Source organism: Ranitomeya imitator, chromosome 1 (assembly GCF_032444005.1).
Source record: "Ranitomeya imitator isolate aRanImi1 chromosome 1, aRanImi1.pri, whole genome shotgun sequence".
Classification (NCBI taxonomy): domain Eukaryota; kingdom Metazoa; phylum Chordata; class Amphibia; order Anura; family Dendrobatidae; genus Ranitomeya; species Ranitomeya imitator.
In genome coordinates this window covers 354,642,143-354,714,231 of record NC_091282.1, presented here as the reverse complement: position 1 = coordinate 354,714,231, position 72,089 = coordinate 354,642,143, and the positions used below count along the sequence as shown (strand labels likewise).

General features: G+C 44.8%; 1 protein-coding gene across 1 annotated transcript; it reads left to right on the top strand.

The window, feature by feature from the left end:
- The first annotated feature begins 38,639 nt into the window (after nt 1-38,639).
- LOC138665038 (olfactory receptor 6N1-like) lies at nt 38,640-39,779 on the top strand. Its single transcript, XM_069752222.1, has one exon. It carries the CDS (start codon nt 38,640-38,642, stop codon nt 39,777-39,779), a length of 1,140 nt encoding a protein of 379 aa, XP_069608323.1.
- The last annotated feature ends 32,310 nt before the right edge of the window (nt 39,780-72,089 follow it).

Below are 72,089 nucleotides of genomic sequence, written 5' to 3'. Positions count from 1 at the left end.
ATCATTAACTAGGATCCCCAAGTCCTTCTACCTGTCAGATTTACCCAGTGGTTTCCCATTCAGTGTGTAATGGTGATATTGATTCCTTCTTCCCATGTGTATAACCTTACATTTATCATTGTTAAACCTCATCTGCCACCTTTCAGCCCAAGTTTCCAACTTATCCAGATCCATCTGTAGCAGAATACTATCTTCTCTTGTATTAACTGCTTTACATAGTTTTGTATCATCTGCAAATATCGATATTTTACTGTGTAAACCTTCTACCAGATCATTAATGAATATGTTGAAGAGAACAGGTCCAAATACTGACCCCTGCGGTACCCCACTGGTCACAGCGACCCAGTTAGAGACTATACCATTTATAACCACCCTCTGCTTTCTATCACTAAGCCAGTTACTAACCCATTTACACACATTTTCCCCCAGACCAAGCATTCTCATTTTGTGTACCAACCTCTTGTGCGGCACGGTATCAAACGCTTTGGAAAAATCGAGATATACCACGTCCAATGACTCACCGTGGTCCAGCCTATAGCTTACCTCTTCATAAAAACTGATTAGATTGGTTTGACAGGAGCGATTTCTCATAAACCCATGCTGATATGGAGTTAAACAGTTATTCTCATTGAGATAATCCAGAATAACATCCCTCAGAAACCCTTCAAATATTTTACCAACAATAGAGGTTAGACTTACTGGCCTATAATTTCCAGGTTCACTTTTAGAGCCCTTTTTGAATATTGGCACCACATTTGCTATGCGCCAGTCCTGCGGAACAGACCCCGTCACTATAGAGTCCCTAAAAATAAGAAATAATGGTTTATCTATTACATTACTTAGTTCTCTTAGTACTCGTGGGTGTATGCCATCCGGACCCGGAGATTTATCTATTTTGATCTTATTTAGCCGGTTTCGCACCTCTTCTTGGGTTAGATTGGTGACCCTTAATATAAGGTTTTCAGTGTTTCTTGGGATTTCACTTAGCATTTCATTTTCCACTGTGAATACCGTGGAGAAGAAGGTGTTTAATATGTTAGCTTTTTCCTCGTCATCTACAACCATTCTTTCCTCACTATTTTTTAAGGGGCCTACATTTTCAGTTTTTATTCTTTTACTATTGATATAGTTGAAGAACAGTTTGGGATTAGTTTTACTCTCCTTAGCAATGTGCTTCTCTGTTTCCTTTTTGGCAGCTTTAATTAGTTTTTTAGATAAAGTATTTTTCTCCCTATAGTTTTTTAGAGCTTCAATGGTGCCATCCTGCTTTAGTAGTGCAAATGCTTTCTTTTTACTGTTAATTGCCTGTCTTACTTCTTTGTTTAGCCACATTGGGTTTTTCCTATTTCTAGTCCTTTTATTCCCACAAGGTATAAACCGCTTACACTGCCTATTTAGGATGTTCTTAAACATTTCCCATTTATTATCTGTATTCTTATTTCTGAGGATATTGTCCCAGTCTACCAGATTAAGGGCATCTCTAAGCTGGTCAAACTTTGCCTTCCTAAAGTTCAGTGTTTTTGTGACTCCCTGACAAGTCCCCCTAGTGAAAGACAGGTGAAACTGCACAATATTGTGGTCGCTATTTCCTAGATGCCCAACCACCTGCAGATTTGTTATTCTGTCAGGTCTATTAGATAGTATTAGGTCTAAAAGTGCTGCTCCTCTGGTTGGATTCTGCACCAATTGTGAAAGATAATTTTTCTTGGTTATTAGCAGAAACCTGTTGCCTTTATGGGTTTCACAGGTTTCTGTTTCCCAGTTAATATCCGGGTAGTTAAAGTCCCCCATAACCAGGACCTCATTATGGGTTGCAGCTTCATCTATCTGCTTTAGAAGTAGACTTTCCATGGTTTCTGTTATATTTGGGGGTTTGTAACAGACCCCAATGAGAATTTTGTTACCATTTTTCCCTCCATGAATTTCGACCCATATGGACTCGACATCCTCATTTCCTTCGCTAATATCCTCCCTTAAAGTGGACTTTAGACAAGACTTTACATAGAGACAAACCCCTCCTCCTCTCCGATTTTTACGATCCTTTCTAAACAGACTGTAACCCTGTAAGTTAACTGCCCAGTCATAGCTTTCATCTAACCATGTCTCGGTTATTCCCACTATGTCAAAGTTACCTGTAGATATTTCTGCTTCTAGTTCTTCCATCTTGTTTGTCAGGCTTCTGGCGTTTGCGAGCATGCAGTTTAGAGGATTTTGTTTTGTTCCAATCTCCTCGCTGTGGATTGTTTTAGAAATGTTCTTACCTCCCATCTGAGTATGTTTTCCTGGGTCTTCTTTGTTCAAGTCTAATGTTTTTCTTCCCGTCCCCTCTTCTTCTAGTTTAACGCCCTCCTGATGAGTGTAGCGAGTCTTCTGGCGAATGTGTGTTTCCCAGGTTTGTTGAGGTGTAGTCTGTCTCTGGCGAGGAGTCCATCGTACAAGTAATTCACACCGTGGTCCAGGAATCCGAATCCTTGTTGTCTGCACCATCGTCTTAGCCAGTTGTTTGCATCAAGGATCCTGTTCCATCTCCTGGTGCCATGCCCGTCTACTGGAAGGATAGAAGAAAAAACTACCTGTGCATCCAGTTCCTTTACTTTCTTCCCCCATTCTTCAAAGTCCTTGCAGATTGTCGGTAGGTCCTTCCTTGCCGTGTCATTGGTGCCAACATGTATCAGAAGAAATGGGTGGACGTCCTTGGAGCTGAAGAGCTTTGGTATCCTATCGGTCACATCCTTGATCATCGCACCTGGAAGGCAGCATACTTCTCTTGCAGTTATGTCCGGTCTGCAGATGGCTGCTTCTGTGCCTCTCAGTAGTGAATCTCCCACCACCACCACTCTTCGTTGCTTCTTGGCTGTACTTTTTGCTGTCACTTGTTGCTGTGTGCCCTTTTCTTTTTTGCTAGCTGGTATTGCTTCATCCTTAGGTGTGCCATCTTCATGCTCTACAAAGATTTGATATCGGTTCTTCAGTTGTGTGGTTGGTGATTTCTCCATGGTCTTCTTGCTTCTTTTGGTCACATGCTTCCACTCATCTGCTTTTGGAGGTTCTCTGACACTTTTTTCACCTTCTGTGACCAGTAGAAATGCTTCTGTTCTGTCTAGAAAGTCTTCATTCTCTTTGATGAGTTTCAAAGTTGCTATTCTTTCTTCCAGATCCCGCACCTTTTCTTCTAAAAGGGCCACTAGTCTACACTTCTGACAGGTGAAATTTGATTCTTCTTCTGGTCGATCTGTGAACATGTAGCACATGCTGCAGCTCACCATGTAGGTTGTCACATCTGCCATGTTGCTCCTAGATCCTGCTGACTTGCTGTGTGTTTTCCTTCTTGTGTAATCTACTCAGCCAAGCTCTCTTGCAATAATATCCTACAGGCAAAAATTCTGTTTGAATCCCTGGTTTGGTGATGCTTTCCAAGCAGCTGGTCCCGGCTGTACCCAACGATCTTCTAGCTTAGGGAGACTTCGCTTTTTCCAGAAGGCACCTGGAATATGCAAATTAGCCTCCTCAAGCTTGAATCCCTGGTTTGGTGATGCTTTCCAAGCAGCTGGTCCCGGCTGTACCCAACGATCTTCTAGCTTAGGGAGACTTCGCTTTTCCCAGAAGGCACCTGGAATATGCAAATTAGCCTCCTCATGCTTGAATCCCTGGTTTGGTGATGCTTTCCAAGCAGCTGGTCCCGGCTGTACCCAACGATCTTCTAGCTTAGGGAGACTTCGCTTTTCCCAGAAGGCACCTGGAATATGCAAATTAGCCTCCTCAAGCTTGAATCCCTGGTTTGGTGATGCTTTCCAAGCAGCTGGTCCCGGCTGTACCCAACGATCTTCTAGCTTAGGGAGACTTCGCTTTTCCCAGAAGGCACCTGGAATATGCAAATTAGCCTCCTCAAGCTTGAATCCCTGGTTTGGTGATGCTTTCCAAGCAGCTGGTCCCGGCTGTACCCAACAATCTTCTAGCTTGGGGAGACTTCGCTTTTCCCAGAAGGCACCTGGGATATGCAAATTAGCCTCCTCAAGCTTGAATCCCTGGTTTGGTGATGCTTTTCAAGCAGCTGGTCCCGGCTGTACCCAACGATCTTCTAGCTTAGGGAGACTTCGCTTTTCCCAGAAGGCACCTGGAATATGCAAATTAGCCTCCTCAAGCTTGAATCCCTGGTTTGGTGATGCTTTCCAAGCAGCTGGTCCCGGCTGTGCCCAACGATCATCTAGCTTAGGGAGAATTCGCTTTTCCCAGAAGGCACCTGGAATATGCAAATTAGCTTCCTCAAGCTTGAATCCCTGGTTTCAAGTCGCGTTTCAATGACGCGAAAAGCGCCATTTCTCAGCCAATGAAGGTGGACGCAGAGTGTGGGCAGCGTGATGACATAGGTCCTGGTCCCCACCATCTTAGAGAAGGGCATTGCAGTGATTGGCTTGCTGTCTGCGGCGTCACAGGGGCTATAAAGGGGCGTTCCCGCCGACCGCCATCTTACTGCTGCTGATCTGAGCTTAGGGAGAGGTTGCTGCCGCTTCGTCAGAAGCAGGGATAGCGTTAGGCAGGGTCCATTAACCACCAAACCGCTTGTGCTGTAGCGATTTCCACTGTCCAACACCACCTTCGGTGTGCAGGGACAGTGGAAGCTACATTTTTTTTTTTCCTCAGCGCTGTAGCTCATTGGGCTGCCCTAGAAGGCTCCCTGATAGCTGCATTGCTGTGTGTACGCCGCTGTGCAAACCAACTGCTTTTTTCAAAGCACAAATCCTGTTGTTCCTTCCTTTCTGCACAGCTATCTTGTTTGTTTGTCCACACTTTTTATTTCATTTGTGCAGCAGTCCACTCCTTATTGCTGCCTGCCATACCTGGCTGAGATTACTGCAGGGAGATAGTAATTGTAGGACAGTCCCTGTGTTTTTTTTTTTTTTTAATTCTCCCTAAAAAAAAAGCTGTGGGAGATTAAGATTGGCATTTCTGCTCGAGTGCCATCCTTGTGTGTGCCATCTCACATAGTGGGCCATAGAAAGCCTAATTTTTTTTTCTGTTTTTTTTTTGTAGAGTTTCTAAATTCTCCCTGAAAAAAAAAAAACAGTGGGAGATTAATATTGGCCTTTGGGCTTGTGTGCCAGTCCTGAGCGTGCCATCTCTCTCTCAAATAGTGGGCCATAGAAAGCCTATTTATTTATTTTTTATTGGTTTTATAAATTCTCCCTGACAAAAAAAAAACAGTGGGAGATTAATATTGCCCTTTTGGCTTGTGTGCCAGTCCTGAGCGTGCCATCTCTCTGTCAAATAGTGGGCCATAGAAAGCCTATTTATTTATTTTTTATTGGCTTTAACCCCTTTACCCCCAAAGGTGGTTTGCACGTTAATGACCGGGCCAATTTTTACAATTCTGACCACTGTCCCTTTATGAGGTTATAACTCTGGAACGCTTCAACGGATCCCAGTGATTCTGTCTGACATTGTTTTCTCGTGACATATTGTACTTCATGACAATGGTAAAAATTCTTTGATAGTACCTGCGTTTATTAGTGAAAAAAACAGAAATTTGGCGAAAATTATGAAAATTTCGCAATTTTCCAACTTTGAATGTTTATGCAATTAAATCACAGAGATATGTCACAAAAAATACTTAATAAGTAACATTTCCGACATGTCTAATTTAAATCAGCACAATTTTGGAACCAAAATTTTTTTTTTGTTAGGGAGTTATAAGGGTTAAAATTTGACCAGCAATTTCTCATTTCTACAACACCATTTTTTTTTAGGGACCACATCTCATTTGAAGTCATTTTGAGGGGTCTATATGATAGAAAATACCCAAGTGTGACACCATTCTAAAAACTACACCCCTCAAGGTGCTCAAAACCATATTCAAGAAGTTTATTAACCCTTCTGGTGCTTCACAGGAATTTTTTGAATGTTTAAATAAAAATGAACATTTAACTTTTTTTCACAAAAAAATTTAATTCAGCTCCAATTTGTTTTATTTTACCAAGGGTAACAGGAGAAAATGGACGCAAAACATTGTTGTACAATTTGTCCTGAGTACGCCAATACCCCACATGCGGGGGTAAACCACTGTTTGGGTGCATGGCAGAGCTCGGAAGCGAAGGAGCGCCATTTGACTTTTCAATGCAAAATTGACTGGAATTGAGATGGGACGCCATGTTTCGTTTGGAGAGCCCCTGATGTGCCCAAACATTGAAACCCCCCACAAGTGACACCATTTTGGAAAGTAGACCCCCTAAGGAACTTATCTAGAGGTGTGGCGAGCACTTTGACCCACCAAGTGCTTCACAGAAGTTTATAATGCAGAACCGTAAAAGCAAAAAATCATATTTCGTATAAATTCTCCCTGAAAAAAATAAAAACAGTGGGAGATTAATATTGCCCTTTGGGCTTGTGTGCCAGTCCTGAGCATGCCATCTCTCTGTCAAATAGTGGGCCATAGAAAGCCTATTTATTTTTTTTTCATTAGTTGTATAAATTCTCCCTGAAAAAAATAAAAACAGTGGGAGATTAATATTGCCCTTTGGGCTTGTGTGCCAGTCCTGAGCGTGCCATCTCTCTGTGAAATAGTGGGCCATAGAAAGCCTATTTATTATTTTTTCATTGGTTTTATAAATTTTCCCTGACAAAAAAAAAACAGTGGGAGATTAATATTGCCCTTTGGGCTTGTGTGCCAGTCCTGAGCGTGCCATCTCTCTGTCAAATAGTGGGCCATAGAAAGCCTATTTATTTTTTTTTCATTGGTTGTATAAATTCTCCCTGACAAAAAAAAAACAGTGGGAGATTAATATTGCCCTTTGGGCTTGTGTGCCAGTCCTGAGCGTGTCATCTCTCTCTCTCAGATAGTGTGCCATAGAAAGCCTATTTTTTTTTTTTGTTTCTAAATTCTCTCTGAAAAAATCACTTTTTTTTAATTTGTTTTCTAAATTCTTCCTTAAAAAATCATTTTTTTGTGTGTGTTTCTAAATTCTCCCTGAAAAAATAAAAAAAAACTGTGGGAGATTAATATTGGCCTTTCTGCTTGTGTGCCAGTCCTGACTCCTGGGTGGCACGTGCCATCTCTCTCTCTCAGATAGTGGGCCATAGAAAGCCTATTTGTTTGTTTTTTATTTGGTTTCTAAATTCTCTCTGAAAAAATCACTTTTTTTTTATTTGTTTTCTAAATTCTTCCTTAAAAAATCATTTTTTTGTGTGTTTCTAAATTCTCCCTGAAAAAATAAAAAAAAACTGTGGGAGATTAATATTGGCCTTTCTGCTTGTGTGCCAGTCCTGACTCCTGGGTGTGCCATCTCTCTCTCTCAGATAGTGGGCCATAGAAAGCCTATTTGTTTTTGTTTTTTGGTTTGGTTTCTAAATTCTCTCTGAAAAAATCACTTTTTTTTAATTTGTTTTCTAAATTCTTCCTTAAAAAATCATTTTTTTGGGGGGGTTTCTAAATTCTCCCTGAAAAAAATAAAAAAAAACTGTGGGAGATTAATATTGGCCTTTCTGCTTGTGTGCCAGTCCTGACTCCTGGGTGTGCCATCTCTCTCTCTCAGATAGTGGGCCATAGAAAGCCTTTTTGTTTTGTTTTTTTATTTGGTTTCTAAATTCTCTCTGAAAAAATCAACTTTTTTTATTTGTTTTCTAAATTCTTCCTGAAAAAATCATTTTTTTGGGGGGTTTCTAAATTCTCCCTGAAAAAATAAAAACAAACAGTGGGAGATTAATATTGACATTTGTGCTTGAGTGACAGTCCTGCGTGTGTGGCATCTCTCTCATTTGGTGCCACCAAAAACAGAGTGTGTAACATTGTGCCTGCTTTTCCTTGCGGTGTCACCCACCTGTAAAGGAATATCTAAATCATACTGAAGTTATAGCTCACCGTGTAAGTTGTTTGACAGCAACAAATACCGTTACTTTGGTTACGTTTTTAAAACAATGAGGAAGTCTGGTGGAAGAGGTCGTGGCCGGGGGCGTTCATTGTCAGCTGGTAATGAGGGTAGTGGTAGTGGTGGAGCATCAGGTGGTCGTGGGAAAAAAAATATTGCACCTAAGTCTGGAGCTGTGGAGCCAGGTTCGTCGTCTGGCTACACAAGGCCTCGAACGCTCCCTTTTCTGGGAGTAGGAAAACCGCTTTTAAAGCCGGAGCAGCAAGAGCAAGTTTTGGCTTACCTTGCTGACTCAGCCTCTAGCTCTTTTGCCTCCTCTTTTGAAACTGGTAAATGTAAAAGCAGCGCGTCGTTAGTGGATGTTCACGGTCAGGGACAAGTCGCTTCCTTGTCCTCTTCAGCAAAAACAACAACAGAGAAGGATGCAGCAGGCGACACAACGGGTTACTCCATGGAGCTCTTTACACATACCTTCCCTGGCTTAGAAAGTGAAGCAGTTAACAGGCCATGCCCATTACAAGTTGAATCTGACATGGAGTGCACTGATGCACAGCTACAGCCAGACTACTATGCTGGTCCTTTGACTCAGACCACAACATTGCCCTCGCAGGGTACTGATCCAGAATCAGACCCTGATGAGACTATGTTGCCCTGTCACGAACGCTCTACCACCGACTTACATGGTGACACAGACGGAGTTGCGCATGAGCTAGAAGAGGAGGTTATAGATGACCCAGTTGTTGACCCTGATTGGCAGCCATTGGGGGAACAGGGTGCAGGCGGCAGTAGTTCTGAAGCGGAGGAGGAGGGGCCGCAGCAGGCATCAACATCGCAACAGGTTCCATCTGCCGGGCCCGTATCTGGCCCAAAACGCATGGCAAAGTCAAAACCTGTTGGAGGACAGCGTGGCCATCCGGTTAAAGCTCAGTCTGCAATGCCTGAAAAGGTATCTGATGCTAGAAAGAGTGCAGTCTGGCATTTTTTTAAACAACATCCAATTGATCAGCGCAAAGTCATCTGTCAAAAATGTTCAACTACCTTAAGCAGAGGTCAGAATCTGAAAAGTCTCAATACAAGTTGCATGCATAGACATTTAACCACCATGCATTTGCAAGCCCTGATGGACTACGCTGTACCACGCTACGAGCTACCCAGTCGACACTTCTTTTCGAGAAAAGCCATCCCAGCCCTCCACCAGCATGTTAAAGAGCGCATCGTCCATGCACTCAGGCAATCTGTGAGCACAAAGGTGCACCTGACAACAGATGCATGGACCAGTAGGCATGGCCAGAGACGTTACGTGTCCATCACGGCACACTGGGTGAATGTTGTGGATGCAGGGTCCACAGGGGACAGCAATTTTGGGACAGTTCTGCCTAGCCCACGGTCTAGGAAACAGTTGGCTGTAGACGTTCGCACCCCCTCCTCCTCCTCGTCCTCCTGCAGAAGCGAGAGCTCGTCCACAGACCGCAGTCGCACAACCACTCCATCCGCAGCTGCCACTGTTGCACACCAGGTCTCCCATTATGGGGCAGCTACTGGCAAGCGTCAGCAGGCTGTATTGGCTATGAAGTGTTTGGGCGACAACAGACACACCGCGGAAGTTCTGTCCGAGTTCTTGCAGAAAGAAACGCAGTCGTGGCTGGGCACTGTAGATCTTGAGGCAGGCAAGGTAGTGAGTGATAACGGAAGGAATTTCATGGCTGCCATCTCCCTTTCCCAACTGAAACACATTCCTTGCCTGGCTCACACCTTAAACCTGGTGGTGCAGTGCTTCCTGAAAAGTTATCTGGGGTTATCCGACCTGCTCCTCAAAGTGCGTGGACTTTGCTCACATATCCGCCATTCGCCCATACACTCCAGCCGTATGCAGACCTATCAGCGGTCTTTGAACCTTCCCCAGCATCGCCTAATCATAGACGTTGCAACAAGGTGGAACTCAACACTGCACATGCTTCAGAGACTGTGCGAACAGAGGCGGGCTGTTATGTTTTTGTGGGAGGATACACATACACGGGCATGCAGTAGGATGGCAGACATGGAGTTGTCAGGTGTGCAGTGGTCAAAGATACAAGACATGTGTCAAGTCCTTCAGTGTTTTGAGGAATGCACACGGCTGGTTAGTGCAGACAACGCCATAATAAGCATAAGCATCCCCCTAATGCGTCTGCTGATGCAAAGTTTGACAAACAAAAAGGATCAGGCGTCTGCAGCAGAGGAAGAGGAAAGCCTTGATGACAGTCAGCCATTGTCTGGCCAGGGCAGTGTACAGGACGAGGTAGCAGGCGAAGAGGAGGAGGAGGATGATGGGGATGATTATATTTTTAATGAGGAAGCTTTTCCGGGGCCACTGGAAATTGGTGGTGTGGCAAGGCCGGGTTCGGGTTTTTTGAGGGACACAAGTGACGTAGATTTGCCTGAAACTGCCCCTCAGCCAAGCACAACCGCAGATTTGACAACTGGAACTTTGGCCCACATGGCGGATTATGCCTTACGTATCCTCAAAAGGGACATACGCATTACTAAAATGATGAACGATGACGATTACTGGTTGGCCTGCCTCCTTGATCCTCGCTATAAAGGCAAATTGCAAAATATAATGCCACATGAGAACTTGGAACTAATATTAGCAACCAAACAATCAACTCTTGTTGACTGTTTGCTTAAGGCATTCCCAGCACACAGCGCCTGTGATCGTTCTCACACGAGCTGCAGGGGCCAGCAGACCAGAGGTGTTAGAGGGCAGAAATCAGAAGTGGCGTTGGACAGAGGGGTTTTCTGACCAGGTTGTGGAGTGATTTTGCTATGACCGCAGACAGGACAGGTACTGCAGCATCAATTCAAAGTGACAGGAGACAACATTTGTCCAGTATGGTTACTAACTATTTTTCATCCCTTATCGACGTTCTCCCTCAACCATCATTCCCATTTGATTACTGGGCATCCAAATTAGACACCTGGCCAGAATTGGCAGAATATGCATTGCAGGAGCTTGCTTGCCCGGCAGCTAGTGTCCTATCCGAAAGAGTATTCAGTGCTGCAGGTTCAATATTAACCGAAAAAAGGACTCGTCTGGCTACCCAAAATGTAGATGAGCTAACCTTCATTAAAATGAACCACAACTGGATTTCGAAATCTTTTGCCCCACCTTGCCCGGCCGACACCTAGCTTTCCTATGAAAAGGTCTTGGCTGTGGGCTATTCTGAATTACTTTTCCAATCTCGTAATTTGCAGCACCTGATTGTCCAGCATACGACGTGTTTACACCTCCCTAAATGGCCAAACTCCCCACACGGGGCCGTGGTATCGCCACTTGGCGCCAGCACCCGTGAGAGTGCTGTTTGTCTGAAGAGGTGGGTGTGCCTGCTTTTGGTCGACGGCACTGCCACTGGGTCCCTCATAGTACAATAAAGTGTCTCTGGCGGTGGTGGTGCGCACCCAACGTCAGACACACTGTTGTAACATGAGGGGCCCTGGGCCTGTACCGCCGGCCACAAGAGAGCTCCCCCACCCCCAGCTCAAACATTGCTAAACCACTTTCACAATTATCTCTCACAGTTCCACCAATGTTTAGTCTATGCGCTGACATCCGTAAATTCCTGCCACTGACAATACCATTGTGTTGACATGTATGATGGTACTTAACATAGTCAGGGGCAGTGTCCTATATTTACCCAAGTAAATACTTTGTGCCAAATTACTAGGTCTGAAACTACGCAGAGGAGCCCACCTGTTATGAATAGGTAATTCAGAACCACAATGGACCTTGAAGTTCAGAGCACACAAGTGACCTGACAAAAACCACAAAACATAGGACGAGCTCTGAGACGTGGGAACTCTGCTGACCGCAATCCCTAAACCTATCAAACCACACTAGAGGTAGCCGTGGATTGCGCCTAACGCTCCCTATGCAACTCGGCACAGCCTGAGAAACTAGCTAGTCCTGAAGATAGAAAAATAAGCCTACCTTGCCTCAGAGAAATTCCCCAAAGGAAAAGGCAGCCCCCCACATATAATGACTGGGAGTTAAGATGAAAATACAAACACAGAGATGAAATAGATTTAGCAAAGTGAGGCCCGACTTACTGAATAGACCGAGGATAGGAAAAATAGCTTTGCGGTCAACACAAAAACCTACAAACAACCACGCAGAGGGGCAAAAGACCCTCCGCACCGACTAACGGTACGGAGGTGCTCCCTCTGCGTCTCAGAGCTTTCAGCAAGCAAGGAAAACCAAAAAAGCAAGCTGGACAGAAAATATAGCAACAAAAGAAACACAAGCAGAACTTTGCTAATGCTGAGCAGACAGGCCACAGGAACGATCCAGGAGGAAGCAAGAACAATACTAGAACATTGACTGGAGGCCAGGATCAAAGCACTAGGTGGAGTTAAATAGAGCAGCACCTAACGACTTAACCTCATCACCTGAGTAAGGAAACTCAGAAGCCGCAGTACCACTCGTGACCACAGGAGGGAGCTTGATCACAGAATTCACAACAGTACCCCCTCCTTGAGGAGGGGTCACCGAACCCTCACCAGAGCCCCCAGGCCGACCAGGTTGAGCCATATGAAAGGCACGAACAAGATCGGCAGCATGGACATCAGAGGCAAAGACCCAGGAATTATCTTCCTGACCATAACCCTTCCACTTAACCAGATACTGGAGTTTCCGTCTCGAAACACGAGAATCCAAAATCTTCTCCACTATATACTCCAACTCCCCCTCCACCAAAACCGGGGCAGGAGGATCAACAGATGGAACCACAGGCGCCACGTATCTCCGCAACAATGACCTATGGAATACGTTATGGATGGAAAAAGAATCTGGAAGGGTCAAACGAAAAGACACAGGATTAAGAACCTCAGAAATCCTATACGGACCAATGAAACGAGGCTTAAACTTAGGAGAGGAAACCTTCATAGGAATATAACGAGATGACAACCAAACCAAATCCCCAACACGAAGTCGGGGACCCACACAGCGTCTGCGATTAGCGAAACGTTGAGCCTTCTCCTGGGACAAGGTCAAATTGTCCACTACATGAGTCCAAATCCGCTGCAACCTGTCCACCACAGTATCCACACCAGGACAGTCCGAAGACTCAACCTGCCCTGAAGAGAAACGAGGATGGAACCCAGAATTGCAGAAAAACGGTGAAACCAAGGTAGCCGAGCTGGCCCGATTATTAAGAGCGAACTCAGCCAACGGCAAAAAGGACACCCAATCATCCTGATCAGCAGAAACAAAACATCTCAGATATGTTTCCAAGGTCTGATTGGTTCGTTCAGTCTGGCCATTTGTCTGAGGATGGAAAGCCGAGGTAAAAGACAAATCAATGCCCATCCTAGCACAAAAGGCTCGCCAAAACCTCGAAACAAACTGGGAACCTCTGTCAGAAATGATGTTCTCTGGAATGCCATGTAAACGAACCACATGCTGGAAGAACAATGGCACCAAATCAGAGGAGGAAGGTAATTTAGACAAGGGTACCAAATGGATCATCTTAGAGAAGCGATCACAAACTACCCAAATGACCGACATTTTTTGAGAGACGGGGAGATCCGAAATAAAATCCATAGAGATATGTGTCCAAGGCCTCTTCGGGATCGGCAAGGGCAAATGCAACCCACTGGCACGAGAACAGCAGGGCTTAGCCCGAGCACAAATCCCACAGGACTGCACAAAAGAACGCACATCCCGCGACAGAGACGGCCACCAAAAGGATCTAGCCACCAAATCTCTGGTACTAAAGATCCCAGGATGACCAGCCAACACCGAACAATGAACCTCAGAGATAACTTTATTCGTCCACCTATCAGGGACAAACAGTTTCTCTGCTGGGCAACGATCAGGTTTATTAGCCTGAAATTTTTGCAGCACCCGCCGCAAATCAGGGGAGATGGCAGACACAATTACTCCCTCTTTGAGAATACCCGCCGGCTCAGGCAAACCCGGAGAGTCGGCCACAAAACTACTAGACAGGGCATCCGCCTTCACATTTTTAGAGCCCAGAAGGTACGAAACCACAAAGTCAAAATGGGAAAAAAACAGCGACCAACGAGCCTGTCTAGGATTCAACCGTTTGGCAGACTCGAGATAAGTCAAGTTCTTGTGATCAGTCAAGACCACCACGCGATGCTTAGTTCCTTCAAGCCAATGACGCCACTCCTCGAATGCCCACTTCATGGCCAGCAACTCTCGATTGCCAACATCATAATTTCGCTCAGCAGGCGAAAACTTCCTGGAAAAGAAGGCGCATGGCTTCATCACCGAGCAATCGGCACCTCTTTGCGACAAAACAGCCCCCGCTCCAATTTCAGAAGCATCAACCTCAACCTGGAACGGAAGCGAAACATCTGGTTGACACAACACAGGGGCAGAAGAAAAATGACGCTTTAACTCTTGAAAAGCTTCCACAGCAGCAGAAGACCAATTGACCACATCAGCACCCTTCTTGGTCAAATCGGTCAATGGTTTAGCAATACTAGAAAAATTACAGATGAAGTGACGATAAAAATTAGCAAAGCCAAGGAACTTTTGCAGACTCATCAGAGATGTCGGCTGAGTCCAATCATAAATGGCCTGGACCTTAACAGGGTCCATCTCGATGGTAGAAGGGGAAAAAATGAACCCCAAAAATGAAACCTTCTGAACACCAAAGAGACACTTTGATCCCTTCACAAACAAAGAATTAGCACGCAGGACCTGGAACACCATTCTGACCTGCTTCACATGAGACTCCCAATCATCCGAGAAGACCAAAATATCATCCAAGTATACAATCAGGAATTTATCCAGGTACTCTCGGAAGATGTCATGCATAAAGGACTGAAATACTGATGGAGCATTGGCAAGTCCGAATGGCATAACTAGGTACTCAAAATGGCCCTCGGGCGTATTAAATGCAGTTTTCCATTCATCGCCCCGTTTAATACGCACAAGATTATATGCACCACGAAGATCAATCTTGGTGAACCAACTAGCCCCCTTAATCCGAGCAAACAAATCAGATAGCAGCGGCAAGGGGTACTGAAATTTGACTGTGATTTTATTTAGAAGGCGGTAATCAATACAAGGTCTCAGCAAACCATCCTTCTTGGCCACAAAAAAGAACCCTGCTCCCAATGGCGATGACGACGGCCGAATATGACCCTTCTCCAAGGATTCTTTTACGTAACTCCGCATAGCGGCGTGCTCAGGTACAGATAAATTAAACAGTCGACCCTTAGGAAACTTACTACCAGGAATCAACTCGATAGCACAATCACAATCCCTATGCGGAGGTAGGGCATTGGACTTGGGCTCATCAAATACATCCCGGTAATCAGACAAGAACTCTGGGACCTCAGAAGGGGTGGATGATGAGATAGACAGAAATGGAACATCACCATGTACCCCCTGACAACCCCAGCTGGACACAGACATTGATTTCCAATCTAATACTGGGTTATGGACTTGTAGCCATGGCAACCCCAACACGACCACATCATGCAGATTTTGCAACACCAGAAAGCGAATATCCTCCTGGTGCGCAGGAGCCATGCACATGGTCAGCTGGGTCCAATACTGAGGCTTATTCTTGGCCAAAGGCGTAGCATCAATTCCTCTCAATGGAATAAGACACTGCAAGGGCTCCAAGACAAACCCACAGCGCCTAGCAAACTCCAAGTCCATCAAATTCAGGGCAGCGCCTGAATCCACAAATGCCATGACAGAATAGGAAGACAAAGAGCAGATCAAAGTAACGGACAAAAGAAATTTCGACTGTACCGTACCAATGGTGGCAGACTTAGCGAACCGCTTAGTGCGCTTAGGACAATCGGAGATAGCATGAGTGGAATCACCACAGTAGAAACACAGCCCATTCTGACGTCTGTGTTCATGCCTTTCAGCTCTGGTCAAAGTCCTATTGCACTGCATAGGCTCAGGTTTTTGCTCAGATAATACCGCCAAATGGTGCACAGATTTACGCTCACGCAAGCGTCGACCGATCTGAATGGCCAAAGACATAGACTCATTCAGACCAGCAGGCATAGGAAATCCCACCATGACATCCTTAAGGGCTTCAGAGAGACCCTTTCTGAAGATTGCTGAAAAAGCACATTCATTCCATTGAGTGAGCACAGACCACTTTCTAAACTTCTGACAATAAATCTCTATCTCATCCTGACCCTGACACAGAGCCAGCAAATTTTTCTCTGCCTGATCCACTGAACTAGGTTCATCGTACAGTAATCCGAGCGCCAGAAAAAACGCATCAATATTACATAATGCAGGATCTCCTGGCGCAAGGTAAAATGCCCAATCTTGAGGGTCGCCACGCAATAAAGAAATAATGATCTTAACTTGTTGAACTGGGTCACCAGAGGAGCGAGGTTTCAACGCCAGAAACAGTTTGCAATTATTTTTGAAACTCAGAAATTTAGCTCTATCTCCAGAAAACAAATCAGGAATAGGAATTCTTGGTTCTAACATAGAATTCTGAGCCACAAAGTCTTGAATATTTTGTACTCTTGCAGTGAGAAGATCCACACTTGAAGACAGACCTTTAATGTCCATCACCACACCTGTGTCCTGAACCACCCAAATGTCTAGGGGAAAAAAAAGGCAAAACACAGTGCAAAGAAAAAAAAATGGTCTCAGAACTTCTTTTTTCCCTCTATTGAGAAGCATAGTACTTTGTGCCTCCAGTACTGTTATGAATAGGTAATTCAGAACCACAATGGACCTTGAAGTTCAGCGCACACAAGTGACCTGACAAAAACCACAAAACATAGGACGAGCTCTGAGACGTGGGAACTCTGCTGACCGCAATCCCTAAACCTATCAAACCACACTAGAGGTAGCCGTGGATTGCGCCTAACGCTCCCTATGCAACTCGGCACAGCCTGAGAAACTAGCTAGTCCTGAAGATAGAAAAATAAGCCTACCTTGCCTCAGAGAAATTCCCCAAAGGAAAAGGCAGCCCCCCACATATAATGACTGTGAGTTAAGATGAAAATATAAACACAGAGATGAAATAGATTTAGCAAAGTGAGGCCCGACTTACTGAATAGACCGAGGATAGGAAAGATAGCTTTGCGGTCAACACAAAAACCTACAAACAACCACGCAGAGGGGCAAAAGACCCTCCGCACCGACTAACGGTACGGAGGTGCTCCCTCTGCGTCTCAGAGCTTCCAGCAAGCAAGGAAAACCAAAAAAGCAAGCTGGACAGAAAATATAGCAACAAAAGAAACACAAGCAGAACTTAGCTAATGCTGAGCAGACAGGCCACAGGAACGATCCAGGAGGAAGCAAGAACAATACTAGAACATTGACTGGAGGCCAGGATCAAAGCACTAGGTGGAGTTAAATAGAGCAGCACCTAACGACTTAACCTCATCACCTGAGGAAGGAAACTCAGAAGCCGCAGTACCACTCGTGACCACAGGAGGGAGCTTTATCACAGAATTCACAACACCCACCCCAGTACCGAATGATTGCACCCTTTGGTGGTTTCGTTTTGTTGTCATGCAAGAGATTAACATGTATTTATTGTTTGGGACTACTAACTGGCAGACACTCATTACAATCGGCCTCCGCTGACAACACCAATGCTGCCCGTGTACCCCTGGAACCAATTATAAAGTGCCTACATCCCAATTTTATTATGTTAGGCCTTCGAAGCCTGTCTGCGGTCCCTTCTTTCTACTACTACTCCACTGACCAGAACAATGCTGCCCGTGTACCCCTGGAACCAATTATAAATTGCCTACAGCCCAATTTTATTATGTTAGGCCTTCGAAGCCTGTCTGCGGTCCCTCCTTCCACTAGGCCTCCACTGACCTGTCTACTGCTGCCCGTGTACCCCTGGAACCAATTAGAAAGTGCCTACAGCTCAATTTTTTTTATGTTAGGCCTTCGAAGCCTGTCTGCGGTCCCTCCTTCCTCTAGGCCTCCACTGACCTGTCTACTGCTGCCCGTGTACCCCTGGAACCAATTATAAAGTGCCTACATCCCAATTTTATTATGTTAGGCCTTCGAAGCCTGTCTGCGGTCCCTTCTTTCTAATACTACTCCACTGACCAGACCAATGCTGCCCGTGTACCCCTGGAACCAATTATAAATTGCCTACAGCCCAATTTTATTATGTTAGGCCTCCGAAGCCTGTCTGCGGTCCCTCCTTCCACTAGTCCTCCACTGACCTGTCTACTGCTGCCCGTGTACCCCTGGAACCAATTAGAAAGTGCCTACAGCCCAATTTTTTTATGTTAGGCCTTCGAAGCCTGTCTGCGGTCCCTCCTTCCACTAGTCCTCCACTGACCTGTCTACTGATGCCCGTGTACCCCTGGAACCAATTAGAAAGTGCCTACAGCCCAATTTTATTATGTTAGGCCTTCGAAGCCTGTCTGCGGTCCCTCCTTCCACTAGGCCTCCACTGACCTGTCTACTGCTGCCCGTGTACCCCTGGAACCAATTATAAAGTGCCTACATCCCAATTTTTTTTATGTTAGGCCTTGGAAGCCTGTCTGCGGTCCCTCCTTCCACTAGGCCTCCACTGACCTGTCTACTGCTGCCCGTGTACCCCTGGAACCAATTAGAAAGTGCCTACAGCCCAATCTTTTTTATGTTAGGCCTTCGAAGCCTGTCTGCGGTCCCTCCTTCCACTAGGCCTCCACTGACCTGTCTACTGCTGCCCGTGTACCCCTGGAACCAATTAGAAAGTGCCTACAGCCCAATTTTTTTTATGTTAGGCCTTGGAAGCCTGTCTGCGGTCCCTCCTTCCACTAGGCCTCCACAGACCTGTCTACTGCTGCCCGTGTACCCCCGGAACCAATTATAAAGTTCCTACAGCCCAATTTTTTTTTATGTTAGGCCTTCAAAGCCTGTCTGCGGTCCGTTCTTTCTACTACTCCTCCACTGACCAGACCACTTCTGCCCGTGTACCCCTGGAACGAATTTAAAAGTGCCTACAGCCCAATTTTTTTTTATGTTAGGCCTTCGAAGCCTGTCTGCGGTCCATTCTTTCTACTACTCCTCCACTGACCAGACCACTGCTGCCCGTGTACCCCTGGAACTAATTTAAAAGTGCCTACAGCCCAATTTTTTTTATGTTAGGCCTTCGAAGCCTGTCTGCGGTCCCTTCTTTCTTCTACTACTCCACTGACCTGTCTACTGCTGCCCGTGTACCCCTGGAACCAATTAGAAAGTGCCTACAGCCCAATTTTATTATGTTAGGCCTTCGAAGCCTGTCTGCGGTTCCTTCTTTCTACTACTACTCCACTGACCTGTCTACTGCTGCCCGTGTACCCCTGGAACGAATTTAAAAGTGCCTACAGCCCAATTTTTTTTTATGTTAGGCCTTCGAAGCCTGTCTGCGGTCCGTTCTTTCTACTACTCCTCCACTGACCAGACCACTGCTCCCCGTGTACCCCTGGAACCAATTTAAAAGTGCCTACAGCCCAATTTTTTTTATGTTAGGCCTTCGAAGCCTGTCTGCGGTCCCTCCTTCCACTAGGCCTCCACTGACCTGTCTACTGCTGCCCGTGTACCCCTGGAACCAATTAGAAAGTGCCTACAGCCCAATTTTATTATGTTAGGCCTTCGAAGCCTGTCTGCGGTCCCTTCTTTCTACTACTACTCCACTGACCAGACCAATGCTGCCCGTGTACCCCTGGAACCAATTATAAATTATAAAGCCCAGATGGACTACGCTGTACCACGGTAAGAGCTACCCAGTCGTCACTTCTTTTGCGAGAAAAGCCATCCCAGCCCTCCACCATCATGTAAAAATCCGCATTGTCCATGCTCTCAGGCTATCTAATAGTAGAAAGGTGCACCTGACAACAGATGCATGGACCAGTAGGCATGTCCACGAAAGGTTACATGTCCATTACGGCGCACTGGGTTAATGTTGTGGATGCATGGTCCACAGGGGACAGCCTACTAAGTCTGTCTGCAGTCCCAAATAGAAATTGTCCTCCGCTTACCACACCAATGCTGCCTGTGTACCCCTGGAACATTTTATAAACTCCATTGACCAAAATTTTGGGTTTAAAGCCTACTACCAGTGTCTGCCGCTCCAAGGTGTTCTCCGGGTTGCCTTTTCTGAGCTTTGATCTTCAAGCTCTCGTTTAGTATTTTTTTTAAATCTAACTGCAGTGGGGCTAGTACTTGGGTTGGGGCCTACTACCAGTGTCTGCCGCTCCAAGGTGTTCTCCGGGTTGCCTTTTCTGAGCTTTGATCTTCAGGCTCTCGTTTAGTATTTTTTTTAAATCTAACTGCAGTGGGGCTAGTACTTGAGTTGGGGCCTACTACCAGTGTCTGCCGCTCCAAGGTGTTCTCCGGGTTGCCTTTTCTGAGCTTTGATCTTCAGGCTCTCGTTTAGTATTTTTTGGTAAATCTAACTGCAGTGGGGCTAGTACTTGGGTTGGGGCCTACTACCAGTGTCTGCTGCTCCAAGGTGTTCTCCGGGTTGCCTTTTCTGAGCTTTGATCTTCAGGCTCTCGTTTAGTATTTTTTGGTAAATCTAACTGCAGTGGGGCTAGTACTTGGGTTGGGGCCTACTACCAGTGTCTGCCGCTCAAAGGTGTTCTCCAGGTTGCCTCTCCATTGCTTCAATCTTCTGGCTCTCGTTTAGTAGTTGTTGAAAACAACACTGCATGCGGCCTACAAGTTGGGTCAGGGGTGTAAAGACGGTGTGTTCCACTCCAAGGTGTTCCCCAGGTTGCCTCTCCATTGCTTCAATCTTGAGGCTCTTGTTAAATAGTTGTTAAATGGAACAACTGCATTTGGCCTACTATGGAAACAGGAACACATGGGCTACTTGCACAGTGAACAAGTCTGTATGATCATGTTCACACACCACCAAGAAACCTGAAGACACAAAAGAGAATAGTAAAACCAAAAACACTCAGTTTGAAAAAATGTTGCAGTAATCCGCAAGTGCTAGTAAAAGATGTAAAAAACAGGGTATTTGGTTGATACGTTTTTTGCAAAAAATGTATACTAAGCTGCTCTACCAATCTTCACGGTATACCCTTATCAGAGCAGTCCTAACTAATGTATGCAATCCCTATCTGATGTATTTAAAAACCTGATCATCTGTATATAACCTGTGTGAACAGGGTTCAGAGAGGAAAAATCCATGTGTGCATACAGGGTAGAACAGCTTTTGTGCAGATAGCCCAAGAGGAGTGGTGGAACTCCCCAGTCTTGTAGACACAAGAGAACAATTATGGAAACAGGAACACATGGGCTACTTGCACAGTGAACAAGTCTGTATGATCATGTTCACACACCACCAAGAAACCTGAAGACACAAAAGAGAATAGTAAAACCAAAAACACTCAGTTTGAAAAAATGTTGCAGTAATCCGCAAGTGCTAGTAAAAGATATAAAAAACAGGGTATTTGGTTGATACGTTTTTTGCAAAAAATGTATACTAAGCTGCTCTACCAATCTTCACGGTATACCCTTATCAGAGCAGTCCTAACTAATGTATGCAATCCCTATCTGATGTATTTAAAAACCTGATCATCTGTATATAACCTGTGTGAACAGGGTTCAGAGAGGAAAAAGTTGGGTTGGGGCCTACTAACAGTGTCTGCCGCTCCTTGCTGTTCTCCTGGTTTCCTGTCCTGAAATTCCATTTTCAGGCTCTCGTTAAGTAGTTGTTAATGTTAGACTGCATTTGGCCTACTAGTTGGGTTGGGGCCTACTATTGGTGTCTGCCGCTCCTTGCTGTTCTCCTCCACTGAACAAAGCTGTGCCACCTGTTTACTACTGCTGCCAATTTCGAACTGCATTTAGACTAATTACTGATTTGGGCCTACTCTCTGTGTCAGCCTCTCATTACAGTTGTCCTCCACTGAACAAAGCAATGCCCCCTGGTTAGTCCTCTTACCAATTTTGAACTGCATTTAAACCACCTTATTCTTTGGGCCTATATCTGTGTTTCCTCCTCATCCTGCCCATTGCCCAGCCAGTGATAGATGAGTCTGCTGGTACATTGACCCATAACTAGTGTTGAGCGATACCGTCCGATACTTGAAAGTATCGGTATCGGATAGTATCGGCCGATACCCGAAAAATATCGGATATCGCCGATACCGATATCCGATACCAATACAAGTCAATGGGACATCAAGTATCGGAAGGTATTCTCATGGTTCCCAGGGTCTGAAGGAGAGGAAACTCTCCTTCAGGCCCTGGGATCCATAGGGATGTGTAAAATAAAGAATTAAAATAAAAAATATTGATATATTTTCCTCTCCGGCGGCCCCTGAACTCAGCGCGGGTAACCGGCAGGCTTCTTTGTTCAAAATCAGCGCTTTTAGGACCTGAGAATCACGTCCCGGCTTCTGATTGGTCGCGGGCCGCCCATGTGACCGCGACCAATCACAAGCCGCTACGTCTTTGAAAGCCATTAACGCGCTCATTTTTAAAAATGAGCGCGTTAATAGCTTGCGGTGACGTCGCGGCTTGTGATTGGTCGCGTGGCGGTCACATGGGCGGCCCGCGACCAATCAGAAGCCGGGACGTGATTCTTAGGTCCTAAAAGCGCTGATTTTGAACAACGAAGCCTGCCGGTTACCCGCGCTGAGTCCAGGGGCCGCCGGAGAGGTAAATATATCAATATTTTTTATTTTAATTCTTTATTTTACACATCTCTATGTATCCGATACCTGATACCACAAAAGTATCGGATCTCGGTATCGGAATTCCGATACCGCAAGTATCGGCCGATACCCGATACTTGCGGTATCGGAATGCTCAACACTACCCATAACGCAACATTCCCCGTGCACGCTACACAGCAAGATTGTGACCCTGCTGAAAGTCAGGTTCCTCTTCCCGCATACCATACCACCTTACACGGGGACAAAGAGGAAGGTGCAGATGAAAGTGCAGGTTCCTTCATCAGGTGGGGGGAGGAATACTCGTTGGCGACGTCACTGGCACAGGGCCCCTCATAGTACGCAAAAGTGTCGCTGCCGGTGGGAGGCGCCCCCGCCGTGCAAACACACCGCTGTACTTTGAGGGGCCCTGTGCCAGTGCCAATGCCAACGAGTGGGCCCCCCCTGCTTGCTCAGGATCACAGCACTTGCAAAGTTTAAATACTTACCTTACCTTAACTATTATTATAAGGGAAATTAAGATTGACAAGCTTCATTAAGAAGAATGCATGGTTTTGGCATTAAAATGGGCACTCTAGGTGTTTTCCTGGCCCCCACTCACTGCCGACTATGCTGCCCCATTGACTTGCATTGGGTTTCGTGTTTCGGTCGATCCCGACTTTACGTCATAATCGGCCGATTTCACTCGACCCGACTATTGAGATAGTCGGGTTTTGCGAAACCCGACTCGACTCTAAAAAAGTCAAGGTCGCTCAACCCTAGTGGTAGGCATTGATTTCCACCTGCAAAGGGAACTCTGGATGCGCCCATCGGACCGGCCGGTCTCAGCCCTGTTAAGCGTGCTCTGGATTGAGGATCCTGAAATCTTCAGTAAAGAGGTAAAGAGACTGCAACCTTGTGTCCTCGTTATTGACTGCACCTCACACCATCACCATCCACCTTACTGGGAAGCCCTGGGGACATACTTCACCTGTGGGAAGGTATACCATCCACCTGCCATTCCATCACCCCAGCGGACCCCACAGCAGCATCGGTCACCCTGACCGAACACCACAGGTGGCGTCACGAAACCTTGACAGACTCCTATCACCTTTTATTGGACACCCCTTAGCAGGGTCACGGACCGGGTCTAGCCACCGTGACAGCCTCAGAACCGAATCAGAGAGGCCCGGTACTGAGAACTCGTGGCCCTGTGTCTGGGGGCGCTCCATATACTAATGCCAGAAGCCTTGCCAACAAAATGGATGAATTAGAATTAATGCTGTTGGAGCATAATTATGACATGGTGGGGATATCTGAAATGTGGCTCGTTGAGAGCCATGACTGGGCTGTTAGCTTGCAGGGTTATAGTCTGTTCAGAAATGACCGAACAGATATGCGAGAGGGAGGTGTATGTCTATATGTAAAATCATCCCTAAAACCCATCCTGTGTGATAATATAGGTGAATCTAATGAAAATGTAGAGTCTCTGTGGGTGGAGATAAGGGAAGGGGAAAAAATTATAAATTACTGATAGGGGTTTGTTATAAGTCTCCAAAAATAATGGAAGCAATGGAGAATATCCTCGTAAAGCAAATAGATGAAGCTGCGACTCAAGGAGAAGTAATTATTATGGGGATTTCAACTACCCTGAAATAGATTGGGGAATGGAAATCTGCAGTACCAGCAAAGGTAATCGGTTTTTGACAACTATGAGAGACAATTACCTTTCACAATTGGTTCAGGACCCAACAAGAAGGGGGGCACTGCTAGACCTAATATTATCCAACAGGCCAGACCACATATCAAATAAAAGGGTTGGGGGTCACTTGGGGAATAGTGATCACAAACTAATAAGTTTTCATTTATCCTTTAATAAGATGTGTAGTAGAGGGGTTACAAGGACACTAAACTTCAGGAGGGCAAATTTCCAACGGATGAGAGATGATCTTAGTGCAATTAACTGGGATGATATCCTGAGACATAAAAATACACAAAGAAAATGGGAGACGTTTATTAGCATCCTGGATAGGACCTGTGCACAATATATACCATATGGGAATAAACATACTAGAAATAGGAGGAAACCAATATGGCTAAATAGAGCTGTAAGGGGTGCAATAAGTGACAAAAAGAAAGCATTTAGAGAATTAAAGGAAGTAGGTAGTGATGAGGCATTAAATAAATACAGAAAATTAAATAAATTCTGTAAAAAGCAAATCAAGGCAGCTAAGATTGAGACAGAGAGACTCATTGCCAGAGAGAGTAAAAATAATCTCAAAATATTCTTTAACTACGTAAATAGTAAGAAACTAAAAAATGATAGTGTTGGCCCCCTTAAAAATAGTCTGGGTGAAATGGTGGATGAGGATGAGGAAAAAGCCAATATGCTAAATGACTTTTTCTCATCAGTATTTACACAAGAAAATTCCATGGCAGACAATATGATCAGTGATAAAAAAAATTCTCCATTAAGTGTCACCTGCTTAACCCAGAAGGAAGTACGTCGGCGTCTAAAAATCACTAAAATTGACAAATCTCCGAGCCCGGATGGGATACACCACCGAGTACTGCAGGAATTAAGTACAGTCATTGATAGACCATTATTTTTAATCTTTAAAGAGTCCATAATAACAGGATCTGTACCACAGGACTGGCGTATAGCAAATGTGGTGCCAATATTCAAAAAGGGGACAAAAACTGAACTCGGAAATTATAGGCCAGTAAGCTTAACCTCTACTGTGGGTAAAATCCTGGAGGGTATTCAAAGGGATGCTATACTGGAGTATCTGAAGAGGAATAACCTCATGACCCAATACCAACATGGGTTTACTAGGGACCGTTCCTGTCAGACTAATCTCATCAATTTCTATGAAGAGGTAAGTTATGGACTGGACCAAGGGAACCCAGTGGACGTAGTGTATATGGACTTTTCAAAAGCTTTTGATACGGTGCCACACAAAAGGTTGATACATAAAATGAGAATAATGGGGATAGGGGATAATATGTGTGAATGGGTTAAGAGCTGGCTCAGGGATAGGAAACAAAGGGTGGTTATTAATGGAGCACACTCGGACTGGGTCGCGGTTAGCAGTGGGGTACCACAGGGGTCATTATTGGGCCATCTTCTTTTTAACATATTTACTAATGATCTTGTAGGGGGCATACAGAGTGGAATTTCAATATTTGCAGATGACTCTAAACTCTGCAGGGTAATCAATACAGAGGAGGACAATTTTATATTACAGGATGATTTATGTAAACTAGAAGCTTGGGCTGATAAATGGCAAATGAGCTTTAACCCCTTCATGACCCAGCCTGTTGTGACCTTAATAACCTGGCCATTTTTTGCAATTCTGACCAGTGTCCCTTTGAGGTAATAACTCGGGAACGCTTCAACGGATCGTAACATCATATTGGGCTTCATGTTAGTGGTAAATTTAGGTCAATAATTTTTGCGTTTATTTGTGAAAAAAATTGAAATTTGGCAAAAATTTTGAAAATTTCGCAGTTTTCAAATTTTGAAATTTTATTCTGTTAAAACAGAGAGTTATGTGACACAAAATAGTTAATAAATAACATTTCCCACATGTCTACTTTACATCAGCACAATTTTGGAAACAAAAATTTTTTTTGCTAGGAAGTTATAAGGGTTAAAATTTGACCAGCGATTTCTCATTTTTACAACGAAATTTACAAAACCATTTTTTTAGGGACCACCTCACATTTGAAGTCAGTTTGAGTAATCTGTATGGCTGAAAATACTCAAAAGTGACACCATTCTAAAAACTGCACCCCTCAAGGTACTCAAAACCACATTCAAGAAGTTTATTAACCCTTCAGATACTTCACAGCAGCAGAAGCAACATGGAAGGAAAAAATGAACATTTAACTTTTTAGTAACAAAAATGATGTTTTAGCAACATTGTTTTATTCTCCCAAGGGTAAAAAGAGAAACTGGACCGAAAGCGTTATTTTACAATTTAACCTGAGTACGCTGATACCTCATATGTGGGGGGAACCACTGTCTGGGCGCACGACAGGGCTCTGAAGGGAAGGAGCGCCATTTGACTTTTTCAATGAAAAATTGGCTCCAATCTTTAGCGGACACCATGTCGCGTTTGGAGAGCCCCTGTGTGCCTAAACATTGGAGCTTCCCCACAAGTGACCCCATTTTGTAATCTAGACCCCCCAAGGAGCTTATCTAGATGCATAGTGAGCACTTTGAACTCCCAGGTGCTTCACAAATTGATTCGTAAAAATTAAAAAGTACTTTTTTTTCACAAAAAATGTATTTTCGCCTCAATTTTTTCATTTTCACATGGGCAACAGGATAAAATGGATCCTAAAATGTGTTGGGCAATTTCTCCTGAGTACACCGATAACTCATTTGTGGTCACAAACCACTGTTTGTGCACACGGCAAGGCTCGGAAGGGAAGGAGCGCCATTTGACTTTTGAATGAAAAATTAGCTCCAATCGTTAGCGGACACCATGTTGCGTTTGGAGAGCCCCTATGTGCCTAAACATTGGAGCTCCCCCATATGTGACCCCATTTTCAAAACTAGAACCCCCAAGGAACTTATCTAGATCCATAGTGAACACTTTGAACCCCCAGGTGCTTCGCAAATTGATCTGAAAAAATGAAAAAGTACTTTTTTTTCACAAAAAATTTCATTTAGCCTCCATTTGTTCATTTCCACATGGGCAAAAGGATAAAATGGATCATAAAATTTATAGGGCAATTTCTCCTGAGTACACTGATACCTCACATGTGGGGGTAAACCACTGTTTGGGCACGCGGTAGGGCTCGGAAGGGAAGGAGTGCCATTTGACTTTTTGAATGAAAAATTAGCTCCAATCGTTAGCGGACACCATGTCGCGTTTGGAGAGCCCCTGTGTGCCTAAACATTGGAGCTCCCCCACATGTAACCCCAGTTTGGAAACTAGACCTCCCATGGAACTAATCTAGATGTGCGGTGACCACTTTAAACCCCCAAGTGCTTCATGGAAGTTTATAACGCAGAGCCGTAAAAATAAAAAATCATTTTTCTTTCCTCAAAAAAGATGTTTTAGCAAGCAATTTTTTATTTTCACAAGGGTAACAGGAGAAATTGGACCCCAATATTTGTTGCCCAGTTTGTCGTGAGTATGCTGATACCCCATATGTGGGGGTAAACCACTGTTTGGGCACACGTCGGGGCTCGGAAGGGAAGTAGTAACTTTTGAAATGCAGACTTTGATGGAATGGTCTCCGGCGTCACGTTGCATTTGCAGAGCCCCAGATGTGCCTAAACAGGAGAAACCCCCCACAAGTGACCCCATTTTGGAAACTAGACCCCCCAAGGAACTTATCTAGATGTGTGGTGAGCACTTTCAACCCCCAAGTGCTTCACAGAAGTTTATAACGCAGAGCCGTGAAAATAAAAAATAATTTTTCTTTCCTCAAAAATTGTTTTAGCAAGCAATTTTTTATTTTCGCAAGGGTAACAGGAGAAATTGGACCCCAATAGTTGTTGCCCAGTTTGTCCTGATTACGCTGGTACCCCATATGTGGAGGTAAACCACTGTTTGGGCGCACGTCGGGGCTAGGAAGGGAGGGAGCACCATTTGACTTTTTTGAACGCAAGATTGGCTGGAATCAATGGTGGCGCCATGTTGCGTTTGGAGACCCCTGATGTGCCTAAGCAGTGGAAACCCCTCAATTCTAACTTAAACACTAACCCCAACACACCCCTAACCATTATCCCAACTGTAGCCATAACCCTAATCACAACCCTAACCCCAACACACCCCTAACCACAACCCTAACCCCAACACACCCGTAACCCTAATCCCAACCCTAACCCAAATCCTAACCCTAATCCCATCCGTAACCCTAATCCCAACCCTAACCACAACTTTAACCCCAACACACCCTTAACCCTATCCATAACCCTAACCACAAGCCTAATCTTAACCCTATTTCCAACCCTAGCCCTAATTCCAACCCTAACTCTAATTCCAACCCTAACCCTAAGGCTATGTGCCCACGTTGCAGATTCGTGTGAGATTTTTCCACACGATTTTTGAAAAATCCGCAGGTAAAAGGCACTGCGTTTTACCTGCGGATTTACAGTGGATTTCCAGTTTTTTTTTGTGCGGATTTCACGTGCGGATTCCTATTGAGGAACAGATGTAAAATGCTGCGGAATCTGCACAAAATTGACATGCTGCAGAAAATACAATGCAGCGTTTCCTCATGGTATTTTCCGCACCATGGGCACAGCGGTTTTCCATAAGTTTACATGGTACTGTAAACCTGATGGAAAACTGCTACGAATTCGCAGCGGCCAATTCGCTGCGGATCCGCGGTCAATCCGTTGCAGATCCGCAGCCAAATCCACACCGTGTGCACATACCCTAACCCTAACCCTAGCCCTAACCCTAACCCTAGCCCTAACCCTAACTCTAGCCCTAACCCTAACCCTAGCCCTAACCCTAACCCTAACCCTAGTGGAAAAAAAAATATTTTCTTTATTTTATTATTGTCCCTACCTATGGGGGTGATAAAGGGGGGGGGCATTTACTATTTTTTTTTTTTTATCACTGTGATAGGTTATATCACAGTGATCAAAATATACCTGGAACGAATCTGCCGGCCAGCAAATTTGGCAGGCGCATGCGCATGCGCCCGCCGTTTTGGAAGATGGCAGCGCCCATGGAGAAGACGGACGGACACCAGGAGGCTCGGTAAGTATGAGGGGGGAGATTGGAGCATGGGGGGGATCGGAGGATGGGGGGGTGGCATCGGAGCACAGGGGGAGCAGGCAGGAGGACAGGGGAGCAGACAGAACGACGGAGGGGAGCGGAACACAGGACGGCAGACTGTGGAGGAGATCGGTGGCGGTGGGGGGGCACATCAGGGTTTCCAGCCATGGTCGATGATATTGCAGCATCAGCCATGGCTGGATTGTAATATTTCACCGGTTTTAATAGGTGAAATATTACAAATCGCTCTGATTGGCAGTTTCCCTTTCAACAGCCAATCAGAGCGATCGTAGCCACGGGGGGGTGAAGCCCCCCTGGGCTGAAGTACCACTCCCCCTGTCCCTGTAGATCGGGTGAAATTGGAGTTAACCCTTTCACCTGATCTGCAGGGACGTGATCTTTCCATGACTCCACATAGGCGTCACAGGTCGGATTGGCACCGACTTTCATGATGCCTATGTGGCGTCAAAGGTCGGGAAGGGGTTAATGGGGATAAATGTAAGGTCATGCACTTTGGTAGAAGTAATAAGATGTATAACTATGTGCTTAATTCTGAAACTCTGGGCAAAACCGTCAATGAAAAAGACCTGGGAGTATGGGTGGATGACAAACTCACATTTAGTGGCCAGTGTCAGGCAGCTGCTACAAAGACAAATAAAATTATGGAATGCATTAAAAAAAGGCATAGATGCTCATGAGAAGAACATAATTTTACCTCTATATAAGTCACTAGTTTGACCACACTTAGAATACTGTGTACAGTTCTGGTCTCCGGTGTATAAGAAAGATATAGCTGAACTGGAGCGGGTGCCGTATGATGTTGTAATGAGTGATTCATTACTTAAATTTAAGAGGGGGCTGGATGCCTTTCTTAAAAAGTATGATGTTACAGGGTATATATACTAGATTCCTTGTTAGGGTGTTGATCCAGGGAACTAGTTTGTCGTATGTGGAGTCAGGAAGAAATTTTCTTCCCCAATGTGGAGCTTACTCTTTGCCACATGAGGTTTTTTTTGCCTTCCTCAGGATCAACATGTTAGGGCATGTTGGGTTAGGCTATGGGTTAAACTAGATGGACTTAAAGGCTTTTGTTCAACCCTAAAAACTATGTTACTATGTAATATACGGTCCAGAATCACAGCTACTGAGACTTGACCATGTGGAAGACAGGGTGGTGGTGGTCGCAAAGTGACTGGAAGCATTATCAGCTATCTAACCAACAACCTCTTGACACTGCTCTGGGTTCAATAGTGGTGTGCTGCAGTCCCCTAGTAATTGGGAACGGAGGGTCGGACAAGAAGATGTGGGTTTTTGTTGAGGCACAATTTCAGCTTGCCCACGGCCTCTGCATGCACCATCACATCACCATCACGTCCAGTTCCTAATCTCTTGCCATAGGCCTTGTCTATTTTAAATGGAGGACAATATTTTTCACTTTCACTACAAATGGATGAAATTTTGAGCGCACTTATATGTGATCCATGTGACGGACAAATCACAGTTTTAAATAGCTGGCCTGTAGGTTACTATTTTTAACTGCAAACTGGTGTCAATAACTTTACTAACACACTGCAACAAAATTTAAATGGAGGCCAGAAATGGCAGAATTTTGAGCGCACTTATATGTGATCCGTGTGACGGACAAACCACAGGTTTAAATAGCTGGCCTGTAGGTAACTATTTTTAACAGTAAACTGGTGTCAAATAACTTCCCTAAGCAAATAATCAAGATTAAGTCCCACAAAAAAAATTATTCCTGGCCCATGATACCTGGGGCTATGTCTAGAAAAACTGTATCTGTAATAGCAGCAGCATACAGAACTGGAGTGGACCCTCTTGCTATATGCATTGCAGTCCGCCAAATGCACTGCCTGCCTAGCACTGATATTTATGCAGCTGGATTAGTCCTCCGAAGGACTGTTAGTTGAGATGGATATGTGCATAATATATAGTGGATTAGTTACACTAACTAAGATACAAGCAAATCTCTCCCTCGCTCAGCAGCACCTCTACATACATTGCCTGATTGCGGAGTAAACTTTGATGAGCATGGCGGCGACAGGTCTGATATAGACATAGATGACGCTGTGCGGCCAGCCAATCACTGTAATCCCACAACCAACATGGCTGCAGCATTACAGTGTATGGTAGACAATCCCTGCATGTTCATTGGCTCTCTAAAGAGCACCAAGCATGCAGGGAGGAGAATCAACCCCAGAAATACTCGGCAAGCTCTGAACATCTCGGGCAGTGAGATGCTCTGGCGAGTACCGAGTAGTGGCAAGCATGCTCACTCATCACTACTTTCCTGCTTTAACACCTTAGTTATGGAGCTAATTTTGACCTTAATGATCAGGCCAAATTTTTAAAATCATTTGACCAGTCTCCAACGATGTATTTTTTACATATTGTACTTCATTTTAAGGGGTAATTTTTGGTCAATATGATTTGCGCTTATTTATAAAATATCGAAAATTTGACAAAAAATGTGAAAATGTCGCAATTTTCAAATATTTTTATGCCTTCAAATCATATAGTTATACTACACAAAATAAATAATAAATAATGTTTAACATATGTCTACTTTACATCTGCATACATTTTTAAACATAAGTTTTTTAGTAGGATGTTAGAGGGGTTAAAAGTTTAGCAACAATTTCTCATTATTTAAAAAAAAAAAACATGATTCTTTAGTGATCTATTCAGACTTAAATGGACTTTGAAAGCTCTATATCTTGGAGTCTCCCCAAAAGTGAGGCAATTTAAAAAACCAAACCCCGTAAAGACTTCAAAACTGTTGTTTTGAAGTATTTGCGCGGTGTGGTTTTTTGACCGGCAGTTGCCTGCTGCAGGTGATTTTTTTTTTCAATAAACAGGTGCTTCTCACAAAATTATCATCAAAAAGTTAATTTATTTCAGTTCTTCAATACAAAAAAGTGAAACTCATATATTATGTCATTACAAACAGAGTGATCTATTTCAAGTGTTTATTTCTGTTAATGTTGATGATTATGGCTTACAGAAAATGAAAAAGTCATTATCTCAGTAAATTTGAATAATTAACAAACAACACCTGCAATGGCTTCCTAAGTCTTTAAAAAGGTCCCTTAATCTGTTTCAGTAGGCTCCACAATCATGGGGAAGACTGCTGACTTGACATATGTCCAGAAAGCAGTCATTGACACACTCCACAAGGAGGGTAATAATAATATTAATAATAATAATAATAATTTTTATTTATATAGTGCCAACATATTCCGCAGCGCTTTACAACTTATAGAGGGGACTTGTACAGACAATAGACATTACAGCATAATAGAGATCACAGTTCAAAACAGATACCAAGAGGAATGAGGGCTCTGCTCACAAGCTTACAAACTATGAGGAAAAGGGGAGACACGAGAGGTGGATGGTAACAATTGCTTTACTTATTCGGACCAGCCATAGTGTAAGGCTCGGGTGTTCATGTAAAGCTGCATTAACCAGTTAACTGCCTAAGTATGTAGCAGTACAGACACAGAGGGCTAACAACTGCATAAAGTGTATGAGAACATGATGCGAGGAACCTGATTATGTTGTTTTTTTTTTGTTTTTTTGTTTTTGTTTGTTTTTTTTTTTAATAGGCCACACACCACAAAAGGTCATTGCAAAAGAAGCTGGCTGTTCACAGAGTGCTGTATCCAAGCATATTAATGGAAAGTTCAGTGGAAGGAAAAAGTGTGGTAGAAAAAGTTGCACAAACAACCGGGATAACCGCAGCCTTGAAAGGTTTGTTAAGAAAAGGCCATTCAAAAATTTAGGGGAGATTCACGAGGAGTGGACTGATGCTGGAGTCATTGCTTCAAGAGCCACCACACACAGACGTATCCAAGACATTGGCTACAAGGGTCACATTCCTTGTGTCAAGCCACTCTTGACCAATAGACAATGCCATAAGCGTCTTACCTGGGCCAAGGAGAAAAAGAACTGAACTGTTGCTCAGTGGTTCAAGGTGCTGTTTTCAGATGAAAGTAAATTTTGCATTTCATTTGGAAATCAAGGTCCCAGAGTCTGAAGGAAGAGTGGAGAGACACATAATCCAAGCTGCTGGAAGTCTAGTGTGAAGTTTCCACAATCAGTGATGGTTTGGGGAGCCATGTCATCTGCTGGTGTAGGTCCACTGTGTTTTATCAAGACCAAAGTCAGCGCAGCCGTCTACCAGGAAATTTTAGAGCACTTTATGCTTCTCTCTGCTGACAAGCTTTTTGGAGATGGAAATTTCATTCTCCAGCAGGACTTAGAGATGCCCTTAATCTGGTAGACTGGGACAATATCCTCAGAAATAAGAATACAGATAATAAATGGGAAATGTTTAAGAACATCCTAAATAGGCAGTGTAAGCGGTTTATACCTTGTGGGAATAAAAGGACTAGAAATAGGAAAAATCCAATGTGGCTAAACAAAGAAGTAAGACAGGCAATTAACAGTAAAAAGAAAGCATTTGCACTACTAAAGCAGGATGGCACCATTGAAGCTCTAAAAAACTATAGGGAGAAAAATACTTTATCTAAAAAACTAATTAAAGCTGCCAAAAAGGAAACAGAGAAGCACATTGCTAAGGAGAGTAAAACTAATCCCAAACTGTTCTTCAACTATATCAATAGTAAAAGAATAAAAACTGAAAATGTAGGCCCCTTAAAAAATAGTGAGGAAAGAATGGTTGTAGATGACGAGGAAAAAGCTAACATATTAAACACCTTCTTCTCCACGGTATTCACGGTGGAAAATGAAATGCTAGGTGAAATCCCAAGAAACAATGAAAACCCTATATTAAGGGTCACCAATCTAACCCAAGAAGAGGTGCGAAACCGGCTAAATAAGATTAAAATAGATAAATCTCCGGGTCCGGATGGCATACACCCACGAGTACTAAGAGAACTAAGTAATGTAATAGATAAACCATTATTTCTTATTTTTAGTGACTCTATAGCGACAGGGTCTGTTCCGCAGGACTGGCGCATAGCAAATGTGGTGCCAATATTCAAAAAGGGCTCTAAAAGTGAACCTGGAAATTATAGGCAAGTAAGTCTAACCTCTATTGTTGGTAAAATATTTGAAGGGTTTCTGAGGGATGTTATTCTGGATTATCTCAATGAGAATAACTGTTTAACTCCATATCAGCATGGGTTTATGAGAAATCGCTCCTGTCAAACCAATCTAATCAGTTTTTATGAAGAGGTAAGCTATAGACTGGACCACGGTGAGTCATTGGACGTGGTATATCTCGATTTTTCCAAAGCGTTTGATACCGTGCCGCACAAGAGGTTGGTACACAAAATGAGAATGCTTGGTCTGGGGGAAAATGTGTGTAAATGGGTTAGTAACTGGCTTAGTGATAGAAAGCAGAGGGTGGTTATAAATGGTATAGTCTCTAACTGGGTCGCTGTGACCAGTGGGGTACCGCAGGGGTCAGTATTGGGACCTGTTCTCTTCAACATATTCATTAATGATCTGGTAGAAGGTTTACACAGTAAAATATCGATATTTGCAGATGATACAAAACTATGTAAAGCAGTTAATACAAGAGAAGATAGTATTCTGCTACAGATGGATCTGGATAAGTTGGAAACTTGGGCTGAAAGGTGGCAGATGAGGTTTAACAATGATAAATGTAAGGTTATACACATGGGAAGAGGGAATCAATATCACCATTACACACTGAACGGGAAACCACTGGGTAAATCTGACAGGGAGAAGGACTTGGGGATCCTAGTTAATGATAAACTTACCTGGAGCAGCCAGTGCCAGGCAGCAGCTGCCAAGGCAAACAGGATCATGGGGTGCATTAAAAGAGGTCTGGATACACATGATGAGAGCATTATACTGCCTCTGTACAAATCCCTAGTTAGACCGCACATGGAGTACTGTGTCCAGTTTTGGGCACCGGTGCTCAGGAAGGATATAATGGAACTAGAGAGAGTACAAAGGAGGGCAACAAAATTAATAAAGGGGATGGGAGAACTACAATACCCAGATAGATTAGCGAAATTAGGATTATTTAGTCTAGAAAAAAGACGACTGAGGGGCGATCTAATAACCATGTATAAGTATATAAGGGGACAATACAAATATCTCGCTGAGGATCTGTTTATACCAAGGAAGGTGACGGGCACAAGGGGGCATTCTTTGCGTCTGGAGGAGAGAAGGTTTTTCCACCAACATAGAAGAGGATTCTTTACTGTTAGGGCAGTGAGAATCTGGAATTGCTTGCCTGAGGAGGTGGTGATGGCGAACTCAGTCGAGGGGTTCAAGAGAGGCCTGGATGTCTTCCTGGAGCAGAACAATATTGTATCATACAATTATTAGGTTCTGTAGAAGGACGTAGATCTGGGTATTTATTATGATGGAATATAGGCTGAACTGGATGGACAAATGTCTTTTTTCGGCCTTACTAACTATGTTACTATGTATGTTACTATGACTTGGCACCTGTCCACACTGCCAAAAGTACCAATACCTGGTTTAAAAACAACAGTATCACTGTGCTTGATTTGCCAGCAAACTCACCTGACCTAAACTCCATAGAGAATCTATGGGGGATTGTCAAGAGGAATATGAGAGGCACCAGACCCAACAATGCAGACGAGCTCAAGGCTGCTATCAAAGCAACCTGGGCTTCTATAACACCACAGCAGTGCCACAGGCTGATCGCCTCCTTGCCACGCCACATTGACACAGTAATTGATGCAAAAGGAGCCCCGACTGTTAGGGTTGGCAGATTATGCTAAAAAATATGTAATAGAGAAGTGCAATCGCAACCCGGGGTCAACCGTGCAGAGATGTTAAACCGCAGCTAGTGTGAACAATGACGGAACACACAGCGAGCGATTGCTAGCACGCACTGAGTTGAACGTCACTCAATGAACTTCACACTAAGCTGTGTCACTCGCACACAGAAATGGAATAGATGCTCTGCAATAGAGCTGTGTCACTCGCACACAGTAATGGAATAGGAATGATGCTAGATACGATCCCTATTAACCTCACAGGGGATCGAAACCCGCACATGGGGAAAATAGTAAACAGTGGTCCCACAGCCAGCAAAAACACTCAGCCAATTCCTCTCCAGAGGTGCCGAAATTCTAATGGCTAAATGCCCGACCTGAATTCAATCAGTCAAACTCCTCTCCGGAGGTGCCGGAATTCAAATGGCTTACAGCCGAAAAACTCATGCTGACACAGACCACACAGTAGCAATGTCTCATACACACATGTAAAATGGTTGATACTAGCGCATGCTGTGCGCCTCTGTGAGCCTTTTATATGTAAAGCTCAAGTCCAGTCCGACATGACCTTGCCCATGGACCAATCCGGAGCTGCCACATCACCAGAGCAGCTGATGACCGACTGATGACCACCAATAAGACGTCGCCACATCACGAGCATGCTCAGTAGGGTGATTTCTGGACATAGTCTCCAGAGCGTTCGCTTTTTGCTGCCTACCGCTGGTTACCATAGGCTTGGCTAAAGAGCCAGCAATAACCAGACGAATAGTATGAGCCTAGGCAAGACGCTGGGACCGACATCTATGCTCAGTTGCACCCGCAGCGGCCAAAGCTGGATGGGAGACTGCAGTGACCTATCAGAAGCCATATAGATGAATATATAAGCAGAGCACCACATGAAGACACCCCCCACAGGCCCGCTCTGGTGCACGGGAATATCATTAACTCACAACTGAAAATAAAGATTAAACAACAACCACAAGATGGATTTCATCAACAAAGATATAATTTTAATAAGTATAACAGCGCCAACCTTACACTGTCTGTAGGTTACTCATCACATTCCTGCTGACATGTTCCCTTTAAGCACAAGTGCTCGCTACTGTAGTTTGCATCAGGTGCTCGGGTATGCACCGAGAATCGCATTTGATTGAGTGACATGCTCAAGTCCTCGCCCCACATGTTTAGCGGCTGTTAGAAAACTAAAACATGCCTGCTATACATGGGTAATCCGCACTTTTTTTGTGGTGTCTAATAGCAACGAATCAGGTAGGGGTTGCTACTTGAGTAAGTCACTCGAGCATAACCAAGCACCCCGATGCAAACTCAAGCAGTGAGCTCTTGCACTCAGTACTAGTTGTTATATCATAATTTTTAACTTTTCAAAAAACCCGAAAACTAAGGCTAAGCCCAACTATAACCCTAAACCTAAACCTATCCCGAAGCATAACAGAAAAAAATGAAAGAAATAAAAGTTAAAAAAAAAAATAAAAAATAATAGTGATGAGCGAGTATACTCGTTGCTCGGGTTTTCCCGAGCACGCTTGGGTGGTCTCCGAGTATTTGTTAGAGTTCGGAGACTTAGTTTTCCTCGCTGAAGCTGCATGATTTACGGCTGCTAGACCACCTGATTACATGTGGGGATTCCCTAGCAACCAGGCAACTCACATATACTCTGGCTGGAATAAATCATGCTGCTGCATCAACAAAAACTAAATCTCCAAGCAGTCACAAATACTCGGAGACCCCCGAGCGTGCTCGGGAAAACCCGAGAAATGAGTATACTTGCTCATCACTAATAAATAATTTAAGGGGATGACATGGGGGAATGATTTAGCAATTACTGTCTTTTGATTACTGTGATAGGTTCACAGAGATCAAAAGGCAGCAATAGGAAAAATCCCTGCTGTTGCCGGTTACACACCGGGAGATCTCAGGGCCAGTGAGTTCGTATGTGCCCACCATTTTTTTTTCAAGCAGAGGTGGCGAAGGACCAGGGAAGGCAGAGGTGCCAGGGGTGCTTGGAGATATCTTTTCTCTCTCCTCTGACATGTATTTCATATTAGAAGACAGAGAAACAGGGAAATGATTTTAATAGCGGACACACTTTTATTTTTTACTTGATTGCCGTTATTAATTTATTCCGATTGTGGACCGGAAAATCCAGCCCTGATCGTGTCCTCCAGGATCTCAGCAACCCTTGAATGCTGAGACCCCAGAGACTTTTGAACTCTGGAGGACGCTATACCCTTATTCCTGATCGCCATTATAAACCAGCATTGAGGGAATAATGCCCATTTGTGGCCACCGTTTTAATGCATATCAGCAGTCGTTAAGAGGTTAACTGATGAGGATATACAATAAATTCTATGACATAATGCAGGACTAGGAGTACTTAATTCCCTGTAGCACAATTAACGTGATGAAAATCAACTGAGGTCACAAAGAAGAAGATAAATAACAGCTTGTCAAAATTGGTGCTAATAAACCTATGTTGTGCAGTGCCCGAATCACAGCATTTTATTGCATTTATTTTATTATTTATATGTATACACACCTGGATATAGATATGATTTAATTAACAATCTAACCAAATATTATATTTTGGTAAGAATGCTAAATTGGTCAGTTTGAATGTATTCTTACAATACTCGGTTCTTTTTGATATGAGATCATATAAGGCAGATCAGAATATAGAAAGTCCTCTAGACAACCATTCTTCTATCCATGAGTTCCACTTCCAAGGATTTGTTATTTCCACTTACCAGCAAATATTCCTTTTCTTGGCCATTTTTCTCATCTACATCTTCATTCTCTGTGGAAATGCATTAATTGCAATATTGGTTTGCATAAGCCATCAATTACAAAATCCCATGTACATACTCCTTGGCAACTTCTCTTTCACCGAGATATGCTACACAACAGTTATCATTCCTCAGACTCTTGTACATGTTTTATCTGCAAATAAAACAATATCTCACACTAAGTGTCTGCTGCAGCTCTACTTTTGCAGTTCGTTTGGTAGCACGGAATGTCTACTTCTCTCTACTATGGCATATGATCGATATTTGGCCATATGTCATCCTCTGCACTACTCTATTGTCATGAGAAGCTCTGTGTGTACCTGTCTCTCACTGCTATGCTGGTTGACTGGCCTTTTGGGCTCATTGTTGCCTTTACTGATGGTCTCCAAGTTAGTATTTTGTGGACCCAGTGAAATCAACCATTTTTTCTGTGAGTCCTTGAAGCTTTTCGAACTGTCTTGCACAGACACCTCGACCAGTAGACTATTATTGTTTTTCTTCGCCTCAGCTATAGTGCTGGGTTCTTCTGCCATGATTATATTATCCTACACTGCTATTATAGGTACAATTCTGAGATTTTCTTCTACAATCGCCAAGCAAAAGGCATTTTCCACGTGTGCCGCCCATCTTCTGGTTGTGTCACTTTTCTATGGAACATTGATTGTCATGTATATTGCCCCACCAGCCATTGAAAGCAATGAAATATATAAAGGTTTATCTCTCTTATATACTGTTTTTACACCTATGCTAAACCCTATTATATACAGTTTAAGAAACAGTGACATTCACAGAATTTTGGGTCTAAAAATGGATAGAGTAAAATTGTCCTTACCTGGCAAATTATTCAGCAGAAAACAGTTGACGAATATTACTCAAAAGGGAAGTGGCCCATGCACCATTTCAGTGAGGGAAGTAAAACAAGAAGCCATCTTGACCAGTGACTTGAGGTTTAAAGAGATGGAATTATCCACATTCTTAATTGTAAAAAAAAGAAACTATTGAGTAACTGAAATAAAGCTCATCCCTATAGATGCACAAAGACACAATGATTATTGATCCAGATGGTTTTACGATTAATAACAATAGTTATTACACATGTGATACAAAAAGTAATTGAACCTGAATCTGCTTTATCACTTGGGACATTTATTAAGTGGTTAACAATACACTTCTAGGATTCTTTTACTATTTTTTTTTGGATTCTTTTACTATTGCTTAGAAAAGATTTCACACTGTCCCAGTAAGTCATCAAATAAAAAAATATATCTGTATGCTTACAATGATGATTTATTAAAGGGAATGTTTCACCAGAAAATGACTTATTGTTTAAAGGTAACATGTAACCAGGTTTTAACTATATAAACTAAATCCACAACCCATAAGTCTTCAGCTGTGACATCACCTAGTGTGATTAGTGGATCCTATGTTATCAGCTGTTTATAGAGGTTTGTTCATAGTCATAGTACCCTTGCCTCTGATAATAATAAGCCTGAAAATTGCAAGATTACCTATTTTGTTTTTTTATATAGATCATGAAATTGAAAAAATCTTTGACAAAACTTTTGACCAAAAAGTTAAACTGAGAGTAGGACAATGCAAGTACATAGATACAGTGTGTACGGAAAGTATTCAGACCCCTTTAAATTTTTCACTCTTTGTTTCATTGCAGCCATTTGGTAAATACAAAAAAGTTAATTTTTTTCTCATTAATGTACACTCTGTACCTCATCTTCACTGAAAAAAACTGAAATGTAGCATGTTTTGCTAATTTATTAAAAAAAGAAAAACTGAAATATCACATTGTCATAAGTATTCAGACCCTTTGCTCAGTATTGAGTAGAAGCACCTTTTGAGATAGTACAGCCATGAGTCTTCTTGGGAATGATGGAACAAGTTTTTCACACCTGGATTTGGGGATCCTCTGCCATTCTTCCTTGCAGATCCTCTCCAGTTCCCTCAGGTTGGATGGTGAACATTGGTGGACAGCCATTTTCAGGTCTCTCCAGAGATGCTCAATTGGGTTTAGGTCAGGGATCTGGCTGGGCCAGTTAAGAATGGCCACAGAGTTGTTCTGAAGCCACTGCTTTGCTATTTTAGCTGTGTGCTTAAGGTCATTGTCTTGTTGGAAGTTGAACCTTCAGCCAAGTCTGAGGTCCTGAGCACTCTGGAAGAGGTTTTTATCCAGGATATCTCTGTACTTGGTCGCATTCATGTTACCTTCAGTGATAACCAGTCGTCCTGTCCCTGCAGCTGAAAAACACCCCATAGCATGATGCTGCCACCACCATGTTTCACTGTTGGGATTGTATTGGGCAGGTGATGAGCAGTGCCTGGTTTTCTCCATACATACCACTTAGAATTATAACCAAAAAGATATATCTTCATCTCATCAGACCAGAGAATCTTATTTTTTATAGCCTGGGAGTCCTTCATGGGGTTTTTTTTTTTAGCAAACTCTATGCGGGCTTTTATATGTCTTGCACTGAGGAGAGGCTTCCGTTGGGCCACTCTGACATAAAGGTCCAACTGGTGGAGGGCTGCAGTGATAGTTGACTTTGTGGAACTTTCTCCCATCTCCCTACCTCATCTCTGGAGCTCAATCACAGTGGTCTTGGGGTTCTTTGTTACCTCTCTCACCAATTGCTCAGTTTGACTGGACGGCCAGGTCTAAGAAGACTTCTGGTGGTCCCAAACTTCTTCCATGTAAGTATTATGAAGGCCACTGTAGCCTTAGGAACCTTGAGTACTGCAGAAATTGTTTTGTATGCTTGCTTCTTGGTCAGCCAGGTGGATATACTAAGTATCCTTGCTTTCTGTGCATGTGGGGCAGCAGAGCTCATGATAATCATTGGGTGGAGAGGAATTGGCCTCCAAGATCTGACCTCAAACCTTGTGACCTAAACATTCTACTTGAACCACTTGTTGACATAAAAACAGGTGCTTATCACAAATTTAGAATATCAACAAAAAGTTAATTTATTTCAGTTCTTCAAAAACAAAAGTGAATCTCATATATTATATAGAGTCATTACAAACAGAGTGATCTATTTCAAGTTTTATTTCTTTTAAAAAAAAAATGTAAATGTACTCTGCAAATTTGTGTCAATTAAGCTTTTTCGTATATTTGGCATTAGCTTCCCATTCTGTATAGGTTTAAGGATATGTTGGGGAATTGGGAGCCAATGAAGGGATATGCAAGAGATGAGGAGAGAGGTGAATTAGTCAGGCAGCAGAGATAAGGACAGACTGGAGCGGTGCATGAGTGTTCGTAGCGAGGCAAGAAAGGAGGCTATTGCAGTAATCAAGGCGAGAAATGATGAGCGCATGCACTAACAGATTAATGCATTGATGTTATTTATTGTGATAGATACAGTGGTTTGCAAAAGTACTGTATATACTCGAGTATAAGCCGAGATTTTCAGCCCACTTTTTTGGGCTGAAAGTCCCCCTCTCGGCTTATACTCGAGTCATATACCCAGGGGTCGGCAGGTGAGGGGGAGCGAGGGCTGTGTAGTTATACTTACCTCCTGCGGCGCGGTCCCTGCAGTCCCTGGCTTCCCCGGCACTGCAGATTCTTCCTGTACTGAGCGGTCACAGTTACCGCTCATTACAGAAATGAATAGGCGGCTCCACCTCCCATAGAGGAGGAGCCGCATATTCATTGCTGTAAATGATCGGTAACTGTGACCGCTCAATTACAGGAAGAAGCTGCAGCACCGGGAGAAGCCGGGACTGCAGGGACCGCACCGGGAGCAGGTAAGGGGAGCGCAGCGCTGCGCGATATTTACCTGCTCCTCGCTCCGGTGCGGCTCCATCTGCAGCGTCCTCTAGCAGTGATGCTCAGGTTAGAGGGCGCGGTGACATAGTCAGTGCGCGCCCTCTGCTGAGCGTCAGTGCTGGAGACGGAGACGCACGAGGAGCAGGTAAATACTGAAAGCGCCGGCGTCCTGAGCAAGAGAGGTGAGTATGTGATTTTTTTTGTTTATGGCAGCTCCAGCAGCATTCTATATGGCACAGCATTATATAAGGAGCATCTATGGGGCCAAAAAGTACGGTGCAGAGCATTATATATGGCACAGCTTTATATGGCACATCTATGGGGCCATAAAGAACGGTGCAGAGCATTATATATGGCACAGCATTATATAAGGAGCATCTATGGGGCCAAAAAGTACAGTGCAGAGCATTATATATGGCACAGCTTTATATGGCACATCTATGGGGCCATAAAGAACGGTGCAGAGCATTATATATGGCACAGCTTTATATGGCACATCTACGGGGCCATAAAGAACGGTGCAGAGCATTATATATGGCACAGCTTTATAAGGAGCATCTATGGGGCCATAATCAATGGTGCAGAGCAATATACCGTATATGGGGCACAGCTTTATAAGCAGCATCTATGGGGCCATAATCAACGGTGCAGAGCAATATATATGGGGCACAGCTTTATAAGGAGCATCTATGGGGCCATAATCAACGGTGCAGAGCAATATATATATGGCACAGCTTTATAAGGAGCATCTATGGGGCCATAATGAACGGTGCAGAGCATTATATGTGGCACAGCTTTATATGGAGCATCTATGGGGCCATAATGAACGGTATAGAGCATTCTATATAGCACAGTTGTATATGGAGCATCTATGGGGCAATAATGAACGGTATGGAGTATCTATTTTTATTTTTGAAATTTACGAGTAGCTGCTGCATTTTCCACCCTAGGCTTATACTCGAGTCAATAAGTTTTCCCAGTTTTTTGTGGCAAAATTAGGGGGGTCGGCTTATCCTCGGGTCGGCTTATACTCGAGTATATACGGTATTCACCCCTTGACATTTTTTGTGTTTTGCTACATCACACCCTAGAATATAAGTTTTCTTTCTGAGGGTTTGCATCACCTCATGTAAAGAACATACCTACAACTGTAAACATTTGATTTTCATTTTCTTGTGAAGCAAACAACAGATAGGGCAAAAAACGTCAGTATGCAAAACTATTAACCCTAATAAAGTCACTACTTTGCAGAGCATCCTTTTGTGGCAATTACAGCTGTAAGTCACTTTGGATAAGTTTCTATGAGATTTCCACATCTTGCCACTGGGATTTTTGCCCATTCCTCAAGGCAAAATTGTTCCAGCTTGTTCAAGTTAGATGGCTTCCTCTGGTGAACAGCAATCTTCAAGTCTGACCACAGATTCTCAATAGGATTAAGGTCTGGGCTTTGGCTAGACCACTCAAAAACATTTACACATTTCCCCTTAAACTACTCGAGGGGTGCTTTACTAATATTCTTTGGGTCATTGGCTTTTTGGAAGGTGAACCTCCGTTCCAGTCTGAAACCAATGACAGAATGTAACTCCACCTCTTAGCCACAGGTGTTTTAATCGCAGCAGGTCCATTACCCCTCCACAGAGAGGGAGAAATTTAGTCTAAGAAGAGGTTTCATAGGTACCCATTCAGATGAAGATGTTTATTCTCAGCGAGGAAAGGAAAGTTTAGGACCTGGTATATGAGAGATGCCTTAATGTGGCTACCAGGTACATATGAATTGGCCAATTTATGAGCTAAACGCTCTCATTTTATACGAGTTGGTGACTCTAGGTTTAGCACCTGTTCACACTTTATGTTTGGATGTGACGGTCAGTTTTTTTAAATTTGTATCCCTGTATTTTGCATCATCCATCTTTCCCTCGACTCGGATCATTGTCCATATCCCTGCTGCCAAAAATCATCCCCACAGCATGAGGCTGCCACCACCATGTTTCACTTTGGGGATGGTTTTCTTGGGGTGATGAGCTGTGCTGGTTTGATGCCAGATACAGTGTTTACCATGGCAGCCAAAATTTAACTTTTGGTCTCATCTGACCACAGCATCTTCCTTCATACATTTGGGGAGTCTCCCACATGTCTTTTGGCAAACTCAAAACGAGCCTTACAATTTTTTTGTGTAAGTAAAGCCTTTTTTCCCACCATAAAGCCATAAAGGCCAATTCTATGGAGTGTAGGTGGACTTACTTTCTCTAAACATGTGACTTAGGCTTCTTTCAGACTTTCGTCAGTACGTGGCCATCGCTAAGCGTCGTCGCGACGTCCTGACAGACGTTGGAGTTTTTTGGACAACATGAACAGCGGACGCCATGTTTCAATGTGTCCGCTGCCCATAGTAAAGTCCCAGGGAGGAGGGGGAGGAGTTATGGCTGGGCATGCAGAGCAAAAAATGCAGGACACGACGTACGAAAAAACGTTTCCTTGAATGTTTTTTCGCTACGACGGTCCGCCAAATACTGACGCATCCAGTGCACAACGTATGGAACGTGTGTTCATACATCGCGATGCGTCGGTAATACAAGTCTATGTGAAAAAAACGCATCCTGCGGGCAACTTTGCAGGATGCGTTTTTTTCACAGAACGACGCATTGCGATGTGTTAAAAAAAAACGTAAGTGTGAAAGTAGCCTTAGGAAAATAATTGCTTGTAGTTGAAATTTTTAGGGGTTTCATCACAAAAGGGGTGAATACATATGCCCAGGCCAGTGTTTAGTTATTTGATCCCTTGAATTTAATTTATGCCTATATTTTTCTCACTTCACCAGCTTAGAATATTTATTGCTAATTAGTGTTAAGCATTCCGATACCGCAAGTATCGGGTATCGGCCGATACTTGCGGTATCGGAATTCCGATACCGAGATCCGATACTTTTGTGGTATCGGGTATCGGTATCGGATCCATAGTGAGGTGTAAAATAAAGAATTAAAATAAAAAATATTGATATATTCACCTCTCCGGCGGCCCCTGTACATCACCGCGGGTAACCGGCAGGCTTCTTTGTTTAAAATGCGCGCGTTTAGGACCTGAGGAATGACGTCGCGGCTTCTGATTGGTCGCGTGCCGCCCATGTGACCGCCACGCGACCAATCAGAAGCCGCGACGTCATTCCTCAGGTCTTAGAATGAGCGAGTTTAGGACCTGAGGAATGACGTCGCGGCTTCTGATTGGTCGCGTGCCGCCCATGTGACCGCCACGCGACCAATCAGAAGCCGCGACGTCATTCTCAGGCACCAAACTCCTCATTCTAGGAATTTAGGACCTGAGGAATGACGTCGCGGCTTCTGATTGGTCGCGTGGCGGTCACATGGGCGGCACGCGACCAATCAGAAGCCGCGACGTCATTCCTCAGGTCCTAAACGCACGCATTTTAAACAAAGAAGCCTGCCGTTTACCCGCGGTGATGTCCAGGGGCCGCCGGAGAGGTGAATATATCAATATTTTTTATTTTAATTCTTTATTTTACACATTAATATGGATCCCAGGGCCTGAAGGAGAGTTTCCTCTCCTTCAGACCCTGGGAACCATCAGGATACCTTCCGATACTTGGTGTCCCATTGACTTGTATTGGTATCGGATATCGGTATCGTCGATATCCGATACTTTTCGGGTATCGGCCGATACTATCCGATACCGATACTTTCAAGTATCGGACGGTATCGCTCAACACTATTGCTAATGCATCACACACAAATCAGATTATAAAAACATTTAAACACAGGTTGTAATGTAACAAAATAGGTAAAAAGCCAAGGGGAGAATACAAACCACTGTAAATTAGGTAGGGGACTTAGGTGAGATGGAGGAAACAGGATAAGTTCAGTTTTGTCAACAGTTTTAGGAAGTGAGAGGAGAAGGAGTACCGTATATTGCTTGAAAAGTGAATGGAAACCAATTAAAATAATTTCCATGCCCAAACGTCAACCCCTTACTCAATATTGACACATGTCTATCTTTTAAAAAATTTTTTAAATATTTACTATTAGTTTTGTTCTCTCTTCCTCATAGTGATTTGTCTCTGTGTTTGCAGTTTGTTTTTCTGTCGTCTCTCTTTTTTGCTGCCGATGGCGATGTCGACACCCTCCCCTTTTCCGCTGTCATATTCCGCAGTGGTGTGTCCATATCTGGAAGGAATATGGTTAAGTCAATTGGAAAAATAATGTTTTGGTTTTTCTTTCTCACATTGGTTTTAGGAAGCGAGAGGAGAAGAAGGAGGATATGGCTGCTCTATACTCTTGGGTTCTGAAGAGCAGAGTTTACGTCTGGGCCAGAGAGGTAGATCTGAGTGCCATCAGCATATAGGTGGGACTTTATGAGATGCCCCACGCCAAAGGTATAGATTGAGAAGAATAGAGGTCCCAGAAGAGAGCCTTGTTTGTGGTATTTCCTGATGAATAAGTCATAGAATTTCAAAACACATAGAATAAACCACACTTTTTTATGAGAATACATCCGGACCTTCAGTTATTCGGCAGCGCAGATTATTTCCACAATTACCCATAAGCTTTGGCAGTAAGTCATTAGTAATTTTGGTTATGGCAGTTTTGGTGGAGAGTTGGGAACAGAAGTCAGATTTTAGATTAGAAAAAAGGCAGTTAGATGAAAGATGGAATAACATTCAGCAAAGATATGTTGTTCAAGGAATTTGGGGGTGAATGGGGGCAGTAATATGGGATGATAGCTGGACGTAGAGGTTGGGTTGAGAGATGGTTTCTTCAGGATATGTGTGATTCTGGCATATGGGATGATAGCTGGACGTAGAGGTTGGGTCGAGAGATGGTTTCTTCAGGATGGGGGTGATTCTGGCATGTTTGAAAGCAGAAGGTGAGGTACCAAAAGTTAACAATAGGTTGAAAAGATGGGTTAGGGCAGAGATAAATGTGGTGTTGATACAAAAAGAGAAAGAAAAGAGAAAAAAAGTGTGGTGCTGTGGAGGAAGTGCAATTTAGAGAGAAGATAAGTAAGCTCTTCATCAGTGATGGTGCAGATTAAAGTAACAGTGGAAGGTCAGTAGTCTGTTATTCATAGGGATTGTCGTGGTTGAGCAGTAAAAACTTCTTTGGTCAATCTTATTTTTGAAATGTGCGGCAAAGTCATATGCAGACATGGGAGGCCGAATGGGAGAGTGGTGGGCAGAGGAGAGAATTAAAAGTGCTTAATTACTGTTTGGGGTTGTGGAATAAGTAAGATAAGAGTGTTGTGAAGTAGTCCTTAACATAGGTGAGGACCGACTTGAATGGGAAATTTGCTTGTTTGAATTTTGTGAAGTTCTCTAGAAAGTGAATTTTCTTCCATCGCTGCTCCGCAGCTCTGGTGTCACGATCCATTTTTGGATTTGTGGCAGCTCTGTTTCCACTTTGTTTTTAATGTTACTTTTTCCCCTCAGCACCTTCAGGGGTTAATGTCAGTTTTTCCCCCTGCTGGCCACCTGGTGTTACTGCAGTGCTGTTAGGTCAGCTGATGTGGTGGTGACCACTCCAGCCATACTTTTAATAGTCACCTGAAGCATCAGTTGACTGTTAGTGATAGAGTTTCTCTGGAGACCTGTTATGATCTGGTGGCCTAGGAGCAGCATGAGACGTACTCTGGAGAAGGTGGTACCTGTACTGACCGCAAACCCTGAACTTAGCAGCGCAACTAGAAGTAGCCGTGGGGGGTACCTAACACTCCCTAGACCCCTCGACACAGCCTAAGAACTAACTTCCCCTAAAGACAGAAACAGGAAACCTATCTTGCCTCAGAGAAAATCCCCAAAGGATAGACAGCCCCCCACAAATATTGACTGTGAGAGGAGAGGGAAATAACATACGCAGACATGAAATCAGGATTTAGCATAGGAGGCCATACTAGCTAAAAAGAAAGAATAGGACAGAGTACTATGCGGTCAGTATTAAAACACTAGAAAATATCCAGAGAAATAGCTAGGCTGTAAAAAATCCTTCACAGACAAAGCTGGACTAGACCAAACATGAAAATGCACAGAACTATAAGGTCCACAGCAGGTGGACAGCAAAAACAAAGCCAGAACTTATCTTTGTTGAAATGAACAGCAGAACAGAAGAGACCAGGTATGGATGTGAATCCTCCAAAAACAATGGACAACTGGCACTGACTAAAGGATAAAGCAGGACTAAATAGCCCAGCCCAAATTGCAAAAAATAGAAACACCTGATAAATGCTGCGATCCAACTACCGCACCACTACCACTCATAACCACTGGAGGGAGCCCAAGAGCAGAATTCACAACAGTACCCCCCCTTGAGGAGGGGTCACAGAATCCTCACCAGAGCCCCCAGGCCGATCAGGACGAGCCAAATGAAAGGCACAAACCAAATCGTCAGCATGAACATCGGAGGCAACAACCCAAGAATTATCCTCCTGGCCATAACCCTTCCATTTGACCAGATACTGAAGCTTCCGCCTCGAAAAATGAGAATCCAAAATCTTCTCAACCACATACTCCAACTCCCCATCAATCAACATCGGGGTCGGAGGATCAACAGAGGGAACAACGGGCACCACATACCTCCGCAACACAGATCTATGGAAAACATTATGGATGGAAAAAGAGGCTGGAAGGGCCAAACGAAAAGACACTGGATTGATAATCTCAGAAATCCTATAAGGACCAATAAACCGAGGCTTGAACTTAGGGGAAGAAACCTTCATAGGAACATGACGGGAAGACAACCAGACCAAATCCCCAACCCAAAGCCGGGAACCAACACACCGACGACCAGGGCCGTATTTAGAGTTTCTGCTGCCCTAGGCACTTTTAGTGCTGCCTCCCCCCTTGGTGAGTATGACACTATCGGCAGTGACTTTGGCAAGAATCGCTGTTGTTTGCAGCAGATCGGGCAGTTTTTTTGCATCTGCAGCGTAATGTATCATTTACGGCAACACTGCGTTTGGCCTCATTCATTCCCTATGGGATTTGCGGCACTTGCCGTGATCTGGTAAATGCGGTACCATACCTCCCAACTCTTGAAGGGAAAGAGGTATAAAGGTTGCGGCACACGTAGTGCGCCGGGGCAAATTTTAGGCCACGCCTCTGACCACACCCATTTCACAACTAGTCACACCCATATTCAAGTCCCAACCACACCCATTTAGCACTGCTGATCACACTGTTTCATATACAATAATTATAACAAAAAAAAAAATATGGCCACACAATGCTCCATACTGTATAATGGCCACACATGATGCTCCATATTGTATAATGGCCACACATGATGCTCCATACTGTATAATGGCCACACATGATGCTCCATATTGTATAATGGCCACACATGATGCTCCATACTGTATAATGGCTCTACATGATGCTCCGAATCCATACTGTATAATGGCAACATATGATGCTTCACGCATAATGTTTAATGGCCCACCCCCCTCCCATCCTGTATGCATGGCTCATCTCCCCCCCATGCATGGCTCATCGGCTACCCACCCCCATCATGCATGGCTCATCTCTCCCCCTCTCCTGTATGCATGGCTCATCTCCCCCTCCATATGCGTGGCTCATGATGTCCCCCTCCCTGTATGCAGGGGTGGCTCTGGCTCATGATGTCCCCCTCCCTGTATACAGGAGTGGCTCTGGCTCATCTCCCATCATCCCCCATGCATGGCTCATGTGATGTCCCCCTCCCAGGCCTCCCTGTATGCAGGGGTGGCTCTTGCTCATCTCCCATCCCCAGCTTTGTAGCACTGGGGTCTGGGGTTCAAATCCCAACAAGGATGACATCTGCAGAGTTTCGATGTTCTCCCCGTGTTAGTGTGGGTTTTCTACCACACTCAAAAGACCAACTAATAGGATGTTTAGATTGTGAGCCCCAATGGGGACAGTGTTGATGCATGAAAAATGCTGTGGAGTTAATAGAATAATATCAGTGAATAAATATTCTTCTTAATATTATGTCACAATACCAGGATCTGAGGATCTTCTGTTTCGAGGTCAAGAGCTCTCTGATGCGATGTTGCTGCCTGTCTCGCCGTCTTCCTCTTTTGACACTGCAGTGTGGTGGACAAGAGAGCATTAACTGGTTAACAAGTATCGGTGTCTGTGTACTAACTGAACTATAAACTCTCCCCATACCATGTCCAGCAGACATTGTAGGATTAATATATGGACTTTATCATTCTATTACTGATACTGTATAATAGCCACACATGATGCTCCATACTGTATAATGGCCACACATGATGCTCCATACTGTATAATGGCCACACATGATGCTCCATACTGTATAATGGCCACACATGATGCTCCATACTGTATAATGGCCACACATGATGCTCCATACTGTATAATGGCCACACATGATGCTCCATACTGTATAATGGCTCTACATGACGCTCCATACTGTATAATGGGCGGCCACACATGATGCTCAATACTGTATAATAGTCACATGATGCTCAATACTGTATAATGGCCACACATGATGCTCAATACTGTATAATGGCCACATGATGCTCCATGCATACTGTATAATGGGCACACATGATGCTCCATACTGTATAAAGACCACACATGATGTTCCTTACTGTATAATGGCCACACATGATGCTCAATACTGTATAATGAGTGACCACATATGATGCTCAATACTGTATAATGGCCACATATGATGCTCCATGCATACTGTATAATGGCCACATGATGCTCCATAGTGTATAATGACCGCACATGATGCTCCATACTGTATGATGGCGACACATGATGCTCCATACTGTATAATGACCACATATGATGCTCCATGCATACTGTATAATGGCCAACCCCCACCTCCCATCATGTATGCATGGCTCATCTCCCCCTCCCTGTATGCATAGGTGGCTCATCTTCCCCCCCCCCCCCCCCGTATGCGTGGCTCATCTCCCCCTCCCTGTATGCATAGGTGGCTCAGCACTGGCTCATCCCCCCCCCCCTATGCGTGGCTCATCTCCCCCTCCCTGTATGTATGCATGGGTGGGTAGCTCAGCACTGGCTCATCCCCCCCCTATGCGTGTCTCATCTCCCCCTCCCTGTATGTATGCATGCATGGGTGGCTCAGCACTGGCTCATCCCCACCCCCCTATGCGTGGCTCATATGCATGGGTAGCGTGGCTCATCTCCCCCCCCCTGTATGCATGCATGGGTGGCTCATCCCCCCCACCCCGTATGCGTGGCTCATCTCCCCCTCCCTGTATGCATAGGTGGCTCATCTTCCCCCCCCCCCCCCGTATGCGTGGCTCATCTCCCCCTCCCTGTATGCATGGGTGGCTCAGCACTGGCTCATCCCCCCCCTATGCGTGGCTCATCTCCCCCTCCCTGTATGTATGCATGGGGTGGGTGGCTCAGCACTGGCTCATCTCCCCCCCCCCCTCCGTATGCATGCATGTGATGGGTGGCTCATCTCCCCCCCCCCGTATGCATGCATGTGATGGGTGGCTCATCTCCCCCCCCCCCCCGTATGCATGCATGTGATGGGTGGCTCATCTCCCCCCCCCCTATGCATGCATGTGATGGGTGGCTCATCTCCCCCCCCCCCCCCGTATGCATGCATGTGATGATGGGTGGCTCATGAGTCATCTCCCCCCCCCCCCTATGCATGCATGTGATGGGTGGCTCATCTCCCCCCCCCCCCGTATGCATGCATGTGATGGGTGGCTCATGAGTCATCTCCCCCCCCCCCTATGCATGCATGTGATGGGTGGCTCATCTCCCCCCCCCCCCCCCTATGCGTGCACTGGCTCATTTCCCATCCCATCCCCCCCCCCGGGCACCGCCGTATGCTTGGCTCGTCATCTTCCCCCCTGGGCCTGGCTGTATGCGTGGGTGGCTGAGGCTCCATCATCGGCTCCCCGACGCGACGCTCCCATCTCTTGTGGCTCGCCTCGTCCACCACGGTCCTCCACCTTCATCCTCCCGAGTCCCCGGCTCCCCCAGTCCTCCTGGCTGTCTCAGCAGTAAGTTTTACCTCACGCCGCGGACCGCGCAGAGGAACGGAATCCTCGCTCCACCTCTGTGCTCTGTCCCACTCCCTGCGCAGCACTGTCCCTCGCCCTGTGTGAGCGCCGCGGTCAGGTGGTACCGCCTGATTAAGGTGATGAATATGCATGCATATTCATCACCTTAATCAGGTGAGGCGGTACCATGTGACAGCGGCTCACTCAGGGCGAGTTGCAGTCGCTGAGAGCAGACCAGCCGCGCCGGCACCGCTGGAGCAGGTGAGGTGAGTATGATGACAGACAGTGAGTCAATACTGTCTTGTCTTGAAGGGGGGGGGGCTGGGCCAGCCAGCAAGGATGCATCAGCGGCGCCGGGGGGCGGGGGGGGGGGGGTTGATGGGGGCGGGGTCTTAGGGCCAAACCGGACTTTATAATAATAAAAAAAAAAAAAAAAAAAAAAAAAAAAACCTGCTCAGGTGCCGCCGCCCCCCCCGCATCTCCCCGCCCTAGGCACGTGCCCTCGAGTGCCTAGTGGCAAATACGGCCCTGCCGACGACGGGTAGCAAAACGCTGAGCCTCCTCCTGAGACAACACCAAATTGTCCACCACAGAAGCCCAAATCTGCTGCAGCCTGTCAACCACAGAATCCACACCAGGACAAACAGAAGGCTCAACCTGCCCTGAAGAAAAACGAGGATGAAAACCAAAATTACAAAAAAAAGGCGAAACCAAGGTAGCAGAACTAGCCCGATTATTAAGGGCAAACTCAGCCAATGGCAAGAAAGCCACCCAATCATCCTGTTCAGCAGACACAAAGCATCTCAAATAAGTTTCCAAAGTCTGATTAGTTAGCTCGGTCTGGCCATTTGTCTGAGGATGAAATGCGGAAGAAAAAGACAAATCAATGCCCAGCCTAGCACAAAAGGCCCGCCAAAACCTAGAAACAAACTAGGAACCTCTATCGGACACAATATTCTCCGGAACGCCATGCAAATGAACCACATGCTGAAAAAACAATGGAACCAAATCAGAAGAGGAAGGCAATTTAGGCAAAGGTACCAAATGAACCATCTTAGAAAACCGGTCACAAACCACCCAGATAACCGACATCCTCTGGGAAACCAGAAGATCTGAAATAAAATCCATAGAAATATGCGTCCAAGGTCTCTCAGGTACCGGCAAAGGCAGAAGCAACCCACTAGCGCGGGAACAGCAAGGCTTAGCCCGCGCACAAATCCCACAGGACTGCACAAAAGAACGCACATCCCGCGACAAAGAAGGCCACCAAAAGGACCTACCAACCAAATCTCTGGTACCAAAAATCCCAGGATGGCCAGCCAACACAGAACAATGAACCTCAGAAATCACTTTACTAGTCCATCTATCAGGAACAAACAGTTTCCCCACTGGACAGCGGTCAGGTTTATTAGCCTGAAATTCCTGAAGAACCCGTCGTAAATCAGGGGAGATGGCAGAAAGAACCACCCCTTCCTTCAGAATGCCGACCGGCTCAAGAACCCCAGGGGAATCAGGAAAAAAACTCTTAGAGAGGGCATCCGCCTTAACATTTTTAGTACCAGGAAGGTACGAGACCACAAAATCAAAACGGGAGAAAAACAGGGACCATCGAGCCTGTCTAGGATTCAATCGTTTGGCAGACTTGAGGTAAATCAGATTCTTATGATCGGTCAGGACCACAATACGGTGCTTGGCCCCCTCAAGCCAATGACGCCACTCCTCAAATGCCCACTTCATAGCCAACAACTCCCGATTGCCGACATCATAATTGCGTTCCGCAGGCGAAAACTTCAGAGAAAAGAAGGCACACGGTTTCATCAAGGAACCATCAGAATTCCTCTGAGACAAAACGGCCCCTGCCCCAATCTCAGACGCGTCAACCTCAACCTGAAATGGAAGAGAAACATCCAGCTGACGCAACACAGGGGCAGAAGTAAATCGGCGTTTAAGCTCCTGAAAGGCAGAAACAGCCGCAGAGGACCAATTCGTCACATCAGCGCCTTTCTCCGTCAAATCGGTCAGAGGTTTAACCACACTGGAGAAGTTGGCAATGAAACAACGATAAAAATTAGCAAAGCCCAAGAATTTCTGAAGGCTCTTCACAGATGTGGGCTGAATCCTATCATGAATGGCCTGAACCTTAACCGGATCCATTTCTATAGATGAGGGAGAAAAAATGAAGCCCAAAAAGAAACCTTCTGCACTCCAAAGAGGCACTTCGACCCCTTTACAAACAAAGCATTATTACGGAGGATCTGAAAAACCATCCTGACCTGTTTCACATGAGACTCCCAATCATCGGAAAAAATCAAAATATCATCCAAATATACAACCATGAATTTATCAAGATAACTCCGAAAAATATCATGCATGAAGGACTGGAACACAGATGGGGCATTAGAGAGTCCGAATGGCATCATAAGGTATTCAAAATAACCTTCGGGCGTATTAAATGCAGTTTTCCATTCGTCACCCTGCTTAATACGAATAAGATTATATGCCCCTCGAAGGTCAATCTTAGTAAACCAGCTAGCCCCCTTAATCCTAGCAAACAAATCAGTAAGCAAGGGCAAAGGGTATTGAAATTTGACCGTGATCTTATTCAAGAGTCGATAATCAATACATGGTCTCAAGGAGCCATCCTTCTTGGCAACAAAAAAAAAACCTGCTCCCAATGGTGAAGAAGATGGCCGAATATGTCCCTTCTCCAAAGACACCTTAATATAGCTCCGCATGGCGGCATGTTCTGGCACAGACAGGTTGAAAAGTCGACCCTTAGGGAACTTACAACCTGGAATCAAGTCAATAGCGCAATCATAGTCCCTATGTGGTGGAAGGGAACTGGATTTGGGCTCATCGAATACATCCTGGAAATCTGACAAAAACTCAATTTCAGAAGAGGGGGAAGAGGAAATTGACATCAAAGGAACATGACCATGAACCCCCTGACAACCCCAACTAGTCACAGACATAGATTTCCAATCTAACACCGGATTATGTAGCTGTGACCATGGAAAACCCAGCACAATATCATCATGCAAATTATGCAACACCAGAAAACGACAATCTTCCTGAAGGCTTGGCGTCATGCGCATGGTCAGCTGTGTCCAAAACTGAGGTTTATTTTTAGCCAACGGTGTAGCATCAATGTCCCTTAAAGGAATAGGGTTCTGCAAAGGCTGCAAGGGGAAACCACAACGTCTGGCAAATTCTAAGTCCATTAAATTCAGAGCGGCGCCTGAATCCACAAATGCCATGACAGAAAATTACGATAATGAGCAGATCAAGGTCACAGATAACAGAAATTTAGGTTGTACAGTAGTGATGGTAACAGAACTAGCGATTTTCTTTGTACGCTTAGGGCAATCAGAAATAACATGAGCAGAATCGCCGCAGTAAAAACACAACCTATTCTGATGCCTAAATCCTTGTCGTTCAGCTCTAGACAAAATCCTATCACACTGCATAGGCTCAGGGCTCCGCTCGGAGGACAACGCCACAGTGTGCACAACTCTGCGCTCGCGCAAGCGCCGATCAATCTGAATGGCCAGAGACATAGAATCACTCAGACCAGCAGGCGTTGGGAACCCCACCATAACATCTGTAACGGATTCAGAAAGACCCTTTCTGAAAATTGCCGCCAAGGCATCCTCATTCCATTTAGTCAGTACAGACCATTTTCTAAATTTCTGGCAAGTCGATTCTGCCGCTTCTTGACCCTGACACAGGGCCAACAAGATCTTCTCAGCTTGATCCACAGAATTAGGCTCATCATACAATAACCCCAATGCTTGAAAGAAAGAATCAACATTAAGCAAAGCAGGATTGCCAGATTCCAGGGAAAATGCCCAATCCTGTGGGTCACCACGCAGCAGGGATATGATGATTTTAACCTGCTGAATGGGATCACCAGAGGACCGGGGTCTCAATGCAAAAAACAGTTTACAGTTATTTTTGAAACTCAAAAATTTGGATCTGTCACCAAAAAATAAATCAGGAGTAGGAATCCTAGGTTCTAAGGCAGGAGTCTGAATAATACAATCTGAAATACCCTGTACCCTAGCAGCAAGCTGATCCACCCGAGAAACTAACTCCTGAACATCCATGTTATTACTAGGTTCCGTAGCCACCCAGAGATTAAGAGGGAGGAAAAGACAAAACATGGCTCAAAACTTTTCCTCCCTTCTTCTGAGATGCAATTAACTCATTGTTGGCCAGTTGTACTGTTATGATCTGGTGGCCTAGGAGCAGCATGAGACGTACTCTGGAGAAGGTGGTACCTATACTGACCACAAACCCTGAACTTAGCAGCGCAACTAGAAGTAGCCGTGGGGGGTACCTAACACTCCCTAGATCCCTCAACACAGCCTAAGAACTAACTTCCCCTAAAGACAGAAACAGGAAACCTATCTTGCCTCAGAGAAAATCCCCAAAGGATAGACAGCCCCCCACAAATATTGACTGTGAGAGGAGAGGGAAATAACATACGCAGACATGAAATCAGGATTTAGCATAGGAGGCCATACTAGCTAAAAAGAAAGAATAGGACAGAGTACTATGCGGTCAGTATTAAAACACTAGAAAATATCCACCACAGAAAATACAAATCACCACATCTGACTAAAGACATGGAGGGTATATCTGCATCTCCAGAGACACAGCTAGGCTGCAAAAAATCCTTCACAGACAAAGCTGGACTAGACCAAACATGAAAATGCACAGAACTATAAGGTCCACAGCAGGTGGACAGCAAAAACAAAGCCAGAACTTATCTTTGTTGAAATGAACAGCAGAACAGAAGAGACCAGGTATGGATGTGAATCCTCCAAAAACAATGGACAACTGGCACTGACTAAAGGATAAAGCAGGAGTAAATAGCTCAGCCCAAATTGCAAAAAATAGAAACACCTGATAAATGCTGCGATCCAACTACCACAGCACTACCACTCATAACCACCGGAGGGAGCCCAAGAGCAGAATTCACAACAGAGACCAGCCTTGCAGGAGCAGCTCTGTGGTGTCAGCCACTTTGGGTGTTTTGGAGTCCAGTTCCTGTTCTGTATGCGGTGTGGAGCTTGACAGCATTGTCTGAAAGCTAAGTGTGGTGTTTTCTCCTCATCCCTTTTGTATTTGTCACGGTCCCCTGTGTGTTACTATCTGCAGTGGTGAGGCTAGTTTCCCTTGCCGGCCAGTGCACCAGCCAGGGAAGTGCTAGGTGTCAGTGAGGAACGAGGTTCCTGACGGCAGTGGGGGGAAGGACCCACTTAAGGCATTAGGGAAGTGCAGTGACAGGCTCAGGTTTGAGCAGGAGGTGATCATTCCTTCATTTCCCTATTGATAGGGCCTTCCTCCCCCTTTTCTAACCTGTTGTTTGTTGTGCCATCAGCTACCGAGCCCCCCGGGGCCGCTAAACGTATCATGATGTCTGGATGATTGCCAAAGCTTTTTAATGATGTTGGTGTGCCAATATTGTCTATTGATCCATCACACTTGGCCATGCATGATAGGAGCAACCAAGCCAATAGCTGATGCCATTCTGGCTTTGTAGAAAACAGTGGCACTGTCTGTGTCATGGACTGATGGGTGTCAGTGGGGATGTTAAAGTCACCCATGATGATGGTCGGAATGTCAGGAAAGAGAAAGTATAGAAGCCAGGTGGATAAGTGGACCATAATGGCAGCGGATGGACCCGGGGGTCAGTATTTGAATCCATTTGGAGGTTGAAGGGAGAAAAGAAACGGACAGAGGACACTTCAAAAGAAGGGAGAATAATGAAGAGTATAGGTGTGATTGGGTTGAATGTGCAGTTGTTAGATAGGAGAAGATCCACTTCACCCAAGATCCGCCAGGGTGAGGATTGTGGGTGAAGGCCGCTGTAACACAGTGCAGCAGGTGAGTCTGTGTCGGAGGGTATTAGCTATGTTTTGACGATGCCGTGGAGCTTATTGCAGATGGAACAGGCATTTCAAAATGCTCCAGAGAAATGGAGCTTTAAGTGAGGATCAAAAAAATGGTGTCACAACCCTGTTGTTGGATGTCCTGAGACCAGAGGCTCATTGCCTTTCCCTAACGCTAGGGGTGTCCTAGCTCACCCTGTTCCCTGATGACTTCTGATGGTGAAGAGAGCCACAGACCTTGCCTTAGCTTCTCAATCCGCCATCAGTCTATACCTTTCCACCACCCAAGGAAGAAGGGAGTAGTGATGTACCGTAATACACCAACCAGACTAACAAAGTAATACAAACAGGGATAAAGAAAAATACAAATCATACAAATATACTCACATAAACAATAGAGATAAACACCGGGAAGTGGAGGATGGGGTAAAGCAAAAGTAGGAGAAGGAGTGGAATTAGCACACACCCAAAACCTAGCAACAGTCTCAGATAAATCCACCAAACAGTAATCGCAAACCACCATCTCCTACCCATGCAGCATAAGCTTTCTCTGCCAATGAGTGCTAGCCAGGGCCCAGATAATATAGGAGATGGGAGTGGCTAACAGTGAAAAGCTGAGAACCTTAATGCAGGAAAGCTTCCAAAAGCTCTCAACTGAGTAGATTAACCTTTGCACTGCTAAAAGAAACCTGCACCATTTAATATGAAGATGAAGTGCTTCTAAAAAGTGCACTTGAATGCAAAATTTGATGGAATAATTAGTGAACACCATGTACCGTTTGAAAAGCCCCTGATGTGTCTAAACAGTTTAAACCCCCCACAAGTGATGCCATTTTGGAAACTAGACCCCTTTGGGAACCTATCTAGATGTGTATTGCTGTGTAGAAGTGTAGGTGCTTCACAGAAGTTTATAATGTTAAGCTGTGAAAATAAAATATAAAAAATCACACTTTCCTACAAAAATCTTTTAGGTACAAATTTTATATTTTCACAAGGGCAAAAGGAGAAAATGGACCCCAAAGTTTGTTGTGCAATTTCTCCTGAGTTCACCGATGCTCCATATGTGGTCAAAACTACTTTTGAGGCACAGTGCAAATCTCAGAAAGGAACTAGCGCCGTATTACAGTGCAGATTTTGCTGCACTTGTTTGAGGGTGCCATGTTACATTGACAGAGTTTCTGAGGTGCCAGAACAGTAGAACTCCCATCAGTAACCTCATTTTACCTATTAAACCTCTCAATGAATTAATCAATCTAGGGGTGCAATGATTATATTGGCACCACAGGTGTGTTACAAACTTTTATACCATTGGGAAGTGAAGAATAAATAACTTACATTTTTACCACCAAAATTGTGAGTTACCCCCAAGTTTTATATTTTCACACTGGGAAATGGGTGAAAATGGCACCAGAACTTGTCCCACAATTTCTGCTGAATGTGGTAATATGTGGCTGGACAGTTCTACTTTGCCATACGGAGTGACTCGAGAAGGACAGAGCACTATTTGCCTCATGGAGCGCAGATATTCCTAGACTGGTTTGTGGATTCCATATAAAGAGCCCTTAAGTGCTAGAAAAACAGAACTCCTCCTCAAGTGACCCCATTTTGGAAATTATAACCCTTTAGGAATTTATCTACAGATGTAGTGATGATTTTGATTCCATGGGTGTTTTCCAGAAACAGGCAGCAGTGGATGTTGCTAAGTGAAAATTGCAAGTTGCTGTTGTAGTGACCAGTACGCAGTAGTGACCAGTAGGGTTGAGCGAAACGGATCGGTCATTTTCATAAGTCGCCGACTTTTGGTAAAGTCGGGTTTCATAAAACCCGATTCGATCCCAGTGTGGGATCGGCCATGCAGTACGCGATCTTCGCGCCAAAGTCGCGTTTCATATGACACGTTCAGCACCATTTTTCAGCCAATGAAGGTGGACGCAGAGTGTGGGCAGCGTGATGACATAGGTCTCAGTCCCCACCATCTTAGAGAAGGGCATTACAGTGGTTGGCTTGCTTTCTGCGGCGTCACAGGGGCTATAAAGGGGCGTTCCCGCCGACCGCCATCTTACTGCTGCTGATCTGAGCATAGGGAGAGGTTGCTGCCGCTTCGTTAGAAGCAGGGATAGCGTTAGGCAGGGTACATTAACCCCCAAACCGCTTGTGCTGTAGCGATTTCCACTGTCCAACATCACCTTTTGTTTGCAGGGACAGTGGAGGCTACATTTTTTTTTCCTCAGCGCTGTAGCTCATTGGGCTGTCCTAGAAGGCTCCCTGATAGCTGCATTGCTGTTTGTAGGCCGCTGTGCAAACCAACTGCTTTTTTCAAAGCACAAATCCTGTTGTTCCTTCCTTTCTGCACAGCTATCTTGTTTGTTTGTCCACACTTTATACTTTTGTGTGCAGCAGAGCAGTCCTTTTTATTGCTGCCTGCCATACTTTTCTGAGATTGCTGTAGGGAGATAGTAATTGTAGTACAGTCCCTTTTTTTTTTGTTATATCTCTTCAAGCCACTTTCTGCCACAGAAAATATACTCTAATACAGTGGCCCTGATTTCTTTACAATTCTCCCATAAAAAAAAACAAGTGGGAGATTAAGATTGGCAAATCTGCATCTCTGCCAGTCCTGTCTGTGGCATCTGTCTTTCATTTTCTGCCACAGAAAATATACTCAAATACAGTGGCCCTGATTTCTTCACAATTCTCCCAGAAAAAAAAAATAAAACAAGTGGGAGATTAAGATTGGCAAATCTGCATCTGTGCCATTCCTGTCTGTGGTATCTGTCTTTCATTTTCTGCCACAGAAAATATACTGTATAAGAGTGGGCCTGATTTCTTCAATATTCTCCCAGAAAAAATAAAAAGGGGGAGATTTTTATTGGTAGTGTGTGCATCTGCGTCAGTCCTGTTAGTGGCATACCTGTCTGCCACTTAAGCTGTGTACTGTTATACATTGGGCCTGATTTTCCCTGCAGTCTCACCCACCTATAAAGGGAGATATAAATTCACCACAAGTTTGAGTACACCTTGTAACTGGTTTTACAGTAACAAATACCGTTTGTTTGTTTGGCTACGTTTTTCAAACAATGAGGAAGTCTGGTGGAAGAGGTCGTGGCCATGGGCAGTCATTGCCAGCTGGTAATGATGGTAGTGGTGGTGGAGCATCAGGTGGTCGTGGGAAAATCAATATAGCACCTAAGTCTTGAGTTGTTGAGCCAGCGTCATCGTCTGGCTACACAAGGCCTCGAACGCTCCCTTTTCTGGGAGTAGGAAAACCGCTTTTAAAGCCGGAGCAGCAGGAACAAGTTTTGGCTTTCCTTGCTGACTCTGCCTCTAGCTCTTTCGCCTCCTCTTCGGAAACTGCTAAATGTAAAAGCAGCGCGTCGTCAGTGGATTTTCCCGGTCAGGGACAAGTCACTTCCTTGTCTTCTTCACCAAGAACAACAGAGAAGGATGCGTCAGGCGACACAACGGGTTATCCATGGAGCTCTTTACACACACCGTTCCTGGGTGAGAAAGGGAAATTGTTAACAGGCCATGCCCATTACAAGATGAATCGGACATGGAGTGCACAGATGCACAGTCACAGCCAGATTACTATGCTGTTCCTTTGACTCAGATCAGAACATTGCCCTCGCAGTGTACTGATCCAGAATCTGACCCAGATGAGACTATAGAGCCCCGTCACGAACGCTATAGCACCGGCTTACACGTTGACACAGAGGAAGTTGCACACGACATAGAAGAGGAGGTCATAGATGACCCAGTTGTTGACCCCGATTGGCAGCCATTGGGGGAACAGGGTGCAGGCGGCAGTAGCTCTGAAGCGGAGGAGGAGGAGCCACAGCAGGCATCAACATCACAACAGGTTCCATCTGCCAGGCCCGTATCTGGCCAAAAACGCGTGGCAAAACCAAAAGCAGTTGTAGGACAGCGTGGCCATCCGGTTAAAGAAGCTCAGTCTGCAATGCCTGAAAAGGTATCCGATAGAAGGAAGAGTGCAGTCTGGCATTTTTTTAAACAACATCCAAACATCAAAAATGTTCAAGTACCTTAAGCAGAGGTCAGAATGTTAAAAATCTAAATACAAGTTGCATGCGTAGACATTTAACCACCATGCACTTGCAAGCCTGGACTAACTACCAAACATCCCTTAAGGTTGTACCACCCTCTGCCAAAGAAGCTAGTCAGCAACGCTACATCCCTTCCCTCACTGTAAGCACCACCTGCAGTAAATGTGCAGGTTGCGTCGCCAGGCCAAAGCGGTCAGGGAATCACCAGGTTCGTGGTAGGAAACACTGCATGTAGGGCACCAGCAAGAATACCATCTCCAACCCTCTCTCAGTCTGCCATGTCCACCGGCACCCCAGCTAGTTCCACCATCTGCAGCTCTCCAGTCCAGCTCACCCTACATGAGACTCTCGTTAGGAAAAGGAAGTACTCATCCTCGCATCCGCGTACACAGGGTTTGAACGCCCACATTGCTAGACCAATCTCGTTAGAGATGATGCCCTACCGGTTAGTTGAAAGCAAAGCTTTCAAATCCCTGATGGACTACGCTGTACCATGCTACGAGCTACCCAGTCGACACTTCTTTTCAAGAAAAGCCATCCCAGCCCTCCACCAGCATGTAAAAGACTGCATCGTCCATGCACTCAGGCAATCTGTGAGTACAAAGTTGCACCTGACAACAGATGCATGGACCAGTAGGCATGGCCAGGGACGTTACATGTCATCACGGCACACTGGGTTAATGTGGTGGATGCAGGGTCCACCGCTGTAGGCGTTTGCCCCCCCCTCCTCCTCCTCATGCAGAAGTGAGAGCTCGTCCACAGACCGCAGTCGCATGAGCTCTCCATGCGCAGCTGCCACTGTTGCACACAAGGTGTCCCATTATGGGACAGCTAGTGGCAAGCGTCAGCAGGCTGTATTGGCTATGAAGTGTTTGGGCGACAACAGACACACCACGGACGTTCTGTCCGAGTTCTTGCAGAAAGAAACTTAGTCATGGCTGGGAACTGTACATCTTGAGGCAGGCAAGGTAGTGAGTGATAACGGAAGGAATTTTATGGCTGCCATAGCCCTTTCACAACTGAAACACATTCCTTGCCTGGCTCACACCTTAAACCTGGTGGTGCAGTGCTTCCTGAAAAGTTATCCGGGGTTACCCAATCTGCTCCTCAAAGTGCGCAGACTTTACTCGCATATCCGCCGTTCGCCCGTACACTCCAGCCGTATGCAGAACCATCAGCCGTCTTTGAACCTTCCCCAGCATCGCCTAACCATCAACGTTGCAACAAGGTGGAACTCCACACTGCACATGCTTCACAGACTGTCGAAAAGAGGTGTGCTGTTATGTATTTGTGGGAGGATACACATACATGGGCAGGCAGTTGGATGGCAGACATGGAGTTGTCAGGTGTGCAGTGGTCGAAGCTACAAGACCTGTGTCAAGTTCTTCAGTGTTTTGAGGAATGCACACGGCTGGTTAGTGCAGACAACACGATAATAAGCATGAGCATCCCCTAATGCGTCTGCTGATGCAAAGTTTGATGCACATAAAGGAGCAGGCATCTGCAGACGAGGATGAGGGAAGCCTTGACAACAGTCAGCCATTGTCTGGTCAGGGCAGTCTACAGGACGAGGTGGCGGGCGAAGAGGAGGAGGATGAGGAGGATGATGGGGATGAGTATTTTTTGGATGAGGACTCTTCTCAGGGGTCAATAGAAACTGGTGGCGTTGCAAGGCCGGGTTCAGGGTTTTTGAGGGAGACAAGTGATGTTGATTTGCCAGAAACTGCCCCTCAACCCAGCACAAGTGCAGATTTGACAACTGGAACATTGGCCCACATGGCGGATTATGCCTTGCGTATCCTCAAAAGGGACCCACGCATTATAAAAATGATGACCGATGACGATTACTGGTTGGCCTGCCTTCTTGATCCTCGCTATAAAGGCAAATTGCAAAATATTATGCCACATGAGCACCTCGAACAAATATTGGCAACCAAACAAGCAAGTCTTGTAGACTGTTTTATTCAGGCATTCCCAGCACGCGCTGGTGATGGTTCTTACACGAGGTGCAGGGGGCAACAGGGCAGAGGTGTTAGAGGTGCACAAATCAGAAGTGGCGTTGGACAGAGGGGTTTTCTGACCAGGTTGTGGAGTGATTTCACAATGACCGCAGACAGGACAGGTACTGCAGCATCAATTCAAAGTGACAGGAGACAACATTTGTCCAGTATGGTTACTAACTGTTTTTCATCCCTTATTGATGTTCTCCCTCAACCGTCATTCCCATGTGATTACTGGGCATCCAAAATAGACACCTGGCCTGAATTGGCCGAATATGCATTGCAGGAGCTTGCTTGCCCAGCAGCTAGTGTGCTATCAGAAAGAGTATTCAGTGCTGCTGGTTCAATATTGACCGAAAAAAGGACTCGTCTGGCTACCCAAAATGTTGATGATCTAACCTTCATTAAAATGAACCACTCATGGATTTCTAATTATTTTGCCCCACCTTTCCCGGCTGACACCTAGCTTTCCTATAAAAAGGTCTTGCTTGTGGACTGGTCTTACTGACTGTTCCAATCTCTTAATTTTCAGCTGCCGTTTGTCCAGCATACGACATGTTTACACCTCCCTAAATGGTCTAACTCCCCCCACGGGGCCGTGGGCTCGCCACTTGGTGCAAGCACCCGTAAGAGTGCCGTTTGTCTGAAGAGGTGGGTGTGCCCACTTTTGGTTGATGGCACTGCCACTGGGTCCCTCATAGTACAATGAAGTGTCTCCGGCGGTGGTGGCGCGCACCCAGCGTCAGACACACCGTTGTAACATGAGGGGCCCTGGGCCTGTACCGCCAGCCGCAAGAGAGTGTCCCCCCAGCTCAAACAGTGCTCTACCACTTGCAAAATTATCTCTCACAGCTCTACCAATGTTTAGTCTATGCGCTGAAATCCTTCAATGCCTGGCACAGACAATACCAATTTGTTGACATGTATGATGCTAGTTAAAATAGGGGCCGTGTCCTATATTTACACCAGTAAATACTTTGCACCAAATTACTACGTCTGAAAGTCAGCAGAGGAGCCCACCCCTGTACCTAAGTATGCCATTCTTTTCTTTTTTGTTGTTTTGCGAGACATTAACATCTATTTATTTTTTGGGAGTACTAACTGTGTCAGACACTCCTTCCAATTTTCCTCCGCTGACCACACCAATGCTGCCCATGTACCCCTACCACATAATCAAAGCTGCATTGAGCCTATTTTGTTATTTTAGGCCTACTAAGTCTGTCTGCGGTCCCTCCTTCCAATAGTCCTCCACTGACCACACCAATGCTGTCTGTGTACCCCTGGAACCTATTTAAAAGTGCATAGAGCCTACTTTGTTATTTCAGGCCTACTAAGTCTGTCTGCGGTCCCTCCTTCCAATAGTCCTCCACTGACCACACCAATGCTGTCTGTGTACCCCTGGAACCTAATTAAAAGTGCATAGAGCCTACTTTTGTTATTTTAGGCCTACTAAGTCTGTCTGCGGTCCCTCCTTCCAATAGTCCTCCACTGACCACACCAATGCTGCCTGTGTACCCCTGGAACCTAATTAAAAGTGCATAGAGCCTACTTTTTTAATTTTAGGCCTACTAAGTCTGTCTGCGGTCCCTCCTTCCAATAGTCCTCCACTGACCACACCAATGCTGCCTGTGTACCCCTGGAACCTAATTAAAAGTGCATAGACCCTACTTTTTTATTTTAGACCTACTAAGTCTGTCTGCGGTCCCTCCTTCCAATAGTCCTCCACTGACTACACCAATGCTGCCTGTGTACCCCTGGAACCTATTTAAAAGTGCATAGAGCCTACTTTTTTTATTTTACGCCTACTTAGTCTGTCTGCGGTCCCTCCTTCCAATAGTCCTCCACTGACCACACCAATGCTGCCTGTGTACCCCTGGAACCTATTTAAAAGTGCATAGAGCCTACTTTTTTTTATTTTAGGCCTACTAAGTCTGTCTGCAGTCCCTCCTTCCAATTGTCCTCCGCTGACCACACCAATGCTGCCCGTGTACCCCTACCACATAATCGAAGCTGCATTGAGCCTATTTTGTTATTTTAGGCCTACTAAGTCTGTCTGTGGTCCCTCCTTCCAATAGTCCTCCGCTGACCATACCAATGCTGCCTGTGTACCCCTGCAACATAATTCTAACTGCATTGAGACTAATTTTTTTTATTTTAGGCCTACTAAGTCTGTCTGCGGTCCCTCCTTCCAATAGTCCTCCGCTGACCACACCAATGCTGCCTGTGTACCCCTGGAACCTATTTAAAAGTGCATAGAGCCTACTTTTTTTATTTTAGGCCGACTAAGTCTGTCTGCTGTCCCTCCTTCCAATTGTCCTACACTGACCACACCAATGCTGACCGTGTACCCATGTAACCTTTTTTAAACCTGCGTCGATCCAACTTTGTGGTGTAAGGCCTACTAGCAGTGTCTGTCTGTGCCACTCTATACAGCTGTCCTCTTAAAAAAAATGACCTGCAATTGTCAGGTTTTCAGCCTATCGGAATTTTAAAACTGCAGTGGGGCTACTAGTTTGGTTTGGGCCTACTAACAGTGTCTGCCGCTCCAAGGTGTTCTCCAGGTTGCCTTTACTGACCTTCTATCTTCAGGCTCTTGTTAAATAGTTGTTAATTGGAAGAAATGCAGTGGGGCTCCAAGTTTGGTTCGGGCCTACTAACAGTATCTGCCGCTCCAAGGTGTTCTCCTGGTTTCCTGTCCTGAACTTCCATTTTCAGGCTCTCGTTAACCCCTTCATGACCCAGCCTATTTTGACCTTAAAGACCTTGCCGTTTTTTGCAATTCTGACCAGTGTCCCTTTATGAGGTAATAACTCAGGAACGCTTCAATGGATCCTAGCGGTTCTGAGATTGTTTTTTCGTGACATATTGGGCTTCATGTTAGTGGTAAATTTAGGTCAATAAATTCTGTGTTTATTTGTGATAAAAACGGAAATTTGGCGAAAATTTTGAAAATTTCGCAATTTTCACATTTTTAATTTTTATTCTGTTAAACCAGAGAGGTATGTGACACAAAATAGTTAATAAATAACATTTCCCACACGTCTACTTTACATCAGCACAATTTTGGAAACAAAATTTTTTTTTGCTAGGAAGTTATAAGGGTTAAAATTTGACCAGCGATTTCTCATTTTTACAACGAAATTTACAAAACCATTTTTTTTAGGGACCACCTCACATTTGAAGTCAGTTTGAGGGGTCTATATGGTTGAAAATACCCAAAAGTGACACCATTCTAAAAACTGCACTCCTCAAGGTGCACAAAACCACATTCCAGAAGTTTATTAACCCTTCAGGTGCTTCACAGCAGCAGAAGCAACATGGAAGGAAAAAATGAACATTTAACTTTTTAGTCACAAAAATGATTTTTCAGCAACAATTTTTGTATTTTCCCAATGGTAAAAGGAGAAACTGAACAACGAAAGTTGTTGTCCAATTTGTCCTGAGTACGCTGATACCTCATATGTGGGAGTAAACCACTGTTTGGGCGCACGGCAGGGCTTGGAAGGGAAGGAGCGCCATTTGACTTTTTGAATGAAAAATTGGCTGCACTCTTTAGCGGACACCATGTCAAGTTTGGGGAGCCCCCGTGTGCCTAAAAATTGGAGCTCCCCCACAAGCGACCCCATTTTGGAAATTAGACGCCCCAAGGAACTTATCTAGATGCATAGTGAGCCCTTTAAACCCCCAGGTGCTTCACAAATTGATCCGTAAAAATGAAAAAGTACTATTTTTTCACAAAAAAAATTCTTTTAGCCTCAATTTTTTCATTTTCACATGGACAACAGGATAACATGGATCCTAAAATTTGTTTGCCAATTTCTCCTGAGTACACCGATACCTCACATGTGGGGGTAAACCACTGTTTGGGCACATGGTAAGGCTCGGAAGGGAAGGAGCGCCATTTGACTTTTTGAATGAAAAATTATCTCCATCGTTAGCGGACACCATGTCCAGTTTGGAGAGACCCTGTGTGCTTAATCATTGGAGCTCCCCCACAAGTGACCCCATTTTGGAAACTGGACCACCCAAGGAACTTATCTAGATGCCTAGTGAGCACTTTAAACCCTCAGGTGCTTCACAAATTGATCCGTAAAAATGAAAAAGTACTTTTTTTTCACAAAAAATTTCTTTTCGCCTCAATTTTTTCATTTTCACATGGGCAATAGGATAAAATGGATCCTTAAATTTGTTGAGCAATTTCTCCCGAGTACGCCGATACCTCATATGTGGGGGTAAACCACTGTTTGGGCACACGGCAGGGCTCGGAAGGGAAGGCGCGCCTTTTGACTTTTTGAATGGAAAATTAGCTCCAATTGTTAGCGGACACCATGTCGCATTTGGAGAGCCCCTGTGTGCCTATGCAATGGAGCTCCCCCACAAGTGACCCCATTTTGGAAACTAGACCCCCCCAAGTAACTTATCTAGATGCATACTGAGCACTTTAAACTCCCAGGTGCTTCACAGAAGTTTATAATGCAGGGCCATGAAAATAAAAAATAATTTTTCTTTTCTCAAAAATGATTTTTTAGCCTGGAATTTCCTATTTTGCCAATTGTAATAGGAGATATTGGACCACAAATGTTGTTGTCCAGTTTGTCCTGAGTACGCAGATACCCCATATGTGGGGGTAAACCACTGTTTGGGCGCAAGGCAGGGCTCAGAAGGGAAGGCACGCCATTTGGCTTTTTAAATGGAAAATTGGCTCCAATCATTAGCGGACACCATGTCGCGTTTGGAGAGCCCCTGTGTGCCTAAACGTTGGAGATCCCCCACAAATGACCCCATTTTGGAAACTAGACCCCCAAAGGAACTAATCTAGATGTGTGGTGAGCACTTTGAACCCTCAAGTGCTTCACAGAAGTTTATAACGCAGAGCCATGAAAATAAAATAAAAAATTCTTTTCTCAAAAATGATTTTTTAGCCCGCAATTTTTTATTTTCCCAAGGGTAACAGGAGAAATTTGACCCCAAAAGTTGTTGTCCAGTTTCTCCTGAGTACGCTGATACCCCATATGTGGGGGTAAACCACTGTTTAGGCACATGCTGGGGCTCGGAAGTGAAGTAGTCACGTTTTGAAATGCAGACTTTGATGGAATGCTCTGCGGGCATCACGTTGCGTTTGCAGAGCCCCTGATGTGGCTAAACAGTAGAAACCTCCCAAGAGTGACCCCATTTTGGAAACTAGACCCCGAAAGGAACTTATCTAGATGTGAGGTGAGCACTTTGAACCCCCAAGTGCTTCACAGAAGTTTAGAACGCAGAGCCGTGAAAATAATTACATTTTCTTTCCTCAAAAATAATTTTTTAGCCCAGAATTTTTTATTTTCCCAAGGGTTACAGGAGAAATTGGACCCCAAAAGTTGTTGTCCAGTTTCTCCTGAGTACGCTGATACCCCATGTGTGGGGGTAAACCACTGTTTGGGCACACGTCGGGGCTCAGAAGGGAAGTAGTGACTTTTGAAATGCAGACTTTGATGGAATGGTCTGCGGGCGTCACGTTGCGTTTGCAGAGCCCCTGGTGTGCCTAAACAGTAGAAACCCCCCACAAGTGACCCCATTTTGGAAACTAGACCCCCAAAGGAACTTATCTAGATATGTGGTGAGCACTTTAAACCCCCAAGTGCTTTACAGAAGTTTATAACGCAGAGCCGTGAAAATAATAAATACGTTTTCTTTCCTCAAAAATAATTTTTTATCCCAGAATTTTTTTATTTTCCCAAGGGTTACAGGAGAAATTGGACCCCAAAAGTTGTTGTCCAGTTTCTCCTGAGTACACTGATACCCCATCTGTGGGGGTAAACCACTGTTTGGGCACACGTCGGGGCTCAGAAGGGAAGTAGTGACTTTTGAAATGCAGACTTTGATGGAATGGTCTGCGGACGTCATGTTGGGTTTGCAGAGCCCCTGGTGTGCCTAAACAGTAGAAACCCCCCACAAGTGACCCCATTTTGAAAACTAGACCCCTCAAGGAACTTATCTAGATATGTGGTGAGCACTTTGAACCCCCAAGTGCTTCACAGACGTTTACAACGCAGAGCCGTGAAAATAAAAAATAATTTTTCTTTCCTCAAAAATGATGTTTTAGCAAGCAATTTTTTATTTTCCCAAGGGTAACAGGAGAAATTGGACCCCAGTAATTGTTGCGCAGTTTGTCCTGAGTATGCTGGTACCCCATATGTGGGGGTAAACCACTGTTTGGGCACACGTCGGGGCTCGGAAGTGAGGGAGCACCATTTGACTTTTTGAATACAAGATTGGCTGGAATCAATGGTGGCGCCATGTTGCGTTTGGAGACCCCCTGATGTGCCTAAACAGTGGAAACCCCTCAATTCTAACTCCAACACACCCCTAAACCTTATCCCAACTGTAGCCGTAACCCTAATCACAACCCTAACCCCAACACACCCGTAACCCCAACACACCCCTAACCCTAACCACAACCCTAATTCCAACCCAACCCTAACCCTAAGGCTATGTGCCAACGTTGCGGATTCGTATGAGATTTTTCAGCACCATTTTTGAAAAATCCGCGGGTAAAAGGCACTGCGTTTTACCTGCGGATTTACCGCGGATTGCCAGTGTTTTTTGTGCGGATTTCACCTGCGGATTCCTATTGAGGAACAGGTGTAAAACGCTGCGGAATCCGCACAAAGAATTGACATGCTGCGGAAAATACAACGCAGCGTTCCCGCGCGGTATTTTCCGCACCATGGGCACAGCGGATTTGGCTTTCCATATGTTTACATGGTACTGTAAACCTGATGGAACACTGCTGCGAATCCGCAGCGGCCAGTCCGCTGCGGATCCGCAGCCAAATCCGCACCGTGTGCACATAGCCTAATTCTAAAGGTATGTGCACACGCTGCGGAAAACGCAGCAGTTTCCCATGAGCTTACAGTTCAATGTAAACCTATGGGAAACAAAAATCGCTGTACACATGCTGCGGAAAAACTGCACGGAAACGCAGCGGTTTACATTCCGCAGCATGTCACTTCTTTCTGCGGATTCCGCAGCGGTTTTACAACTGCTCCAATAGAAAATCGCAGTTGTAAAACCGCAGTGAAATGCACAGAAAAAACATGGTAAATCCGCCATAAATCCGCAGCGGTTTAGCACTGCGGATTTATCAAATCCTCTGCGGAAAAATCCACATAGGACCAGAATACGTGTGCACATCCCGAACCCTAACCCTAACCCTACCCCTAACCCTACCCCTAACCCTACCCCTACCCCTAACCCTAACCCTACCCCTAACCCTACCCCTAACCCTAACCCTAACCCTACCCCTAACCCTAACCCTAACCCTAGTTCTTACCCCAACCTTAGTGGAAAAAAATATATATATTTTTTTTTATTGTCCCTACCTATGGGGGTGACAAAGGGGGGGGGGTCATTTACTTTTTTTTTTATTTTGATCACTGAGATAGGTTATATCTCAGTGATCAAAATTCACTCTGGAACGAATCTGCCGGCCGGCAGATTCGGCAGGCGCACTGCACATGCGCCCGCCATTTTGGAAGATGGCGGCGCCCAGGAAAGAAGACGGACGGACCCCGGGAGGCTAGGTA

Coding starts and splice junctions, on each gene's coding strand:
- LOC138665038 (XM_069752222.1), top strand. CDS start 38,640: ATGAGATCATATAAGGCAGATCAGAATATAGAAAGTCCTCTAGACAAC.